Here is a 72,089-nt window from a genome sequence, read left to right as displayed (position 1 = left end):
ACGTCATGCGGCAATATGACGTCATAATTGACGTCATAAATGCTCTCTTACCGGTCCGCGCGTCAACTGTTGTTTATCGCAGAATATACAGGGCTTGATTTGCTTCTTTGTTTAACTGGAAACTAAATCGAGCCATGTTAGAATGTAATTTTGTTCGGGTTTCTTTTACATTACCCATACTTTCGGGAAGTATAACTATTTTGTTATATTGTAATGTTGCTGATATATTTTGTCTACAAAAATCAAATGCGTTTCTAAACTTAATGTGTTTTTGTTTATGTTCATAACCCGAGTCTTGAAACGAACAATAACTCATGTGCCATGATATATATAACTGGGACCTGTTTAACTATAGTTCTGTCCTTAATGTTGACTTTAAAAACACATTTATCTTATAGAAATAAGCTTGTATCATTTCAAACAACGTCTCATTAATTCAGTTTTATGTAATAATTACCTTATTTCTCTTCGGTTCAGATTCTAGGATTAGCAAAGTAGCTAGAATGCATATCTTATTAGTATGATGTTCGTGAAATACCTTACTCTAAAATACTAAATTTATCTGAAGTAGGCTTGATGAAACGGGTCTGTTATGGTTGTGGTTTGAACAATGACGTCGTGTGTTTGTATCATTGATATGAGCAGTAATCCCTCTGGGATTTCGTGTTTATGTACTTGGATAAACTTGTGATGCCATTTTACTACATTAAAAATATTCTCTTGATTAACAACGTAAATAAAGATTAACACCTGTTTCACCTGCTGGATGTTAATTCGTTTACGACATCATATCTGGCATTTCTTATTAATTATTCATTTAAATTTTTCAGCTTAATATGGCAAACACATCCAACACTGATAATTACTTTCGGTTATTCTCTGATACTTGCGCATTTTGACTTCAAATTGATATTCGAGACTGAAAGCTTTAGACGCAGAAAGGAAAATTAGTTCAGTATCACCGAGGTCCACGGCTTGTATAAAATTTTTGCGATGTCATTTCCTCTTAGTGTGTGAAATGATACTTGGTATGTGAATAGAACGAAATGCAATGAAAATAAATTGATAAATGGTTAAATCTGCACTTCCGGACGCGCATACAGAGATCAATGATGAGAAAGGGATAATTCAGAGTGCAATAACGTGATATGGTGCAGAAGGGATAATCTGGACGAGTAAATAACTGATTTGATAGAAATATAAACATGGTTTGGTATACTGCACAGCCATGTTATATTTATTTTCAAAATTGTTTTGACAATCAGTAACTGATGTTTATAGCTCGGTATAACTGATTCTGATGTGTCATGTAAGTAGGAAAACAAAGTGCTGTGATAAAGCTTTTGAATCTTCTACGCATGTTTGATAGCCTTGTCGTCTTTGTTGTGTCGTCGACATAAAAATAGATAATTGAGCCACGCCATGAGAAAACCAACATAGTGTATTTGCGACCAGCATGGGTCCAGACCAGCCTGCGTATCTGTGCAGTCTGGTCGAGATCCATGCTGTTCGCTAACGGTTTCTCTAATAACAATAGGCTTTGAAAGCGAACAGCATGGATACTGACCAGACTGCACGGATTGATCCATACTGGTCGCAAACGCACTATGTTGGATTTTCCACGGCGCGGCTCAAATAGATAATTATGACCATGCTATTTGTCACCAATATTATTGAACATGTCTCGTACAGTTTTGCACCACTAAATCGATAACATACTTAAAGTTTGTAAAGACGAAAATATTACCACAAAGCAAGCCGATAAGAACACAAAAAAACACCTTTCTTTAAAAATTGCTGAACATGTAAGATAATACATATTCGGGTAAAACATCTAATCACAAATTATCTATCTATATTGAATGCAGATTTTATCTCGCATACTTATTTTTTTGACATGTAATTGTTGATCGCAATGAAAGTTAACTGAGATGTTATCTGGTTTGTAATGTATCATTTTTTGCACTAAAATTTATCAAAGTACGTTTTAACAATTTTCAGCGATTGCTGGAGGTTTCATTGTTATGATAAATTTTGTATATTTTATATGTAAATCTATTGTTCTCATATCCCGTTTGCCAAGTTTTATAAGCACAAAAATAGCAAAATATTTCAATAACACTATGCGTTATCTAAAGCTTGAATACGCAGAAAATTGTGTTTTTCTAATCTAACTGATGCTTATAAATTTAAAACATGAAAGGAAGTTATCAGTCCTTTGACTGTAAATAACAATTAACGGAATGAACGGTAAGTCCATTTTCGTTCGTTACGTTGCTTACTCTTCATTGGAGGAGACCACGTGATCGGAAGATGGTTTTTCGTATTCGATATTTATTCATTTTACCACTTTATAGGGAATATGTTATCTGCTTTGTATTTATAATGTGTTCAGAGTATTCCGAATTTGTACCTTTGAACTACAATTATGATGTTTTATAGTAGCCGTTGTCATCTGTCCGATACTTTCTCTCCCATAAATTGTCGTCTGCACGAGTGCTTACGGAAATACCCGATTTCCACTTGGAATATTCCGGTCGGGTTTCCATGGTTACGCAGATAACAAGTCCGATAGAGAGAAACTATTGGATAAGATTATCCAACCGTCGTGCACTGGCCCGTGCACATGGTAATAAAAAGGCAAAATTATGCTTGTTCGTGGTTGAAAATAACAAGAAGTCGTCCGCGAACGTTTGGTCAGCCAAACAACTATGACTTCAAAATAATTTAAATCCAAAAGATAACTTTACATTAGATACATTTATAATGAACAGGTAAAGAAATAAAATCCATTTATTAAATATTAATTTTGTTAGTATTCTTTCAGAAAGTAAAAATTGGAGTCTAGAATTTAGTCCACTATACGATCTCGGGGGCATTGCCTGGACGGGATTCGAACTTTCTACCACTAGAGTTTAGGTAAAGCCCCGAGATCGTATAGTCTCGTATGTGGTGGACGGGGTTTAGGCTTTACCTAAACTTTAGTGGTAGATGGAGATGTTATACAAACTTTAGGCGATGACGAGGACCTTAAAGTGCGAAAATGCATACCGAAAATACCTACTGAACGTTCCGAACCGTTATAAAGCAAAGGAAATGTGTATCTAAGAATACAGAAGGGTACTTTTAGGGGCATTCACCTTGCAAAGAAAATTGTGGATGTTAATGTTCATATTGTTTTTTAGCAGCACAGCCTACTTGCAACACAAAGTTGCTACAGGTACTAAAACGTGAATATGAAGTCTGTGTAAATATAATTCAGAAAAATAACTGAAATACGGTTTGTAACGGCTTTTATAACGTTGATTAGCAAAGTTTATGGGGATGTTATATTACATTGTTACACTTCATTTCCTTTTAGAGAACAATGCAACTTGTCTTATTATAAAGGAGACAGGCTTTCATTCAATTTTCATAGGGCCATGGTATCAATAAGAATGTAAGACAATTGTTATACCGGCCTACGGCGCTACTTACATGCTTTCGAACAACAAACGTATACGCAAACAAACATTAGTTTCACCGAATATTCTTGCAATAAATGCACCTGTTTCGCTTAAATTGTTTGTTGACATTTTTTTACATGAAAACTGCAACTATTTGCCAGACAAATATTTAAACTAAAAATTAAACGTAAATAGACATGAAAAAATCCGTTTAATAGAAAAATACGAATACCGTTTATATAATAGTTTGTTAGGTTAGTCTTTGTGATCATGCTTAACATATTCATCAAGCGCCTTATTGTATTACGACGGTAATATATTGCCAGACTGTTTCAGAAATAAAACTGCTTCAAAATTCAGCAGAGAAAGATGAAATAAAGAGCTGTCACTGAAGTTTGTCTAATAACATTTAGTGTTAATTGTCAGCAACTAAGGGATAGGAACCCGATATTCTGTCTTGGAGTCACTTTGCATAATGTAGTTATGGAAATGTGTTTTGGAATTTAATTTAAAGTAAACTACCATCGATAACTTTGTAAATAAGGGACAGGATGAGCTTAATCACATTTTCTCAAAATTAACCTCATTCTTTATATTTTTATTTGTTCAATGTACTGATTTGTATCGTTATTATTGAGAGAGTAAATTAGTGACTGCGTGTTTTATTGTAGCTTTACATGATGAATACTCATCTTTGTTGATTTGTTTTCACCTACCCTTACCCAGTTTTATTTGCTTATAATTAAAACTGTATCTGTTATTGGGGTTTTGGAGCAACCCGTCTGCTATAACTTCCACTACAGTTTTTGTTTTGTTGCGGGCCTACTTTGCAACACATGGCTCTCTTGAAATGCTTGGGACGCTCTTTGCTTCCGTTAAATGTACATCAAGCATTTTTATTAGTTGACATTTGTTTTCTATTTGGTCAGCTTTTCTGTGCTGGATCTTTCTTTTATGATATAAGTAAGTTATACGGCAATCCCTCTTAAGTAATTTGTTTAATTACCAACGTTTGAAAACTTAGCCCTCATTCTGTCTTTCGCTGTTCAGAAGATATTAGTCTGTCGTATATGTGTTTTACTAGGGAACTACTAAATTAATGTAGCTGTAAATGATAGTATCTAAGAAATAATATATCCCAAAGTGATGTTATTTTGATTCTAAAATTATTATCTATATTCTTGTGTGACATTGACGGCATCCAACAAAAATGTGCTTGTTTTGTATGGGTTTCTTTAAAATTTGCAGTGTGCCGCTGTGACGTTTGGTGCTATGACGTCAAAATTGTGTCGTACAAACAGTGGTTGTTGCATCATAACACAGAATTTTTAGTTTCCTTTGTTTAGTAGGAAATTAAATTGCTTCATTCTAGAATATACAACGAAGTTTATTAACTGGGGTCCCTTTGGACCCAGTGTCAAAACACATTAGTACACAATTCATATATGTTATCTACATTTTGGATTCTCCATTGAATATACAATAATGCATTTTAAGTTTGGAATATAATCATTATTTACATCTGCAAAAAGTATGTTGAGTTGTATTGTGTAATTTTTATAGCTGTATCTATGGGTGGATAATACAACGTTTGTAATATTATAGTATTACTGCCATTTCAAGAGACTTACAGTTAACTTGGTTTACATGTGAGCTATTTTGAAAAATGTAGGCATCGAACTCTTGGCCAATTAAATATGATTTACACATGGAATCCTAAAATCCATTTGACCAGATAATTTGACTTACATATATATTTTGATACGCTTAAGTTTCATGCTGAACAGTTATTGTATGATACAGAGGTGAATATCCAAGGTTATGGACCTGACCATGGGGATATCATCATACAATAAGTGTTTTATTTTATAACTACGTCTCAAAAAGAGGAATGGAGTTAATATTTCATAGCGACTGTTCATAAGAACAAATGTTTACATACAGTAAATATAGCCCGCCCGCTTAGCTCAAGAGGAACAGTGCAGATCTACGGATCTCGGGGTCGTGAGTTCGAGCCCTGGGCGAGGCGTATGTTCTCCGTGACGATTTGATTAAAGACATGTGGGGAAGTTGGCGGTTACTTGCGGAGAACTGGTTTGTACTGGTACAGAATCCAGGAACACTGGTTACGTTAACCACCCGCCGTTACATAACTGAAATACTGTTGAAAAACAAACAAACAAACAAACATACAGTGAATGCAGAATTTTATCAAAATGTAACGAGGCTTCTGATTAGATTTCGCCTTTATAGAAACCAGATATGATTGGTGGGTGTTTGACAGAGCTATACTAAGTAAAGGGCTTGAGTTGTTGCTTATTCAAGTTTGTTTAAGAATTATCTCTTTTGTTTGCAAAAATCACCAGTTATCGACCAGTGAAATAAGCGAAATTTGCGAGAAATAAAGTGTGTAAGTCATATAAATCATTTCTAGAATGTTTTTTATGGCTGTGTTTGGGTTGCTCCGTGCTTCTGGGAAATGTACCCCTACCTTTTATCTTTTAACATGTTTAAATAGAAACTAAAAATGATGAACATTTAACATATATACTAAATACTTACATTCTTATCGTAATGACCATTTTACACTCAGATTCGATATGTTCCCATGGTATCCAAACCCATAATCGAAACATACTTATGCCTGAGTACCCGCTATATATTAACACTAAAGTTAATATTCATACTTTAAACCTATTATGAAAAACAATTGTGAGGTCCATAGAAGAAGGTATAAATGAGGGTCGAAAATATGTATCGCAATGTAAAATTAGGGAATGATGAATCTGCTAAATTCAGCTCAACCTTCGTATACAAAAACGATAAATGATTAATAATAATTACACAAGAAGAACACATTACACTATCTGTTTATAGCTTTTATAGTGCTAATTAATATTGTTACTTTTGGCTTTCTAACAAACAAATATGACTTTGATGTCAGTTAAAAGCATACGTTAGGATTAATAATGTGTTATCAAATACAACCCAGAATGCTTTCGTTAATGCTGCCTAAGGCCTTATGCTTTCATATTGTTATAAAGAAAAAAGGAAGTTATATACCAGTGGAATGTAAACGACTTCCACTACCAAAACGCCCAAGGCTTGAAATTGTGGGTGTATAATGCTCAAAATCGTGCATTAAACGACAAAACAGAAATCAAATAAGATTCGAATATTCACGTACGAAATTAAGAACATCATAAATGTCTAAAATGTGCCACATGCAGAAGAATCGTCATGTGCTCATCAACAAAAACGCGCGCGTGATTTATTGTTTTTTCTTCCGCATTTTACATCGTCTTCAATATTATACTTTTATATATCAGTGTTGTCTGGATAACATGCACTACGTTGATCACGAGCTTTCCATATACTTACGCAGCAAGGGGGGTTATAATTATTCCGGTGACAAACAAAGCCCTAAAAAAAACTATAACCCTTTCGTAAAGAAAAAAAAACATCGAGTTTACTATGTGTTTTGAAGTAGCACTTTCGTTGATTAATCACTTACAGCTATTATTCTTGCAAAATGATATACCCAGACTTCGCACCTAAAATGTGATTGCATGTACTAGATAAGTTACAATTATCTCTGAAAAGTGCCCTTCAACTATTCATTCATACAGTCATCACTTATTAATAGAATACGATATACTGTTAGCCAACAGCAATCAGAATATATTAAAAATCATAGATAACACTTCTGTTGACTAGATAGTTGTTCATATAAGTATCACGCTGTAAGTAAAACGGCATAAACATAGTCTTGTAAGTATTCTTGATAATATTCAGTACTTAAGATCACTGAATTCGTTCTCAAAATACATTAGTAGATGTAAAAATTAGTAGATGTAAAAAGCGATTGTTTTTTATCATTATGCTAAGAACTAAGAACATTAAACTCATAATATTTTGTGTGTTTATACTTACAATCAAAGTTTGAATGGGCAAATATACACAAACAGGTTTTTATACTTCAGTAACACTAGATATACATCCATTTATTGTCAAATAACCAAAGCCTTCGTGTAATATAGTTAATATCATTATAGTACAGGTTTTAGTTACTGTAGTAATCAAGAGTCAAGGTAGATATCTTATTTTACAAAGGCTACTCTATCTTTTTGATAAATATCAGAATATCTTACTACTACTTTGTATTTTAACCTAGTAACATGCATGCATTGAATGCATTTTCCATAGTGCGCGTAAATTCTTGTTGTAGTAATAAATATAGACGAACATTTGTGCGTTTGTGCAACATCTGTCATGAAAAAGAAAACAAAAAGACATTTATCTGCATGACAGTATCATTTCCTGCTGAAAATCATTAAATTTGCTAATGCACCACTTATTGTTTTTATTTGACAAGATTATTGACAGGCTATTTGTTATTTAGAAGCTACGCGGCACGTAATTTTTTAATTTTACTATAATTTTACTATCGAGTTTTTGAAAAAACAGAGCTGATGCATCGTAACAGTGGACAAACACGTTGTCGCATGGTAATAAGCAATTAATTTATACTTATAAAAGTAACGTGTATTGAAGCCGTTTGCACATCAAATATCATAATATCAATTGCAACGAAATCGCATATAACTAAAATAGTAATTTAACGATAGGATAAACGGCGTGTTAACCGTGATATTTTAGTGATGTTTCTGTTTGTAAAGGAAGGCGATAATACCTGCAAACAACACTAATATATGGTAGCTGAAATCTTTGGATATGGGTCTTGGCGTTGGTGTCAAAACAAAATACGTTTCCCGTTCTGGAGCGAGGACGTGTTGGGCAGTGGCAGCAAACACACACCATTTCGTGCCAAATCGTTGATATGTTTTCCGTTTTAATCTAAAGCTTGCTATTTCTGAAGGAATAACATAACACAACGCATACTTTCGGGAAATATACCTACTTTGTTATATTGTAATGTTGTTGATATATTATGTCGACAGGAATCAAAAGCGTATCCAAATTAAAAAAAAATCTATTAATGTTCAAAGCTCGAGTCTTAAAATGTACAACAATTCATGTGTCATGATCTATATAACTGGGGCCTGTTTCATTATAGTGGACTTTTAATACACATTTATTTTTATAGAAATAAGTTAGTATCATTTCAGTTAGTGTCTCTTTAATTATTACCTTATTTATCTTTGGCTCAGATTCTAGGAATAACAAATTAGCTAAAATGAATCTAATTATATCTAGAATGATGTTTGTTGTTCCTTCTCTCTTGAGAAGGAACCTTAACGTTGGTAAGTGACACTTGACTGAGCAACTAACCTCGAAAGTTGTTGTCTTTACAAGTTAGCCAATCAAACTCCGTGACCTTAGAAATAACCTCTGACGTTAAAATTATTCTTTCTTATTTGAGGCGACTCTCTGACTGAAGATTTGCGGATTACATATTACTAAACCCGAGGATGAAAAAGTGGATTTGTTGAAACATGCCACCAATCTCATTTCTCACAAAGGTTAACATACCTCGTTACCTTCGAATGCATGGTCAGTATGTGACAACAAACCCATTGCGACCCTCTAACTATGCGCAACAAATTCACGCATCGAACGGTACACTATATGTGGAAATGGACAGACCGGATCAGTGTGTATAGCCAGTGTATTCTTAATTGCCGTATTTACTGAACTTAAAGTTTAACAACTTATTTTAGCGTAAATACTTATTTGACATTTCTAGGCAGTAGAAAACAACATAATTCTTTTTCAAAATTTTAGGATTTTTTCTATTTTGATACAGAAATAAACGCACCCTTGGTGCAGAATGTAACGCCCCCAGGGGCGCTTAAAAGATAAAGGTAAAGTTTCTTGTTTAACTTGGGTAGTCGACGAAAGTCTCAGGGGATGGAAGGAACAACTTATTTCCAGCCGAGCCCACGGCAGGTGTCATAGTTATCTCCCTAGTATCCAGTCTAGACCGATACTGCTGGAAACAGTACCAATTTAAGTAAATCACCCTGCACTGAACACTACTCGGGATATCAGCGGCAACCGGGAACCAAACGCGGATTCCTGGCGTTGTAGACCAACATGCTAACCACTGCGCTACTGGCTCCCTGAGTAAACGGGGGAATACGGAATATCAATAAGGCAGAATGGTCTTGGCCTTGTGTCCGGTCCTGGGGTTCCATACACTGATGACCAATGTTTAAAACAAACATTGTAACCAAAATTTTACAAGATGATCATTATTTATTTATATAGATGTGCCATAGAAGGAACTTTTGCTATGCTTTAACTTGTAAAACTCCTTAGTCTAAAATCCTATATGCCCTAAGTAGACTTGATGAAACAGGCCTTAAATCTATAACGTTTTTAATATGTGTGTATTAACCTTCCGCTAATGATGTTTATGCTTATAGTTTGAACAATGATGTCTTGTGTTTGTATCATTGAAATGAGCGGTAATCGCTCTGTGTACATGTTCATGTACTTAAACATGTTAAAGAAACCTGTGATACCATTGTAATGCATGTAACACAATATTCACTTGATTAACAAAAACGTAAATAACAATAGACGTCTCTTTAACATGCTGGATGTTTATTCCTTTACGAGATCATATCTTGCATTTTAATACGGCAAACACATCCCACACTGATAATTACTTTCGATTATTCTCTGACACTAGCACAATTTGAATTCAAATTGATATTCGAGACTGAAAGCTTTACTAACCCGAGACGCAAAACGGAAAATTAGTTCAGTGTCTCCAAGTTCTACGGCTTGTATAATTTTTATATAACGTGATGTGGTACAGAACGGATGACATGGACGAGCGAATAACTGATTTGACAGAAATATAAACATGGTTTGGTATACTGCACAGCCATGCTCTATTCATTTTCATAATTATTTTGACAATCAGTTACCCATGTTTATAGCCATGTTTGTCATGTAAGTAGTAAAACAAAGTGCAGTGATTAAGCTTTGGCATCTTCTACAAATGTTTGATAGCCTTGTCTACTTTGTTGTGTTGCCACACTGACATAATAATAATAATTATGACCATGTTATTTGTCATCCATATTATTGATCATGTTTCGTACAGTTTTGCACCACTGAATCGTTAATATACTTTGTAAAGATAAAAATATTACCACAAAGCAAGCCGATACGAACGCAAAATTACACCGTTCTTTAAAAATGATGGAATATGTAAGATAACACATATTCGGGCAAAATATCTAATCACAAATTATCTGTCTATATTGAATGCAGATTTGATCTCGCAGACTTTTTTTTTGACATGTAATTGTTGATCGTAATGAAAGATAACTGAGATGTTATCTGGTTTGTAATGTATCATTTGTTGCATTAACCACCCACTCCCCCCTACCCCCCCCCCACCCCCTCCCCGTAGTAAAATTTATCAAAGTACGTTTTATCAATTGTCCGCATATTGTTTACGTCGGTTGCTGGAGGTTTCATTTTGACATTTTCTTAGGTTAGAATTGAAAATCTGATCAATGCGTATAAAAACATGAAATGAAGTTATCAGTTTCGTCTCTTGACTCTAAAAATAACAATTAACAGAATGAACGGTAATTTCGTTCGTTAGGTTGCTTATATATTTACTTTGACATTGCATGTAAGCAGGAGACCACGGTGTCGTAACATTGCTTTTCCTCTGGTATATTCATTCGTTTTTCAACTTAATAGGTAGTTTAAGTTTTCTACATTCAATTTGAATGAATAATGTGTTCGTTTTACAAGCAAAATATTCTAAATAAGTACCTTTGAATAATACGATGTTGTTTTTTTCTGGTCGATACAACATAAATTATATGCTTTATTTCTTTTAGTTTATATTGGGAAGAATAACAAACACATTTTACGTGTGAGCAATAAATATTTCACCTTGAAAAATACAGCTAAGATATAGCGAAGTGATTCTCCTTCGTTGAAACTAGATTTTTATCGCCATATTTATAGAAAAGATGAGACAGATTTTAAAGTTGTGCCGTATAAATTGAAAGAATATGTAAACACAACGACACTTTACTGAATAATCTTTATGATGAAGATTTTCGGAATAGTTTCGGGAGTACAGTTTGTGTTGAATTTATAGTAGCAGAAACGACATTTCTTATCCCCAGAGCGATTAAACTGCAATTAGATTCTAAAATATTTATGTAAATGAATAGTGTCCTTAACGTATTCCTAGTAAATCGGATTATGTAATTTAATTTGTTGATCAGTTGAATACCGAATATTCGAATATTCTTTCGAAAGGTTGTTCGAATGTTCGTTGTCATCCCTAATTTTAAGACGACGGTATGAAAATTTTTAGTAGTCGGGGCTGAACAGTACCTTTAAAGTAATACTCGTACAAATTTGATTGTGCAATGATTTTTGTTGGTATATTTTGGACGTTTTTTTTTATCTTTAAATAAATTGACCTGATGATTGTGGTTAGCTATGTCTCCCACCACAGAGGTGTGGGATTGATTTACTCCTGTCTCTGTCTGTGTGTTTGTGTGTCTGGCTGTCTGTCACAAATCTTTTCCGCACTCTAAGTCGAACATTTCTCATCCGATCTTCACCACTTGAAAAAAATGTGTTTGACAATAAGTCCTCGGCAAAGTTTGATAATGAGCCAAATCGCCACAGGCAGTTCGGAATTATGGTCCTTGAATTACCGACAATTTGCCATTTTACTCTTTTTCCGCACTCTAAGTCGGACAGTTCTCATCCGATTTTCACCAAACTTGAATTAAAGGTGTTTGACCGTAAGTCCTCGACCAAGTTCGATAATGAGTCAAATCGCCCCAGGCACTTCGGAATTATGGTCCTTGAATTGGCCTTTTAACTCTTGTCCACTGACTAAAAATCCAAAATCGGTCTTTTTAGTCTTACCGAACAGGTTTTATTCGGATTTTTTCATCAAACGCCATGACATGGTGTGCAGACCTCAAGACTGGCCCGTTTCGTTGTTGTGTTGTGTGAGTTGCATTAATATATGTGTGCTTCCTAAATTAATGTTTATTTATAATCAGTTTTGTATCTCATTCTCAGCATGTGTAACTATGCTTTGTACATGTAACCTCAGTCCACATGTAATAAAAGGAATGGAATAAACTAATTTTTATTTCTTCTTATTATGAATTTATTTGATAATGACTATTTAAGATTTTTTCCATTGCCTTCAAATGTAAAATATTTTAAAATTGTGAAAAAACAATTGAAACTGTCAGACAGTATTTATTCCAAACTTTGAGTAGATTATGCATGGGTTGAATAATGAGTGGCAAGGTCCTCCTTCCTGGTGCTAGACATCGTGTGTCCAACATATAACCACTCAGTACCCTTTAGCACTATTACCATAACTCAATATTGTACTTCAGAGAAATAGTATAACTGTAGTCTAATGCATGAATATTGTACCGGTGGTCTTTTGTTGTGTTAATTGCATTATTATCTAAAACTGAACCCGAGATGACTAATGTCATTTTCTCAATGTTTATTTTATGTCCATATATTACAGACTATTCCCTCAGAGTCAATTGTGCCACACATGTGCTTATTGCTTATTATGTTATGTCTGCTATCTTTATAGTAATTGGTGCTTATCTCTTGTGTAGATCGGACGCATGGTGATTGGAATTAAGTGTGCATTTTATATTTATCTATGTATTTGTTGTTGTTTTTTTTCCACCCAAAGGCAAGGGGATGTTGTTTTGATGTATGTCCACCCAGGGTCAGTTGTAGGCTTCCGACATCTTTCGCATGGGATTTTACTTCTTTATTTTTTCATTCCAACATAGAACCAGGCATTCTTTATTAGTTACTGTTAAGTTACTTCAGTTATTCCCTGCATTGAATCACCACTACGTAGATCTATTTCCAGTTGAATAGATAATCCAAGATTGAACATAAAATCAAAACATGTCACAAAAATCTCCTGAACAATCTTCCCAGCTAGATGCCACAAAACCTTCACCAAAGAAAGCAGACCTTCTTCAGGAAATCATCCATTCAGTTGATGTCAATGTTGAACTTAACATCTGCTCTGTACTTGGAAGCAACAAGATCCAATCTAAAAGTAAACATGGGGACTGCTAAAGAACTAATAAAGGATATACGGCTCCAACAATGTGCAGCTCAACAACAGATCCATGTCCTTGAAACCAGGCAATTAATGCAGCCAAATTCTGAAAAATGAGAAGATCAACAACAACCAAAAGATGGAAATTGCTACACTGTCAGAAATCAAACAATTTGATGAATATGATGGACATTTCCTTGCAAATGTTCCAGACCCAGACATATAATTCAGTATTAATTAAACTGCATATGTCCAAGTCATACAAAATGACCCATCAGAACATTACGTGTATCATAAGAAAAATGACACATGTGTGAATGAACATTTATTTGTTATAATTATTGTTTATTACTGATACTAGTAAGTATCTGAAGTTTCTGCGTGCCGATTAAAGAAATAATATACCATTCACTATTTCCTAAAATCTAAAAAGTCCAAATAATCAGGATGCTCAAAATGTTTTGTATGGATAAGCCGTTTCATTTAGTAGCCTTCATATAATTTTTTTTACAGAAATCCCCAAACGTTACAACCCTAGATACAGGTGATATTTTTTTCAGACATACACTCGTGGTCACTTTTTTCAATGATTGTTTGATTGTTATAAACAAATCATTGCATTCAATTATTGTTTAATTGTTGTAATAAAAATGGAAATAGATAATTTCCAGGTAGATAACAATGCCAAAACTTAGAAGGAAATCTACAGATCAGAGACAATTGGAAGATGTGCAAAGGAAACAGCTATCTAGAAATGTAAGATATTCTAAAACACACCATTTCACATTTTCGAAATGATAATTTCTCTATTGTGACATGGTCCAAAAAATGAAAATAATGCACTTTCTAGCATATGATTTTGTCTGATGTTTTTTACGGAAGGTCAGTGGTTCTACCGAGCTGCCCGCTCATAATAAAATAATGCAGGGAGTGGCACCTTTGGTCTTCCTCTACCATTAAAGCTGAAAAGTCCCCACATGACCTATAATTGTGTCGGTGCAACGTTGTCATTGTGTCGAATACAACCCAGAATGCTTTCGTTAATGCTGCCTAAGACCTTATGCTTTCATATTGTTATAAGTAAAACATGCAGTTATCTGCAAGTGGAATGTAAACGACTACCATTACCCAAACGCCCAAAGCTTGAAACTTTGAGGGTATAATGCTAAAAATCGTGCCTTAAACGAAAAAACAAATTAAATAAGATTCGAATATTACATACAAAATTAAGAACGATCATAAATGTCTAAAATGTGTCACATGCAGAAGAATCATCATATGCTCATTAAAAATTATGTAAAACGCGCGCGTGATTTATTGTTTATTCTTCCGCATTTTATATCGTCTTCAATATTCTACTTTTATATATCAGTGTTAAATCTGGATAACATGCACTACGTTGACCACGCGCTTTCCATACACTTACGCAGCAAGGGGATTATATGCGGTTTACAATTATTCCGGTCACCAACAAAGCCCCCAACTATAACCATTTCGTATAGAAAAAAAAAGCATAAAAAAGAGTTTATTATGTGTTTTGAAGTAGCGCTTTTTCGTTTATTATACACTTACACCTATTATCGTTGCAAAATGATATACCCACATTTCGCATCTTATAAATGTGTGTAGTGCTCGTGTATGGTCTGGTACGGCCTACGGGGCGATAGCCTGAACCCGGAACACAGCAAGAGTGATTTCACTTAGCGCGGGCAACACGAAAAGACGTTGTTGGTGTTGCTAGTCAATATTATTTGGCTATTGTCCCAAACAGCATAAAGTACAGACTGATTCCACCTGGTAAGTTTCTCACAGTTGCAATATTGGTGGCAGCGGTTCATTTAGAACCCATATTTCGCCGACCAATAAATCGCCACCAAACTTTCGATATTTAGGCTTGGCCAACTTGCCAGTCTAAAAAAAGGGTTGCGACCTGTGTTGGAAAAGGGACCAGGTGAGGCGTTATTGAATTTAGTCGATTACGTTCTAGGTCTAAAACACTTATTTAAGTGTAAGAGGTTGAATAATTGAAAAATTATTCGACATTTCCATATAACTTGTTGGGACTTACACCATTGGAAATCCCTATAGTTGGCATTGAAGTTTACCTTGGTTGAAATTTTAGGATCCTTAAAAATTTTTTTTTTGGATCATTCTGGAATTGAAATAAAGTTATTTCTGATTTTGTTGTTGTTATTTTGATTTTGAACAAATATGTCACAACAAAATAGTTCAGAAGGTAAGTCAGTTACATCTGGTATTAGTGCACAAGTGGTTTCAATTAATTTTGCAACCCTTGAGCAATTGAGAATGATACCTGGCATTAATACAAAAATTGCCAGTGCAACTTTGTCGGTGCGTGAGGCAACGGGAACATAACCCCGGAAGTCTTGTCCGTGTTGTGTCGTAAGAAATTTACAGAGTCTGAGCTGGGTCGAATTGATTTTACCCAGAATAAACTATGGCCACTTCAGGACAGTGATAAGAAGCCTGAGGCTAGAAAAGAGCCCAGTGCTTGGTCACATGTTAAGACCGAAAATACTCGAGCTAGGCCAGGGGACATGATCACCCCTAGACCGAGAATGCATGTTGTATCTTCTGGTTTGCACAGGCTATTATTGAACACTCCAGCTGAATTCCTTGGGACACCAGCATCGGGCAGGAATAAGGTATCGTTACTAGAAACGAAACTGAAATTCAACCTTGGTGAAGGTAGCACTCCTTTTGGTGATGATGGTAATGCCAATGCAAGTAGGCCATCATCAGATGGGGGAGTGGGAGCCGACTATAGTCAGCTGGCAAAGAAGATAAGTTCTTTGCAAAAGCATTTGACATTTGATGGTAAGGGCAGCTGGGAAGCTTTTGATTTAAAGTTTTCCAGATATGCTGAGTCATGTGGGTGGTCAGATGCTGAGAAATTTGAAGGCTTGTGCTGGTGTCGTACTGGCAAAGCTATGGACTATTATGTACTGATACATGATAGTGGTGAGAGTTTACATAGTAAGCTTGAGGCGCGGTTTGGTGAGCACGAGTTGCCAGCTGCGGCTCAATTACAATTTCAACAGGCTTGCCAGGAAGAGGGGGAGTCGTTAAGATGATTTTGCAGACCGGCTTTTGACACTTGCGGCAAGAGCGTTCAGAGCCCTGCCTGATTCGTTTGTGACAAATCAAGTCATAAGTCGTTTCTGTCAGGGCCTGTTAGATAAGGATGCAGGCAATCATGTGTTTATGCTTGATCCTACGAGTATCCAACAGGCCAAGAAGGTAGTCCGTAAATACCAACAGGCACACGTGGCTATATTTGGTATGTCAAAGCACCAACCTAAGTCGTCGGAAGAGGAGGAACGGTGCAACGAAGAGGAACATGTGTGCAGCAGGAGAAATGGCCGGTAGCACACAAGGGGCACCGGATAATAGGACTGTCGTGGAGGCACTTAAGCAATTAGAGCTTAAAACTGAAGAAGTCATGACATTCAGATCAAGTAGAGGTGGATCTGATGAACTACCATAGAGACAGTATAAAAGCAGAATCTTTTTTATACTTTGACAGGCAAACTTCGGTTTGTGTGGCGGGGAGAGTGGGTCAGATCTTTTGAAGTTTTGATAAGAGGCTCTGATGCAACCGCCAGGGTTAGCCTTGCCGACGGGTATGCATTGAATAATTAGATCAGTGCATGTGTCCTAGACGGCAAGGAGGTCATTGTATATGGTAATTATGGTAGTTATGCTTTTATTTGGTAGACTTTTTTGTACGGAATGACCACTCAAATTTGAGGTGATTCATGGGGTTCCAAGAGCCTCAAGGTCAACTGGTGAGACGGTGGTCGGGGAGCTATCTCGGTTTAATATTGTACTGCAGCACGGGGTAGGTCATGAGTATGATAAAGCTAAGGCATTGTCTTGAATGCCGGTTGGAGGTATTGCAAAGAGTATCATGCTGGAACACGACTGGATCAGTTACCTTGTGGCAGGTGTAATTACTGTGAAGAAGACAACGGCAGTTGGGATCCTTTTACCTTGTTTGTAGACAACGCAGTGCCGTTGGTCATAGGGGACACCGAAGCTTACATCATAGAGCATTTGAGGGACCTATGACCAACAAGGTCATGCGTACGACTGTCTACAGGTATCTTGATGTAGACGACGCAGTGCCGTTGGTAAAGAGGTTGCCTGGAGTTTACATCACAGAGCATCCGGGGAACCTGAGACCAAAAAGGGCATGGGTACGACTGTCTACGGGTATCTCGATGGAACCACAGATGACACCGAGGGTAAGAGTGGCAAGCCGGTCCTTGCAATAGTAGTCTCAGTTGCGGGATGACCCTTCTGAGAAAAGTAGCCTACCAGATTCTGGTATGGATTTAGACTACTCTGAGGGAGTAAGCTCCTTTGTGGTAGATATGTTTAAAGATGCTGTTGTAAGCATGAACATGGTGACCATAAGGAAGGTTGAGACTGAGGCTGCTTAGGGCCTCGGTAATACAGTCACGTCTGGACAGTCAGGTTCAGTGCCTACTGTAGGACGGCCAAGTTCACGGTCTAAGGTCCTATCCCCCGGAAAGGTCAAACTAAAAAGACTTGCCGTGCCTAAGGGTGCGACAGGTACCTCTGACTCTACAAAAGGTCTGGGGTCTATCCTTCAGAGTTCCATCTCGGTACCGGATCAAGGAGCTCTGAGGGATGAAACTGGACTGTGTAGTTGGTGGTTCTCGGTAATGGAGCTGAGTGATGAGCGGAAACAGGATTAGAGATTGCTGTTTGTTTTGGATTGGTAATGAAGTAGGACAGATCCGGCATGGTCCAGTCTGTTTCGCGCCAGCCAAGCGGCTGAGGCAAATCAGTGAAACAAGGAACAGTTTCTTCTGTTAGATTGTGTTTTATGTTAGTGTGACTTAGGTCAAGATGGCATTCATCTTGGTATGTTGAAAGGTCTGAAGGAGGAAGCTATTGAAGTCAGTCATAGCCTTCCATCTTTGGGACATCGGACTCTGAAGCAGATTATTCCGGTGAAGCCTCGTCCAAGAGACCCCAGACGAGGAAAGTATGACCACACACAGTTTTACTAGGATAAGGCAAGCACCACAAGGCTCTGTCACAGAGGAGACTTGAGCTCTGCTTGGACTAGCAGTAAGGTTACCTAGGCCCCCCTCTGTTAGGCAAAGCTCAGGTAGAAGCAACTGTGTGAGGTAAGGGTCAGCTGCCTGTTTGACTAAAGATTGTTTTATGGTAAGTGTTCGGCTGCTGACCATTCTTGGAGTAGGAACAGTTCTTATGATAGCATTGAATATCTATAGAAGAACTGAGTCTGTTTAAGCCATAGGGGCTTATCCCGGTGCACTATGGATGCGGAGATCCATGGTCGCCGGTAGCGGTAGTATTGTGGCTGAAGTGACACAATACTAGTACTGGTTAAACCCAGGAAATCTCATATTTATGAGCAGAGACCTTGGTATAGTTCCTTGGACTAAGACACCATGGTCTACTTCCATGATGTAGGGACTACCTCCTTTCAATAGGACGGGGAGGAGTGTAGTGCTCGTGTACGGCCTACGGGGCGATAGCCTGAACCCGGAACACAGCAAGAGTGATTTCCCTCGGCGCGGGCAGCACGAAAAGACGTTGTTGGTGTTGCTATTCAATATTATTTGGCTATTGTCCCAAACAGCATAAAGTACAGACTGATTCCACCTGGTATGTTTCCCACAGTTACAATATGTGATTTCATGTTATCTCTGAAAAGTGCCCTTCAACAATTTCTTCATACAGTCATCACTTGTTATTATAAAATGATATATGATTTTATATATAGTCTGATTGCTTTTGGCTCATATCATATTGATATGAGCCAAAAGCAATCAGAATATATATAAAGTCAAAGATAAATACGTCTGTTGAACGGATAATTTGTCATATAAATATCACACTGTAAGCAAAAAGCATAAACATGCGCAATAATTTTCATTATAGTCTTGTAAGTATTCTTGATAATAATCAGCACCTAAGATCACTGTGAATTCGTTCTTAAAATACATAAGTAGATGTGCTTGTTTTATCATTATGCTAAGATAAAGGAACATTAGACTTAAAGGTTTTGTGTGTTTGTACTTTCAATCAAAGTTTGAATGGGAAAATTACACTAGCAGTTTTTATGCCCCCGAAGGGAGGCATATAGTTTTTGAACCGCCTGTCCGTCTGTCGGTCTGTCCGCAATTTTCGTGTCGAGTCCATATCTTTGTCATCCATGAATGGATTTTCAACTAACTTGGCATGAATGTGTACCACAGTAAGACGACGTGTCGCGCGCAAGACCCAGGTCCGTAGCTCAAAGGTCAAGGTCACACTTAGACGTTAAAGGTCATTTTTCATGATAGTGCATTGATGGGCGTGTCCGGTCCATATCTTTGTCATCCATGGATGGATTTTCAAGTAACTACGCATAAATGTGTGGCACAGTAAGTCGACGTGTCGCGCGCAAGACCCAGGTCTGTAGCTCAAAGATCAAGGTCACACTTAGACGTTAAAGGTCATATTTCATGATAGTGCATTGATGGGCGTGTCCGGTCCATATCTTTGTCATTCATGCATGGATTTTAAAATTATTGGGCATGAATGTGTACCACAGTAAGACGATGTGTCGCGCGCAAGACCCAGGTCCGTAGCTCAAAGGTCAAGGTCACAATTAGACGTTAAAGGTCATATTTCATGATAGTGCAATGATGGGCATGTCCGGTCCATATCTTTGTCATCCATGCATGGATTTTCCAATAACTACGCTTGAATGTGTGGCACAGTAAGACGACGTGTCGCGCGCAGGACCCAGGTCCGTAGGTCAAAGGTCCTAAACTCTAACATCGGCCATAACTATTCATTCAAAGTGCCATCGGGAGCATGTGTCATCCTATGGAGACAGCTCTTATTTATACTTCAATATGCAAAAGATATTGCTCCATTTATTGTCAAATAACCAAAGCCTTTCTGATTTACAATGGTTTAAAGCATAGATTTGTAGGAGTGAAGCATGAGGGTCTTAGCGCAAATGATTCAACATCCAAGCATCTGAATGATGAACTAAGAGAACTGTGATGATAAACCATGTTTATTTTTATTCTAACATGCTCGTTAAAGTATCTATTAGACATCATGCTGGGCTTCATCTATCTATATAAATGAAGCGAACGTCATGCGGCAATTGACGTCATAATTAACATCATACTGTTTCCCACTCCTTTTGTTTCCCACTCCTTTGTTTAACTTACAAATAAATCTAGCCATGTTATATACAACGTGAAAAAGGTCAAATATCTACAATAGCATATTATATAGTACGTTATATAATATGCTATTGTTGATATTTGACTTTTTTTTACATTGTATGTAATGCCTGGAAGAGGACCTGTAACAGTTCAGTTCCTAAGGCCTAAAAATAAATTCTTTGTTTCCGGTAACATGCTCAAAAATATAAGGGAATGTAGGTCAGAATTGTTTTTTTTTTATATTTTCTATTAAGTGAGACTTTTCGGAAATTATTTGTTGTGTCAAAAATGAATACAAATAAGGGGCATATGCCTTTAGAGCATCAGTAAGTTGATTTCTTAGATCACTGGACATGTTTAAAGAATAAAAAATGCAATTTTGCTAAAAGGTTTGCAAAAAAAATTCTCCAAGGCCATAAAAACATTTAGGGTCGGGCCAAAAATTTAGGGTAGGTCGGGATACCGGAAATAAACATATTTTTACGCCTAATATCTGAAATAAAATTTCTGTTCTGTTCTGTTTTTATATTCGATAGGACATTGATTCTCTGATATTTGCATAGTTTATATTTGTTGCGCTATTCTCAAATGCTTCATTAGTATCTGTTGTTATGTTTTGATTTTGTTGTTTATAAATGTGACAAGGAAGCCTACTCCAGAGGGAAACAGACAAGCGAACTCATTGCATGACGAATACCTAGTACAGTTATTCTCGTGTCCTTTTTGGATTACGTAATTCAATCAATATTGCATATTGATAAGAGGTCCGCGTATGCTACTGTTAGTGAGCATGAGAGATGTTGAACAATGCATAACCTCCTGTGGGTAGATCCATTAAAAAGTTTGTTCACTACGAACTGCTTTATTGTATGATGTTTTAACTATGTAACCAGAACAATGTTAAGGTGCATCATGAGGGACGTTACACTACAGTATGTGCAAGAACATTTCTCTTCTTTATACGCAATTCTGTACAAGTGCGAAACATGACGTTTACTTATCATAAGAAATACAGTACATTTAACTGCATAGAATCTATGAGTAACCTCCTAATAGTTTGGTCTTACCTGTGAAATAAAATGTTTGATTGTTTCATAAGGTTTTGCCAGTTTAACCTAATTTGACCAAACTTCTCTTGTATGCAAGTCAGACTATAAAAAGGTCTTACAGTTGTGCTAAGGAATTGTGGATGGAGCTTGTATCTTTTTAGCTCACTTGAGCACTGCTCAGGTGAGTTATTGTGATCGCTCGATGTCCGGCGTCCGTCGTCTGTCGTCCGTTAACATTTGGCTTGTGTATGCGATAGAGAATGTATTTTTCAACTGATCTTCATGAAATTTTGTCAGAATAATAACCTTGATGAAATCTAGGCCAAGTTTGAAAACAGGTCATCTTGGTTCAAACACTAGATCACTAAGTCAAATCAAAGAAAAACATTGTGTATGCGATAGAGGCTGCATTTTTCAATTGATCTTCACGAATTTTGGTCGGAATGATTAACTTGATAAAATCTAGGACAAAATTGAAAATGGGTCATTTGGAGTCAAAAACTAGGTCACTAGGACGAATCAAAGAAAAACCTTGTGTATGCGATAGAGGCTGTATTTTTCAATTGATCTTCATGAATTTTGGTCAGAATGATTGCCTTGTAGAAATCTATATCAGATTCTAAAATGGGTTATCTGGGGTCTAAAACTAGGTCACTAGATTACATCAAAGAAAAATGTTATGTATGCAATATGGGCTGCATTTTACACCGGATCTTCTTGAAATTTGATCAGAATATTTGTCTCGATAAAATCTAGTGTGAGTTTGAATATGGGTCATCTAGGATCAAAAACTAGGTCAACCAGGTAAAATTAAAGAAAAACCTTGTGTACGCGATAGGGGCTGCTTTTTACACTGGATATTCGTTGAATTTAGTCAGATTAAATTGTAATCTAAAACCAGGTCTCTAGGTCAAATCAAAGGAAAACCATGTGTATGCGATAGACCGTATTTTTCAACTGAGGTTTTGAAATTTTGTCAGAATGATTACCTTGATGAAATCTAGATCAGTTTTGAATATTGGTCATCTGGGGTCAAAAACCAGTCCACTAGGTCAAATCAAAAAAAAACCTTGTGTATGCAATAGGGACAGCATTTTGCACCGGATCTTCATGAAATTAAGTCAGAATGGTTGACTCGATGAAATCGAGGTCATGTTTGAATGCCGGTAATATTGGGTGAATAATTAGGTCATTAGCTCAAATCAATTAAAACTTTTCGTATGCAACAGGGACTGCATTTTATACCTGATCATCATGAGATTTGATCAGAATGTTTGTCTCGATGAAATCTAGGTCATGCTCGAATATGAGTCATCTGGGGTCAAAAACTAGGTCACCTGGTCAAAGAAAAACCTTGTGTATGCAACAGGGGCTGCATTTTACACTGGATATTCATAAAATTTAGTCAGAATGGCTGCCTTGATGAAATCTAGATCACGTGTGGCCAAAATAATTGGTCATTAGGTCAAATCAAAGAAAATAGTTGTTTGAGAGCACATTTTTGGTCCAATCTTAATGAAAATTTTTCAGAATATTTGGTTTCATGAAATCACTAGGTCAAACATGTTTACACTGTTATGATTCGTTTCTTAGGTGAGCGACCTAGTGCGATCTTGGCCCTCTTGTTTAAACATGTTCTTGTTTCAAGTAATTAATATCCCTAATTTTACAGACGGGTTGCATAAAAGTCTAACATGTACATATAAATTTATGCCAAATATAGATACAGGTGTGTGTATGGGGGGAGGGGGAGTGGTAAGGGGTAAACAGGGGATGGGGGAGGAGGTTGCATGGGAAGGTAGAAGAAGGATGAATATATAAAGGAATGCTACGTTCCTTAATCACTATTACACTACAACGTCAAACACAATAGCGCAGACATTCATGTACCAAAGATAAACACACATCCACACCCAACTAACTAACATAGAAAAACAGACAAGTAAGATAAAAGAGCACTATAGGACACCGCTTTAGACACACACGCACACACCTATAAGCAGGAAAAACAATCGTATACCGCCTTAGGATTCCGGCAGCCAAAATAAAAGGGGGGGGGTGGGGGAGGGGGGGGGGAGGGGAACGACAACTAACTCATAGTAAAAGGGGGAGGGGAATGCCAAAAAAACCCCACAAAACGGGGGAGCGCAAATGCAAGGGGAAAGGAGGGGGCGATAGGGGGAGTGTGGAGAAGGAGGAAAAAATCGCTTACAACAAACAAGACAATATACGCAACAGAAAATACAAGACGGACAGGAAACCAGTTGAAAATAGGGGCACCGCCTTGGAACGGTCAGTAACCTATATAAACTGGGGGTTTAAACGCGTTTAGGGCACGCCAACCTCGCACTTACCCTATTTTCAACAAGTTAGACAACACAATGTAAATAAAATCCCCGCTGAGAAAGGCTCTAACATTAGCGAAAAACTACCAGATTAATTAAGTAAAACATAAAATTAAGGTACATCTAAGGTATAATTACACCAATGTACTCAACAACTAGTCTGAAGTCAGAGCATCAAGAGCCTAACTTTAGTCAGATAATTAACGTTTTCTCTTGCAAATATTTTCTCAATTAAAGCTACCAGTTTTTTCTTTAACAATATTAGGTGGTAAATTAGTAAAATGTAGAAAAGTCATAAGTACTTATACTCGAACATGTGAAGTGTTTTTTAGCTTTTTGCTAACATCTCCAAAGTTCTTGATGCACCAAAACAGATTAGCACCCGAGTTCCCATATACCTTGGAGACATAAGACATAATATATCTCAGTACCATGTTTCAATACATCGAAACAGTTAGAAGATACTGCTTTTGTTTCTAGTGTGGTTGGAATGAAAATAAAATATGTTTATTTGATAAAATTTATATAGTTCATATGTAATATATAACCAGTTTTTCTCTAATAATTCAATTATACAAATCGATTTTTAGATTTTTTTATCTGTTTTCAACATTAAATTTAATAAAAACTTATGGAACTTTACAAAATAGTCCTCCTACGTGCTATATAGAATTTGGTTTGTTTTATTTGTAAACAAGAAGATGAAGTGGGGTGGCATTCTGTCATCGGTCATGTATGGCGTAAAAAATAGTAGATCGACATGAGTTGAAAGCATAACCGTAACGAGTAAAGCATACATGTGCCTTGTATTAATGAAAACGCACTACGATTTGTTCATTACTTCAAGGCACCTGCATGCTTTACTCGTAAAATATCTGGTTAAAATCATTGTAGTCCAGATATGCGATCAAATACTCTGTGACAGACAGTGCAAATCAATTCCTTCAGAACCACAATAGCCAGGAAAACGATGCGCAACTAATGCCATAAGCTTAGCGTGTTCTGATACCGAGAATGTCGTGGTGATCAGGAGTCAAGGGAAATAGTTTAGGTTTATCAATTTTACAAAGGCTACTCTAACCTTATATTTTCGAAAAATATTTAAAAAAAACAAAACACTCTTACTACTATTTTATATATTAACCGTGTAACATGCATGTATTGAACGCGTTTTCTGTAGTGCGCGTAATTTCTCGTTGTAGTAATAGATAAAGACGGCTTGAACATGTGTGCGTTTGTGTAACATGTTTCATGAAGAAGAAAACAAAAATACATTTATCTTCATGACAGTATCATTTCCTGCTGAAAAAATTATATTTGCTAATGCACCACTTATTGTTTTTATTTGACAAGATTATTGACAGGCTATTTATTATTTAGAAGCTACGCGGCACGTAATTTTAATGAACAAAGCTGATGCTTCGTAACAGAGGACAAACACGGTGTAGACCAAAACAAATAAAACAAGCATGTACAAGTAAATTATGTGGAAACCGTAAGCACATCATATACATCCGTTGCAAAAATATCGAAAATAATTTAAAAAGTATAGATGGCGTATTAACCATGACAACGAAATATTTCAAGGATGTTTCTGTTTGTAAAGGAAGGCGATAAAATCTGCAAACAACACTAATTTATGGTAGATAGGCGTCTTGACGTTGGTGTCAAAACAAAATAGGTCTCCCGTTCTTGGAGAGGACACCATTTCGTGCTGGCGTTGGTGCCAAATCGTTTCCCGTTTTGTGGCGTGTTGGCAAGTGTGTTTAACGAACAGTTTTCATTCTAGCTAAGACCTAAACTTGCCTCTCATCGATGTTGGTTCTAGCCTTACTCGGGGCGTTGAGTTTTTCATGTGAGGAAGCCATCCAGCTGGCTTACGGAAGGTCGGTGGTTCTATCAAGGTAGCCGGTCGTGATGAAATAGTGCACGGAGGGGCACCCGAGATCTTCCTCCACCATCAAAGCTTGAAAGTCGCCATTTGACCTTAAATGTGTCGGTGCGACGTTTAACCCAACAAAGTAAATAAATAAATAAATATTAGGCGGAAAGCACTGCGAAATAAACGTGCATGTATTTATCTCAAGTATCGTTATTAACTTCACGGAATTATCATCAATAATAGGTCAATAAATATAACAGGAAACATAACATTTGTCTACAGCTGACAGAAAGGATACCTTCCTTATATGTATAAGTCCCTTGGTATATTACTAGTAATTTATGTCTTTCTCTGTGTATCATGTATTGTTTTGTAGCGTTTTACCCAGAAAGGTTGACATATTATCATGCATTGAACGAATGGTTGATGCTATAGATAACTTGTATCAGACAAGCACCGTGCGCAGTTCCTAGACAGTTATTATTTATTTAAGTTCATCGCTGTTCGGCCCTTAGGTATTTTGTTCCGCTAGGAAACAACATGATAAAGTAGAAAACAGTACCAATTATTTATTAAATGCGCTAGTTGTCCCGTTAACATGACCAATCTTATATTTTACCAATACATCTGAATGATATCATGTTAATTGTTAGCTGAGTTCAATAAAAAGGTATAGAAAGGAGACACACATTTATCTAATGTTAGAAGCAAAGGCGAGATATTTAGCTATAGTATTGGAGATGTTTTCAGCGTACACTATTCTTCAACGATAGTAAATCGTTTTCCACGCTATTGGTTAGATATCTGCTGCATGGATAGTACATAAGTGAATAGTTTATAGGTCTGTTCAAACTTTACAATGAGAGCTTAACTATAAATTGTGTTTTAAACATTTGTCACGATAGATAGGATGTAGAGAAAGAGGACAATTTTATCTAAACGTTTTGTTGGCATTAATTAGATACACCAGGTAAAGTGTCCAGTAATTATTGTTTGTTAAAACAGATGTTGCAAATATATTATGTAGTAACAGTAAATGAAAAATATCAGTCGGCAGTTCAGAACAGAACAGAACAGAACAGAATGGAATTTATGTAGTGATGTGATGTAAATATCAGAGAATGAGTGTATCCAAAATATCAGTACACATTAAAACAGCTATAATATTATATCCTTCACAATACACATGCTTACTATACTTATTGATTCAATGTTCAACTTTTATAAACTCATCTGTTGGTGATAAGTAGAAATCAAGCAAATTAAAGATGTTGAAAAACAAGAGACACCCAGAAATTCAGGCTGTTATAGTATAAAAACGCCTATAAAATATTTTTATCTTTTTGTTCACTTTTGCAACTTGACGAAAATAATTAAACAGAAAAAAACGAAATCTTCTTTAAGCGCAGTACAAATAGAGAGATAGGTATAACATTAATTTCGCAAACTGAGTTAACAGTATGAAAAAGTAATTGAAAATAAATAACTTAAAAAAAAGAAAACGTTCAAATGTTGACTTGTATCATTTATATGCCTTTGTAATTGAATTCGGCGATGATTTCAAAATAAGTCACCATTATTATAAAACAAAACAACAGACAAACAAACAAAAACGAAATTATCGGCGAGCGCTGGAATATAATAGCCTTACAGGAATATTCAGCAGTAATATTGGGAAGAGTTAATAGACAAGACTGAAGAGTCGCGGTACAGCTATTAACAGATTTACTGTTGTGCCTACGTATATGTTAGATGGATCTTATAACGGCTTGAGGGGATAAATAACAAGGTAAATTGACACATGGTTTATTCTGAAGTATGTTTTATGATTATTTATTATATTTATCAGGTGTATTCGCATTGCTACATGACTTTTATAGCGATATTTGTATGTTTAAATAATTGAAAATAGAATAAAATATGTCTTTTTTGCTATGATATAAGTATAAGGAAGGGCGCAGATGATTTTTTTAAATTGTACCTTTAGATACAAATAAATCGGGGATGTTTTTCAAAGTAGCGACAGTATTGAAAAGTTCTTCGTATCATCAAGGAAGTATAATAGCAAAATGAAAATCATTCGTACAAAAACAAATTATTATAATAAGAATGGTATACAGCTATACCGTAAACAAAGGACACAGTACGTTAGATAAGAGATACGATTTGACTATGTTTAATATATTAATAAAAATATTTTATTTAATGCTGCCTCAAAAGATTGCAGGTGGCATATCTATAAAAAAAATAATTTTAAAAGGTAAAGAAAACTGAAAATGTTCAGTTGATTTTAGCATTTCATGTGAATGAACTGTTTGAAAATACTTATAATAATAATAACATGTTCTGAGTTTACAATACCCCGCCGGAAGTAGAGAAAAATAGAGTAGGTCAAAATGATTGTTAATAATGTGCAAAAAACCTACAAAAGATTCATTTCTTTACGTTTGTTAGCACTGCTCCATTATTACGTCGGCGTAATGCCTGTTGCTTCTCAGCTAGTTACGAAATCCGGAAAGCTTATCAGAATGAATACCATACAGTCAGGTATTTGAATACATAAATACTTTCATTGTTTAAGTAAATAAGATAATTGCCAAACTCATAATCGATAATTTGTTGCAAACAGCATCTATTAAAATGTCGATATCAATTAGTGTCAGACAAATTTAAGCTGATCACCTGCGTTCTATGCTTCCAAAAAAAATGAATAATTTGTTTATATAGAATTGAAATGCAATGAAATTGTAAGGATATAATGTGATGAATTATGTACCTTTTTACAGTCTAATTGAATTATGTTCATGACAATGGGCCAGTTGTCTGCAGAATGTTACCTATTTGTTAGAAATGTTAACGAAACCTGTTGCATGTAAGTATATTAACTGACGGAAACTTAACGCAAATTGCAAAACCATGTACGCAGAAGTCAACACATAAATGAATATAATGAATCATTATTCTATAAATATAGCAAATAGCATAACGAAATTAGGGAAATTTGGGCGCCGTTTTGCGAAATTTGCGACAAAAAGGTCCCAAGTAAGTACACGTCCATACTGTTTGTTTATCAATTTCACCCCGTGTATGCTGCTTGTATGCGAACAGTCTCTAGAGGATGCGCATGCTCATCTCAATTCATACTGGTTGCAAAGCTGTAACGTTGGGTTTCGCACATCGGCGCTCAAAAGTTTTACTACACCGATATATAAATGTTGTTTATTGGCTGAACTAGGTACTTAACGATACCACGGCGAAAACCTTGTTATATTTTATAGTAACTTGATTATACCAGTCATCTTTTAAATCTAAATAAATACATAAGATAAATGTTAAATGTATGTTTTTCGGCATAAACATTGAAACTAAAGAGTAATATATCTTGACTATGAAAATTATTACCTAAAATATGTAATACTATGTAAGACTTAGAAGAAAACGCTGTATTTACTTTATGGGATATTCAAACATTGTTGTATTGAACGTCATGTTGTATTGTAAGAACGTCATTATGCAGTGAATTACTTGAAATTTTTCGTTTTTGATAAAGCCATGAGACCAAAACGTTAATAACATAAAAAGAGTGAAAATTATATTGTACAATAATAACCGTCGTACATTTCACATGGTCCTGTATGATTTCATAACTGTACATCTTTTTAAAAGTCTGTTATGATTACAGTGCGTACAAACTATTCAATTTTTACTATGTGTTAGATACAGGTTCATTTTCGTAATGCACGGATTCATTGTTTATTTGTTCTCAACAAAAAAAAAACGTTTTTTTGCAATCCTCAAGATATTTCATGTTTAACATATATAAGTAAAACTCATACATAAACCATTTCTGAATGAAATTTTTATCATAATTATTTGTTATATAGCAAATCGATTTTACATACGAATGACATTGCATAAGGTCTGCTTTGATTGCAGTATTAAAGAATTTTCAGTTAGAAATATAAATGTTATTTTCTCACGCAAATGACAACATTTACTAGATTGTGTGTCCAATAGCAAAATGTGGAGCGTGAATTAAAGCAGTATAAATGCTTAGGAATATGGTATTGGAAATGTGTTCGCTCTGACGACCAGAAGCGTTAGAAACTGTCTTCGTTGTATTGGCTAGAGAATCGAATATTGAATCAGAATGGACGTTTTATAATTAACAAATGCACAGAGTCAAGTAGGCAGTTGATAAGTTAGGGTGCGTATTTAATAGTGGAACTGTGATCTTATGAAAATGCCAAAACTGATATGATAGTATTTGGATATATGTTATAGTACTTTTACGATTTTTTTTAAACGTTAAGGTAATGTATTCTATTGTTTTTTATTATCTTGATCAAAAATGAAATGAAAGGAAAGAGAATAATTGTCCGTTGCTGAGGAACGTAATTACAAAAAGAACTAGATTGGGACTAGATATATGTTTATTTTTGCAAAAATGGTAGTTATCTCAAACGATATAAAATGAACAGATGATATGTAATACAATAATATTTATATTATTAAAAATAACAAAAGAATAAATTTATATTTTATCAGTTGAAATCTTCAAAAATAGCATATACGACTACGGAAAATATAGAGACATCATTTAGAAAATCCAATAACAAGGAACGTTCTGTTACAAACTAACATATAAATAAGCCATTTTATAGTATTTAGAAGGACAGTTCAAGATGATACAAAGTATAGTAAATAATTATATTAATTCCGAAGAAAGTGAAATATAAATATCTTGTATTTATCATGATAAAAAAATAACTGAATGTTCTCTTAGCATATAAAGAAAGTAGTTTTTTCGTCCTGTTTATCCCTCTTAAATAAAAAAAAAACACGAGCAAAATTAATTAATTGAATATATTGTATCTGTAAATATTGACTTCTTTATTCGAATGAATAGGGACACGTTTATAAAACTTTCTAAATTTCAAATGAAGTTTTCCTTAGACGAATTGCGCCCATCCCATGCATTAATCTTGTGTAAGTGTAATGCAACGCAATCACGCTTTTCGCCATTTAGTTAAAAGCTACCATTTATCACTGTCAGGATAGTATGTGCTAAGTAATGGCCGGGTGTAAAGTATATTGCTTCTTAACAGGAAATATTATCTTCAGAGAACGTTCAAATATTCAGACATTTTTCTTTTGAAAAAGACATCAAACTGAACTTCGTTTCAGGAGTTTTGTTGTGTCATTGCATGCAAAATAAACAGAGTGGGACTGCCTTACTCGTTATGTAGTTAAAGCTAAAACACATACAACAGTATAAATATTAAACAACACGACCATGTGATGTTATTGCGGAAGACGAATTACAATTCAAATTCGGTGTTTGCGGGTTTGATCCGATAGAAGGTGTTCATAATGATTTTCATTCAGAAACAAGGTATTTCATACCAGTCCTGAGAATCAAGTAAAAATAGCATTCAGTCCTAAGTGTACATAATATTTGCTTATTATCTGCATAAATTATATTATACAAAACACCGTAATAAGCTGTTACATAATAGTGACTGGAACCTTCTGACGAAAAACATATCATTCTAAATTGTTAAACCAAATAATTATTCTAAAGCAAAAAATTAAATGCTGTATGAACTTTGTATTGTCGAGTCATATAATAGTTAATGATAACAACTAAAGAGTTATAATATTGTACATCAAACTTTTAGTTTAATAAGTTACATTTCAAATCATGACTTTAATTCGGTAAGCGTGCTTTACAACTCTTGTTCTCTTGATCTGTACAGCCATATTTAAGTTCAAGCAAAGTATGTCAGTTGTATATTTTATATCGTAGATTTGGAGCAGATATCTTAGGCAGTTTCAAAGCATAAAACAGTTTATTGTAAATGAGGATTAATTTAAATAAACTTATAGTTTAATATCAAGCTCTCAGATATATTCATAATGTGATGATAACTATCTCGCCCAGTTAAAATTACCTTAGATAAAGAACGATATGCTCCAACCCGTAATCAGATGTAATGCTCACTTACATGTGTTTTTGAAGTATTCTATAATTTGATAGATACTGACAAATTGGGAGAATAAACCAGGTGAATATGCCATTATCGTTATTGTATCACTTCAATCAGTATGTATGTATCAAATCCGCAATACTAATCACCAGACTTCAAATATGTGTGTGTATGATTTTACGGCGAATCGACACAAAAAGGTCTTACATCGCCGAGGCGTCTGACTGCATATCATGATAGATTGTAGTTGTAGAATATTAATTGTTTGATGTCATTTAGCATATTCCTTGAAGATTTTTATCTCAAAAATATTTATCTAATATGGGATATTTAAACGTGATATATGAGTTTGATGCTATATAATTAATCATAGATGCAGCCACAATGACTTCTATAAGTCGAGCTGTAATATGTGAAACAGTATCGTGCGACATCTATAGTCTTTATAAGGTACAAGTCTTAAAGACTTTTAGATTTAGCACAATCCTGTTTTGGTATAAAAGCCTAATAATAGAAAAAATAGCACTAGGAATGTATTTGCGCCATATCCGATACAAAGTTCAAATGGAAACTATTGAAATTATCAGTCCTGCTTGGTTCCAGTTATATTCCAATGTTAAGACTACATATTCATACTCTACAATTTTTTGAAAACTTTTCGAACAGTTTTGACATGTACTTTGGTCATTGGACAACACAGTCCTATATTAAATTCATATACAAAAGATGAGTAAAGAAATTAAAATATGTATGCGTTTGATGAAATTGTAATTAAAAATTACGGTAATTTTCAGTCTCTATAGTAACAAGTATATTTGCTTATTAGCTTTCTACTCGATCCCTAGCTTTTGTAAATATGTATTGTAATTAAATGCTATTTGATTAATAAATATTGTTTAAACCAAGTATATTTGATACATTAGTTAATGCATTAGTCAATACATATATTGATGTTCTGAATATTATTAGGATTCCGAATGTTGTCATTATGCTTCTAATTGATGAAAATAGCGCTTCAGCGGTTTATTAAAATATTCCTTTCAAGTGTTAAATGATTCCACGGTTATGCGCATCCCTGTCGAAACGCCCGCGCCAGCATATAGTTTTTCCCTTACTTTTTATAAATATCGGACATTGTATTTTATATGGCAAGAAAGAATATAATTAGTTTGATAAGAACCAAATAATTAAACGAGAAGTTATGTAATGATCGCATCAATGTCACTCAAACGTTTTATTTTAAAAAGGCAACATCGTTATAGTATCGGAATTAACGAATATGAAAAACGTATAACCGTAGAAAGGAAATTTAACAAACATATAGATGGGAGCTATTATTGGTTCTATAAATTTCAATATATTTTCATGAGATAAATTTGAGTTGTTTCAAACTGTTTTGCAGGTGGATTTGATAAAGGTAAATAGATTAATGCGTCTTATATTCTAAATTTGTTGTTCATCAAAACGCATTATTGACACGTGTGAAGCGAATAATCTTTAGTAATCTACACTCCAACTTAGGTGTTGAAAAATTGAATTATGCATGAAAGTCTAAATAAATGCGTGCATACAATCATTCGAGAACACCACTACCGTGAATATAGAAAAGAGTCTGAATGTGTGCATACAACCGGTCTAAGTCACTTATACCATGAATATAGGAAAGAAAACTATTTTTAAATACTGTTCAGGACGAAAAAAATGCTTTTCACATGTTTTGCATTTTAATGCACTTTATGTAAGTTTATTTTTTCTTATTGTTTTGAGAAAAAAGAAGATATATTTATAGTGCAATATCAGAAACAAATAGACATATTTTTTAAGTCAAGTATTTTGGTATGAAGACAAGCAAAACTAAGAAACCTTTAACCCAGCATCACTGGCAGTCTCAGTTCTAAGCAATAACTTCCTGATAATAAACACATCTGACATAAGACAGCAATGGAATGATGGATATGTGGCACTGCATACGTTTAACAAATTAACACATATCTCCATCTTGCTGGCATGGCTTTTCTTTTCGTGTTTTCTTTTTGAATATTCGGTCAAATGTCATCAATAATTAACGTTAAACTGAACATTCGCTCTTTCAATTCCTTAAGGAAATACTTCTCGCTAGAACTGTGTAAATGTATCTATTTCTTAACTTCAGTCAATATTAAGTTTTATATTTGATTGTACAAAAATGTCATACGACATTTTTTATCTTTATAATACGTATTAACGGTATAAAATTGAAAATTATTAATCAACTCTTTACGCTTTTTACAATTTAATCAACTCATAATACGTTTACAAATGACAGCTTGGCAATAATGAACATATCATATTAAAACAGACTAAACAAGAATAGAAGATATAATTAATACAGCAGCATTAGACACAGCTACCTCGGTTTCAATTATGTGTCATGTTCATTTGTTTGTGTAATAAATCTTGAAATTCAGTCTTTAACTATATGTCTGCGTGAAATAGAAGGACAAATTCATGACTTATTGTTTCTATGAAATAAATGCATTGCTTGGCGTTATATCCATTTTAAAACTACTGCAGTTTTATAGCAGAAAATGAAAACCGAAACCGAAAATGACTGTTACTTGGTGGTCAGAGATCAAAGAACTTGGTGAGGCCGAGTGATACGGTCAGTCCAGGAGTTCTTTGATCCTGTGTGAAGGAAAGGCTCTCAGTAGAGTCTCACATAGTGCCATCAGAGGAAAGACGCATTTACCGCATCTTTATCCGTTATATTTTATATTTCTAATAATTATACCATACTTAATCAATAAAGAAGACTATGCAAATTATTTGACTTCATTATCTCTCACTTAGCAAACTATATAACTACAAATATAAGAGTGTTACTAATAATAAAGATTGAAGGAAAATACTAGTTTCCCCCAGGGAAGAATTAATGCGGCACTGCTATAAGGAAACATCGGATCAAAATAAAACTTTCTTTCCAATAACCTGACTGAAGAGGATAGACACTTACACACAGCTTAATATCACTTCAGTTCATCTAAGTGCACACAAGTATTCGAACGTTTTCTGTTGTTTTTATCCGTCAGTTAATAGCTTAATAAATTGATGTATGAATAGCAATTGGTCGGGGGCTTTTAAAAGTAAGATGTTCTGATATTCAAGTATAATTGTGAATCTTTTACAGTAAAACTTTCTGTACTCCATGATCAAAAGGACAAAACAATATTACAATACATAGTATAAGAACGGACAGATATTTTACAGCGGCCGCCGGATGACACTTGATGACTGCTGTTGTGATAGATGATAAAGTTTGTGAAAAAAATCCTTTGGAAGCATTGAACCCACCAATCAACACAAAACCGGACTCTGCTTGGTTCGGTCTGTTCAAGAGAGTTGTGTTAATATGCAGCATCCTTCATACACCGTAGCAACACTAACCTAAACCATGTTAAACGGACAGTTTAATAACCGAATAAGAGTGTTTATAAACAGTTCTGCCCTACCATGTTATATACAAAAGTGAATGTAAGTAGTAAACTTATCAGAAGTGTTTTTTTTATTCAACGATTTACATACATGCATATCTATTGTTAACTTACGGTTAAAGAAATATTTTTCATTAAATAGTCATAATTAAAATATGACTCCTCTCTATTTTTTTAAAGCATTTTGTAACACATTTGGACCACACTACTTTATATCAAATGTACACGCTTTGATAAAGGGAAAGTTTAAATAAACTTAACTAATCTATTAGAATATATTTCACGCCTGTTACAAATATATTGGAGATAAAATGTCTTCCATTTAAAGTCATGAAAAAAGTGAAGTGCTCTCACTGTTGCAAATTAAATCTAGATCATTTTATTTGAGGAAAGAACGGCGTCCACGTCGTTAGATACCTGAAATAAAATTGTTTTATGTATGAAGAATACTTTAAGTGTGTTTTCATTTTACATTCACACATCACTTTATTTACCATTACAATTCAGGTTTGTTATGTTAAAGCCGGTTCTTAATTTGTTTGTTTTTTTATTGTTCTTTTTATTGACCTATATTTGATGCACATAAGCTTGATTACAGGTTTATAGCTAATTACATAAAAAAGGATATTAATCACAAACGGAGCCTATTAATTGAAGTGCACTTTTGGTTAAATCCCATCAAATGTGTTTCAAATATCTGGAAATACCTACCTTTTCTCTGTTTACATGTTCAACATACTTACATTTGATTACTGAGCTGTACTCAGATGCCGTAATGTTATTGAAAGAAGCTCCGGTTAATAGTTTGTTTTTAGGTAATCTCTAATTTGTAGATATTCATTAAAGTAGCATATTTGCCTGCAATTTTTATTTTAGAAATAATTTGTGGTTATGTAGTTACTGTCTGGACATATAATTAAACTGGATTTTCAAAAGTGTGTGGAAGTCTGGCGCTTTCAAACAAAAAAGTGGATTGCATGGCCACATGGTACCAATATATCAACAATTACTTTTTATGTATACAGTTTTGTTTTGTCTTATTTCATCAATATTTGTGTCGAGGTTTAATCTGCAAAACGACAAAATCATTACCTATCGGCGGCTTAATCCAATTGTTACAGTTCCACTTGTCCTCATAACGAGATTCAGTCTCTCCGAGTCTGTCATGCGTTTGACTGGCTGTTGGAAAACGGCCAATGTTATGTATATATGTATGTTCGTTTCTTAATTTACTTAGACACCGCTTTAATCTTAAATTATGAACATCTTATAACAATCGAAAGGACGTTGTTAGAAAGGTAAATTTTGTTATTTTCAAATACCTATTGTTCGTTAAAGCCCTGACATATATGTTTGCCTGGTAATTGCTGGAATGCAAAAGTTAAATCAACATCTATATTTAATATAATAGTTATATTTGACTTCTTATACATTGTACAATTATCTGTTTTTATAAATCATTGGAACGTTTAAATTGCTTATTCATCGACGTTTACCGGAGAACTGGATCAAATTTCCAAAACAAGTTATACAGGGAAATCAAATGATTTGCTAGCATTCCACACAAAAATCGCTTCAAGTATGTATTGCGAGGCAACTAGCTTTTAATAAGAAGTCGAGAAAGAAATTTACATGACATATGGTTGCTGAAAGCATTTCTTGTTTTGTACTGTTATGAATTTCACTGCTTGCTACCAGAAGTGGGCAACGATAGGTCGGTTAAGTTGGTTGCAATTAATTGGAACCGGATACTATTTTGGAAGTATGCTTAAGTAGATCATCAGATTTGAATGAGTTCTGCAGTGATGTATATGCGCGACAGTCGCAGAACAGTCATATAAAAGGCTACGCTTCAGGAGCTTGACATAAAAAGGAGATACCGAATACAGTGTCAGTTTTATGCTTTTGAAGAAATGTAATGTTTGTCATCTCTGATTGTCCGAAGCCACTCGGTGCTTATTTTGTAAACAGCAGCAAAATAGATATGACAGAATATACTTTATATCCGAAAAATAGTCTCAAATCATCTCAAACTACCCATACTTGTTCAAGGGTTGAATTCAAAGACACATGCCAATAGCTTTTGTATCGTTATCATACATCTGGTGGCTGTTTTATTCTAGAAATATACCGTTTATATTTTCTCATGAAAGAGAAGAATCTTATAATAATCAAATTATGAATTATAAATAAAGTACTGTATATTACAAGACGGGATACATATTGTATCTTTAACTGAACGTTGATAAAATGAGGCAGTCGGTAAAGTGTAAGATATCCGTACCAATAAAATCCTATTTTCACGACAATTTTTGTCATTTTAAATTGGGTTTATATATCTAACCTTTATTTAACACACAGGTTTTGTTACAAAAAAATTAAAACACATCTTAAGACTTTATAATAGATATGTCTAATCTTCTATTAATTTCATCATCTTAATGTAGCAAAAATGTTCTCATCTATTACTACACATAAATCGTAATTACATTTATACCACGGTTTCCAAGTTAAGATTTGATGAGTTTTATTGTACATTATACATTATTTACTCGATAATTGTACTTCAAATAGCGACATTTTCTTAAAATATATTCCTCTTGTTGTAAAATAGGAATTTATTAATGTGACGATAAAATTTTCAATTCATTGAACATGTTAATTTAAATTGTCTTTATTATTGCGTTATGTTTTCTGTAGGTCAGTAAAATGCTTTATGCAGATTTATGAATAAAGGAAAACGTGCCATAGTACCTACTAGTAAATACGTATTAAAGGTAATAAAATAAGTATTTGTTTATTATAATGTCACCCCTACCGGGAGAAAAAGCTATATTGGCGTATGAGACATTACATACATTGAGCAACATCACTTCCCGATTCCTATTTTCTAATGTCAGGCACTAGGGTGGTATAAATCGGTTATCATTATCTAGCAGGTTGGTGGCTCTCAGACCGGCCTCGCTTCAGTAACAAGACCCGCCTCAAACAGAGCTCGAATTATTGTCCTCCCGACTGCGTATTGTGTATTCAAAGACCTGACTTTTAATTCTTTTTTTTTCCAGCGTGAAATTATACCATGAAGTAGCTTTCTGTAGTAAGGTTTAAAAGGCTAACTTTAAATAACAACTTTAAACTATTGACTCTTAAGCAATATACATGAACTTGTGAATTTTTTACTAACCTTGAACTGTCGTCTGTCTAAACAGGACTGCTATGTCTGAGTTACAGAGCATATATTGGAAAACATCGTTTACAGTTATGTACTTCTAAGCCAATTAGTTACAGTATTTATATATATATATATATATATCTGAAAAACATACAATACGAAATAATGCAGAAACAACATATTTGTTTCCTTTACAAGAACATAAAGAATACATTGCGCCTGCTAAAGATACAATAATGATTCCATATTTAACATCTTTACCAAGAATATTGTGTGTATTGTTAATCAAACCTATACGAAATTCAACATAGCTATTAGAATAATAGCGGTTTCACTGAGTTTGCTAATAATAATAAAAGCAATTAAGGAGAAAAGTGGTCTAGTGGTTAAAGTATTGGGGTTTTGCCATGCCTTTTCATATGACATAAGAACTGATGTGTTTTTGTTGTTGTTTTTTTCAAATAAACTTCATTCAAAACTAATACAAACCAGATTAATAAGTGCAACTAGTTCATACATTTAGATGACGGCTTTTTGATACTGATTTTTTTTTCACCAATAAAAACAAGATTATGGAATAAATTGTTTTTTATCTTAGGTATATTTCCGATGCAGAATTATATTTTTGACGTTCCTGGTGCCAAATTGTCCAGAGCTAATGGTTGTTAATAATGCGTTCTATAATAAAAAAAATGAGTAAATGAAGTTGTAGACCGTAAAAGATATAAATAAAATGATATCTGTAAAATAACTGTCCATTTATTTACTCCTAGTGAAATATAGGCCTATTTTGTTTTTCAGAACTGATGCCATTTCAGCATTTCTGTAATATGAGAGTAAACAGCGGTTGAACTTTGCAACAGTTAATATTTGTCATTAAACCTTTATTGTTCAGTATTTTCACAGCTGGTGCAACTGTTTCTTGAACTTGTGGAGACCTCTAGCATTCCGTATCAGGAACAAGTAAGCTGGATATCACAACATGGCACTATATCTCATCATATTTAACAACAAAAACATGTTTCATACAGACATATCATTAACTTTAGACTTAAGTGTTAAATGACGTCTTTATACATGTACTATGGATACGTGTGGTGAGAGATATTTGCACTGACTTAAACAGTAAGTAAATAAATAATTTGACTGCACATTCTGTCAGGTCTTCTGTAACATGTATCACAGAGTTTTCATTTTATCATATATATGACAGATTTCCGCTTAGGCTAGGGATATGTATACTGGTGGCGGTTTGGGTCATGGATGAGTTGTCAGAGAGTTGAGGTGTTCCATACTTTATTTCCCGTCATCAACATAATCAAATTGGATCTGTATTTGTTGTGCTTAATCATTACAAAAGGATCTTTTAAAATAAGTTTTTATGGTTCAAACAATAATGTTGTGGTCGGGTTTACGTTCATCAGCTTATGTCAATAAATTATTTGAAATGTATTCTAATAATTGTTTGATAATAGTGTGTGTGTGTGTGTGTGTGTGTGTGTGTGTGTGTGTGTGTGTGTGTGTGTGTGTTCGGGTTTAACATCGTTTCAACAATTTTTCAGTCGTATAAACGACCGTGTCTGCTTGTAGCAGAGAGCACAATGCCCACCTTTATAGTGCTGCCTCACTGGAATATCACGCCGTAGACACGTGGCATGATACCCCACCCAGTCACATTATACTGACAACGGGCTGACCAGTCCTAGCACTATCCTTTTAATGCTGAGCGCCAAGCGAGGAAGCTACTAGTACCATTGTTTTACGTCTTTGGTATGAGGCGGCCGGGGATCGAACCCTCGACCTCTCACACTCGAAGCGGACGCACTACCATTAGGCTACAGGAGGTTGTAATAAAAGAACGAGTTGTTGCGGTTGATCAGCAATAAAATCATGTTCGCAAAAAAGCCTTATTGTCGTTTTCAAGCTAGCAGCCTCTAATAGATACCTTTAACGACGATCTGGTAGCATTTTAAGATGTGATAATAGGAGTGTCCTACTTCCTATTTAATTGCAACATTTTAAAGTAGCAATGACTTTGGTATTTTCTACCCTTGAAACGTTATTTCCTATCTTACTTCAAGATTCCAATTAACAGTTTTGAAGAGTACTGACTTAATTTAACTTCTATGGGGCCCCACAAAGTATGATATATTGTTAGTGGTAAGACTTTCAAGTACTTTGTAGTATTGAAACATATTTCAGATAGCAAGTTGTAAAATACAAGTGCATGTAGTGTTAAGCGATAACATCAAATTCAATAGATGGTTTTCTTTAATCTATCCATAATTATAAAGATAATCACTTCAAATTTGCAAACCATTCTTCATGCATTGTAATTGAAGATAAGTAAAGTACTTATATAAAACAGTAGGTTTGCTTAGAGCTTTGCTCTAGCACATTTTATGGTAAAAGATGCTAACATCGTAGTCAGATATTTTCTCTGTTTGTCATATTATATGTATTGTATACCCTAAGTATGTATATATGATAGTATGTAGCTTTAGGGCAGAATGTTTTCAAGGGTGATAGTCATACAATGTATATGCACAATAACAAGCTAGTCGTAAGCCAAACCAAAAGGGATGCTATATATGTATAAAAAATAAAAAAAAGTCCATTTAAATTGCTTCTTACCATATTAGTATGAAATCGATATGACAAAATATAAATTGCCATGTTTAGACGCCCAGCTTCCTGGTTCTGGAATGCTAGAGGTCGCTGAAGGTTCAAGAAACAATTGCAACAACTGTCGCTGTCAAGGCATGACAAATATTTAATGCATTTCGTATAAATTATTGGGACATTTGTTTTCAAATAGTACGATATCTTGATTTTTGTTAACATTTTCTGAGCACATTATTAATGCATGGCAGTACTTTTATCGACATATCATTAGCCTCCTATTCAAACATAAAAACATTACCTACCTATTCTTATTTCCTGATCAACGCATGTAATAAAGATTCAAAAGGAAAAACACCAAGAACAGATCTCGTAAAACAGGAAATATCTCTTTAATATTTTCTATCAAGCGGACGCTTTAAGTACTGCTAAAACGAATAAAGATAACAAACACCACCAATACATTTATTTCTAAAGTTATTTATCTAGTTTTTCATCTTCTGAAAAAAATGGTCAAACCTGATATACAAAGTTTACGAAGACCAGAGACTGTTAAACCATTATTTATGAATCTTTACTAAAATGTTTCCATTTCATTTCAGGATTGATCAATGATGGAGGATCCCGACACCATTGTCGTTATGGTTTTGTTGTCTATCTTTTCCATATGCGGAACAATTGGAAACAGTCTTGTTTTATACATCTACTCACATAAAAAAGAAAAATCAACAGCCGGTATATTCATCATGAGCCTTGCAGGCACAGACCTTTTCACGTGTCTGTTCCTCATGCCGTTCTCCGAGGCTGTGGTGTACCTCGAGTACAGGCTGCAATATGATGTTGCTTGCAAGATTTATATGTTCTTTATCACCTGCAACATACCATTTGCTGCTTTTATAATGGTTGCCATAGCAACAGATAGATATTTTTGTATCTGTCATCCATTCCTTCATGTACTTAATATAAAACGAGCGAAGATTATCGTTTTGTGTCTTTTAGCAGCTGCCTCCTCCTTTGGAATTGTGACGTCACTGATGCATGGTGTGTACAGATATCAAGATCCAAACGTACCACCAACGAACAATCTTTCTAACATTGAAAAAACAAATTTTCAAATAACTAACACATTTGGAGGCCTTGGAGGAAATATTTCAAGCGTGCTGCAAAATGGAGAATTCAAAAACGATACAAGTGAAAATAGAACGAACAGTATTGTTCAACTTTGTGCTCAAAACTTGACCTGTGTAAACGCAAGTACATCATCAGCTGACAACATGATGGAAGCCAACATGGATTTGGACGGTGTCTGTATGCCGAATTCTATTATTATTGGTACAAAGTATGTAGATTTGTATCAGAAGATGTATGCAGGGACATACCTATTGTCCTTCTTCGCCGTGGTTGTGTTGTATGGGCTTATTTACAAGTCAATACACGAACATAGGGCGAAACGGAGCAAACGGAAGCGTTCGAGTCTCTACCCAGCTGGTGTAAGTAATACAAGAACTAAATGTTTTGATCAGACTTACTTTATGGACTGTTATAAACTGTCCAAAGGACAAATCAGAACATAGTTCTTCATAAAACACAAAGACAACTTTATAATTGTCAAACAACATATAGCCAAGATAAAGGTGTTGCAGTGTCAATAACAAAGATGGTTTAGATTAACTACAAAAATATTGATTGACCATTTAACATTTATTTGATATTTTCATATATATTTTTCTTTGTAATATGAAATTGTCATACCGCTGGAAATATCTTAAAGGCTTCAGTCACTTTATGTAAGGAGTAAGAATAATTTTCAACAATTTGATAATATTCTAAAATATGTTTTGGAATTAATCAGAACAATTTAGAGGTCACCAGACACCATAAAATGCAACATCATTAATACATTCAATCTCACAGTAATATTTGAATGGCTGTGCCATTTTCATTTGACCTAATTTACCGCATACAATACTTATTATATATATAATAAGTTAATGTTTAACTAAATATTAAACAGAATAATTATTTGGCACAGCTTATAATTCTCTTTTTACTGGATATATAATCGAAATTGTACCTCCATTGACAAATTCAAAGTCAAAAATTCACAGTCTGTATTTATTTACTTGTAAGTTGTGCTTTCTTCACAAACCCTTGCAATAGGCCTGTGCAGTAATCCTGATCACGTTGCAACTGAATAAATGTACACATTTTGTTTTATATAGGTTGAGTTTTCAACGGTAGAAACGCAGTTTACGGCAGTTACACACGTAAATCCACACAAAAGAGGATCGTCCGAGAATGGCACTTCAGATCAAGCCCCGGAGGTTCAGCCTATGCGCCCAAAGGCCAGGCAAAACAGTAAGGCTCTGTCGATTAAAGAAAAGACTCTGATCGCAAATATTCGGACGGCTGTAATGCTTTTTGTAGTAACAATAGTGTTTCTTGTTGCGTTTCTGCCAGCTTGGCTGATGTCACTCCAGCTTATGGATTACAACCAGATTGTATTCTACATGTACTTTATGTACCACACAGCGAATCCGTTCATTTATGCTTTCATGAACAAATCCTTCAGGGATGACTTAGGAAAAGTTCTGAAATGTCAAAGTATGCCAATGGTTAGATAAACAATTGAACGAAATGCTATTTCTTTGAAAGGAAGTTTACATATCCGTGAGATACTTGAATATATACAATTCAGCAACTCAAGAAAATGATTATGTTGATGGTAAGGTAAACAAAACTGCTAAGAGCTGAAATCAGTGATAAATCATTTGGTTATTCAAAATGTTGAATATTATAATTTGAAACTTTGCGTATAATGTCCGCTAGTGAGGACATCAACTAAACAGTATATATTTATACGAATAAAGAGAGAAATAACAAACAAACCCGGCTGCAAGACAAGACTAGTTCTATTTCAGGGGAAAGGATTGTACTGGGCATTGTAATAGGGAATTCTAAAAGTTCATATGTTGATATGTACATAAAAGACGGGTTTTAATGCTAAATTGGAAATGGACACAAACCTACGAAGGAAAATAATAATCATTCTAGTTTGAAATGAGTACATTTAAATATACGATTTCGTATGCGGTATATACATAAAAGACGGTTTTTAATGCTAAATTGGAAAGGGACACAAACCTTCTACGAAGGAAAATAGTAATCATTCTAGATTGAAATGAGTACATTTAAATATACGATTTCGTATGCGGTATGTACATAAAAGATGGGTTTTAATACTAACTTGGAAAGGGACACTAACCTTCTACGAAGGGAAATAATGCGCTACAAACTTATCTGTATTGAGGGATTATGTCTGCAGTTATGAATTATTACTAAATATGTCTAACTTTTATATATTGCATTCTTCTTTGTGTATATGTCAACAAAAATCAGTTACATGGACATATATGGATTAGTCAGAAAAAAAAGATTGGTTCAAATCCACAAGGATTGGTTTACGCGCGTGTCACCAACGTTTCCCGAAGAATATTGCATGTGATGTGACTGGAAGCAAACTTTATATACTGGCAAAAAGGTGTGAAATTCTTTAACAAATTCAAGTTATACCAATGTAGGAAGTTTGAATGCAGCATGTTTCAATTATTTAAATTATGTTGCAGATTTACTGCGATATGAAATGCAAACCTGCTGCACAGTATATTTCTTACTAAAATTACGCGCTGCATATATGCTGCAAACGCTGTATGTTATTTTCTTGTTTCTGTTAGGTTTAGTGTTACCCCATAATATTGTGTATCACGGACATCTTTAGAACATAATATTATTTGTATGTAACTGTCAAAGTTTTGTAATGATGAACGCTTTTAAATACCACAGGCCATACATCATATCAAAAAGGTCTATGATACATTCAGTAAATCAATGATTGTGTAGTGCTTATTAAACATTTAAAACATGTAATTGTACCAATATGTTTGGCCTTATTGTTATGAAAAAGATAATAATGTAGGTATAACGCATGTCTTTTCGTGTTATAACATCTGCATCTTGCCACAGAGCGCGCATATATAAAAAAAGTATTATAACAGCACGTGAGCGCGAGAATCTCTTCTGTTAAAAACACCCCCGAAAATGACAACAGCAGCCAATTATGTTAGAATGATGTATCTCACAAGGTAGATTTGACACATCACCTTATATACATGCATCTGAAAGAATGAAAAATGACGGAGTGCTATATCAATTTCAAAGGTGTTGTAGTAGTGCCTGTATTTGCCTATTTTGTTTATACTGTTTTGTTGATTTCTTGTGCGTATCCTTCTGGCTGGTTCTTTGGAGTTCTTGATTATTTTCATTTATTGTTCATAGGGATTCGTTGTTGTTTCTGTTTGGTTTGTCAGTTAGTCTATATAAGGATTATTAAAAAATATTTTTAAAAACATCATTCTTTTAAACATGTTTAACAGTACAATTTATTCCGCACCTCTAAAGTCTTAAAATAGACTGATCCATCATTCAATTTGGGCAATACCATTTATTATTTGAAGGGGTGTTCACTGAAAATTTACTTACTGAATAGCGAACAGTGCAGACCATGATCAGACTACACGGATGTGCAGGCTGATCTTGGTCTGCATTGGTCGGAAAGGCAGAATCACTTGCCGCCAGTAGGCTAAGGGTTAATAAGTTGAAATAGATATTACTCTTGAATAAATTCTTCATTCAGATAACTTAGATTCAACCTCTCCGTATCAAACTGAGTCTGATAAATTATGTTACATTGAGTAGGCGAATGTGGTAATATGTGCCTACATATATATCTAGGTAGTAGTCGCAAAACTTTCTTTTACGGGAAAAACAAGCCCATATACCCTTTGATATTTAAAACAAATAATAGTATATTCACTGTTTCACGCTTTGAAGTGTAGCATAGTTTTCCATATATGCTCCTAAGTTAAACGTTTACATTATAACTCATCTTTTTAAGTATATGTTATTTAGGAAACAGTAGTTCGCAAAATACTACATATAAAAATACAGATTTTTAAACGACATTGATTGTGCTAACTTATATTGACATTTGATATTTAAGATTTTCTTACTAGATTCGGCTTAAACTACCCAACTGGGATGAAAGCATGAAACTTATTTACATCACTCTCGAGGTCGCATTCTGGTGAAACAATTTGTTTGCTTTTTTATGGGTTTAACGTCGTTTTTCAACACTATTTCAGTTTATGTATCGGCGGGGTTCCTGGGTTTTGTACCAGTACAAATCTGTAATCCGCAAGTAACTGCCAACTTCCTCACTTGAATCAGATGTGGGGGGACAAATAATATCAGAAACAGTTCCTTTTATCAAATTGTCACGGCTTTCTGGTGAAACAAGGACATATGTGATATGAGAAGGCAAAGTCGTCACCTGTTGTGACTCGAACTTAGGACCACCTACTTGAACGGGCGATACCTTAACCACTAGACCATATTAATACCATTACATTACTGCAAAATAAGGAGAATTTAATTTAAAATGTTATGACTAAGTTCATGTAAGAAATATATGAGCAGATAATGTGTCTTTACTGGCGCTCTTACTTAATGGAATTAATGTTGTAAATATGAGACATAAGTATTTTTGTATAAAAGATTATTTGAAATTAATTTGTTGTTATGTTTTCAACCCATTGTGTTAATTGTATGCTTTATGACAAAAGTAAAATATATGAAGTGATATAATACGCAGTTACAATACTGACTTGGCCTTATGCGATGTCTGATTTATCTGTCAGTCAAACCACAAACAAGCAGTGACATCCAAAGGCATTCAACGCATTAATATGCATTTCATAATAATATACTTGAATACTATGGCTATGAAACCAGGGAACGTGAGTCCGAGACAACGCTCCTCCAATTAAAAACTACTTCTATCGCATGTGGATCCCGAATGGGGTGACTTGCAATATGCTTGCTGATAAGCCTTTTGAATGATCTTTTGTCCCTTTAAAGTTGAATGTTCCTAGTGAGACAGACGCTTATTTACTGGCTAGGATCATACATCCCCTTGCAGAATTTCAGCGCACTTCAGGCATGCTGTCAGAATTCTGCAGTATAAATACTTCATTGGCTCACTTAAATACTTATTGTGTGCAGCGGGAAAACAGCAGAATGCAGTATTAGTATTTGTAGTAGTATGCTTGAAGTATGCAGCATCATTGCAGTGGCTAATCTGAGTACATTTGGTATATACCCTGTTAATGTGGCGTGACGCTACATACTTTATGTCAAAGCAACATGAAAATTTGCTGCATTTGCAGAATATAAGCAGTATGTTTGCAGCATAACAGCATTTTACGTTGCTCTGAAGTTTATACCGCAATTTGCGGCTGTTTTAACCGACATTTTATCTAATTTAAAGACAATTTCAAATAAAAGCGGTTTTAAGGTTTTGTGTCAAACTGCTAACATTTCTTTCCGATTATTAGTATATTACTCTACTTCTTAAACTTCTGTCATCAATGAAAACAATAAACACATTTATATTATTTTAACTTACCATAAAAATATGCTGAAACATGATTTAACGGGAAAAAATACTGTCCTTACAGACGCGACAGCTGTCAAATACATATTCTCACCTATTGAAATGTTGATAGGAATAAGCACATCAAACGTTGACAGCTTTATTTTTCTTAGCATTATGAATGATCTTTAGACATATTTTATTGGCACAATATTGTTTATGTTAAACTATTTCCTTTCAACAGTTGAAAGTCAATAGAAGTTCAAACACATATGTCTTAATTTCCCGTATATATATATGACAGATTAAATATCTTCTGTAACAACATATGTTGCGGACGGAGTCTCTTTTTATTCTATTGTCCAGTAGCCTCGAACATGTAAAAATAAAAGAGATAGCTACATCGCAAAGATAAATTAATTACATATGTTTGTTTCTGCCTAAGATAGAGATATAATTACATTAATCATTTGAACGAGAGGTGTGATGGATATGTAAATTATTTTCATTTAAAAAATGGAAGGAAACTTTATTTTACATTTCTTGTAAAACAAGCGCATTGGTTATTAATATAATATTATATCTTCTTTTAGTATGATATGATACGTGAAAAGGTTACTTTAAGTTAGTATAATAAAGGCAAAGAAGTTCTAGGACTTTGTGATTTAGTTAAAATATATATGATATAACCCTAATCCTAGGCTCATTCGTCATATTAATATTACATTCAGCATGTTAGCGGCGTATGCAACTTGTTCATACATTTAAGCTACTTTCCACAGAACAATTAAATTTCGTTACAGAAAAAATGCTCTACTTGTACGTGGTCAAATAATTTTATTTTCAGTATTGAAGCAGTGAAAAATCAATACTTCGCTACTTTCTCCTGAACAGAATAGGTAGTATTACCATAAAAAACTATTTTAGTTACTACTTGCACAAAATGGAACTTCGTTAATATCTAAAATTGACAAACTATGCAAATTAATTTTTAAAAATTTGTCCTATTTTTTTCCAGTTCATGTCGATTTACACTTGTGTATACCTATTTCGTGTAAACAAACGGTATGTAAATTAAAATTCTTAATCGTTTTCATCCCGATCTATTACGTGAAAAATACACAGTAAGTTGTTGTTCTCAATGCATATATCGAGACTTTAATATTCTAGCACGACCCGATTAATTTTCCTGTTAAACAAAGATGACTGAAACTGTGTGTTAAATGCAACAGAAACATTTTTGTACGTCACAATTATTACGTCATAGCGTTAACGGTCATTACAGCGCGCTGAAAAAGAAATCCATACAAAACAAGCAAATGGTAAATGTTGTATAGGAAGTAAATTTTGTTCTTGTTTTTGTCGGGTTTAACGTCGCATCGACACAGTTATAGGTCATATGGCGACTTTCCAGCTTTGACGGTAGAGGAAGATTCTAGGTACCCCTCCGTGCATTATTTCATCACGAGCGGGCACCTGGGTAGAACTACAGACCCTCCGTAAGCCAGCTGGTTGACTTCCTCACATGAAGAATGCAACCTCCCGAGTGAGACTCGAACATACAACGGTGAGGGGGCAAGTGACTTCAAGTCAGCGACCTTGACCACTTGACCACTTGCCAAGGACGCCCCCTGTGTAGGATGTAAATGTAAAAATTGAAATAACATGCTAAACAATGATGTTCTCTTGGAATCATTGTTTATCGTTCAGATGCGTAGTATTATGTCACTCTGACTTTGTCCTCGCGGTATAATTCCTTCTCAACTGAACTAAAAACAGTGATTTAAATAAACGTAAAATTTCTTCGTTATTCTAAGTAAATATTGTATTCTACAAACGGACATCGCATAAGGAAACTTGAAATATCATACAATATAAAACATGAGGCCAAAATGTTCAGTTTAATTTACATTCTCACCTTAGGTAATAAAGTTTCCTATTTTACTGCAGTCTGAACTGATAAGCATTTGTTTGATTACAACTTTCCAATTACAAGTAAACCTTTGATGTTGTTATTGAGACATTCTGCTTGCTGATAGGGCGTTTGGAATAATAAATCGTTTATGTTTGAAGCGTTAATTAGAAGTTACATATCATTACTTACAGATTTCATTCTGTTAAACTTCATAGAACTTTTAGATCTTTTATATCTACTAGCAAATACTCAAAAGAAGTATTTTCATCAGCGATATAAGATTTAATGCAAAACATAAACATTAAACAAAAATCCTCGCCTCGTAATGTAGCAAAAACCAAGCTGCAGAATAATTCTGTATAAACAGATTAATCATTTACTTTGAATTCAATGCAAATGCATATAACTTCAAGATTAATTTAAGAAAATTGCTACAAATGGAGGAAGATGCCGTTCAGGCTTTTAGATTACACAGCAATGCAAAAATTAAAAAAAAAATGAATCGTTTGGGAGATTTTATACTAAGGAATAACAGAGAGGAAACTAATTTAAAAGTAGAATCAAATAAATGGTTTTCAAAAATTAAAAAGTAGAAAACCACAGGTTGCCCAACACGACATAAACGAAAATGTTGCAGGCTCGGTTTGACTGAGCCTATTCATGGAAGCATAAAATGGTTTGAATTCCACAATGTTTTTTTTTAATTGGTAACAGCATAAATTGGTTAAATTCCACAAACTTCTGGTGTACTTACCATTGGTGATTCCAGTGCGATGCTCTAGTTTGTTCAATAATTGTTTTGTTTTGACATGATGTCTAGTTGATTAACTTATATAATGTATTTTGTGTGAATGACAGTAGTTTGCCCACTCATATATACATACACTGCTGTAGTGTTTCGTTTCAGGGAGGATACATTCTTGGCTATACCTATAAGATATTCATCATACTTTTTTGGCGTTGATGACGTCAGTGGTGTTCTGTATGCATCATTTACAATACAAGAAATTGGTCGGGGCTATATGGGTCTTGTTTGCAAATTTTAGCTGTGTTTTACAAGATGAAACAAAAAGAGTTCCTGATTATTCTGAGAAGCAACATGGCAAGTGCATCTGAGCACACTGTGTTGACAAACACAGGGACTCTGGTTTTACTAAATTTATTAAAAAAGGACAGTCTCAACGTTTCCGAAATCAAGCATATTTAAATATAATTATCAAGGACAGCAAAGCCCGACTATTTAAAAGCCTGGTTTTATATTTAAACTTAGGAAATTAGTGAGGACAACATGGAAGTGTACCTTAAAATGACTTTCGAATAGTAACAAGTGTTCAAAGAACAAATTTGATATATATCATAAGGTCAGTCTTTTTATGGTCATTTCTTAAAACGGTTCTCCTGCTTTAAATGTAAGTCTTGGCATATTCTTGTTAAAAGGGACATTATAATGCTTAACAGCCTCTCTGTTTATAATACAGCAGATAATGAAAAGTGTTTCTTTATAAGCGAAATCTTAGGAGGAGACCAACTTGCTATTGTGCTCTGATAGAATGTCTAGGTCGGTGTAACTGTAAATTGGTTAACTTGGATCGCTTAAACATCACAAAAACAAAACAGTAGTAAACATTTATAAAAGCATTATTAAAATTTTGTATTTGTTATAAAGACGTCATTAGTGCCTCATTCAATTATACTGGTAAACTAACTGATTTCATTATTCAAAACTGTATTTTGAGACATGTGGTACAAAAGTGATACAAAAACTTTGCAAAATATCCCGAAAATAAAGAGAAAATATCTATTTATGTTATTTCACAGACCTTATATCTGATTTTATACCAGATTCTCAAGTCAGGGCGTAATTTTAAATCAAATACAAAAAGTAGACGGTCACTTAAATGCAGATTTATCTGGCTTCATTTTAAAGAGAGCGTTAGTTTTTGAATTAAATACGAAGCAAAGCTTAACGAATATATCTTTAGTCAATGTGTATAATACGAAGGAGCATGGCCGCCACCACAAACATTTCGCTTAAACCTTACGTCCAATTACTCCAACACATTCATTGCGCTTTCAATACAGCACTGTTAAACATCACTGCCTATACTTTAATTAATCTTAGCATTTCTATTTTGTTTATATCTTACTTCAGATCTATTTCTAAACTATACTGCTGCGTGCTACAGAGGTTTATTCTATTTTGCACAGCATTTGTATTTATTTTCTCACCACAAGAATTAAAGATTGATATTTGGACAATGTTTATTATCTTTTCTGTTATTTGTTTATTCTAATTATCATAATAAGAACCTCATTTCGACTTTTTACAGATAAGATAAGTTTTATATCAATTTAAATGCATTTTTTTTAATTATACTTGTTTTCATTCATGATTTTTGTTAATGTGGAATGCATTATCTTTGTATACGTATTTGTTTGTATTTTTGCAATTTATTCTGTAAAGCACTTTTGAACGTGTACAAGTGCATGAAAAGAGTGCTATATAAATGTGGTATAATAAATAAATAAATATATTTAGTGTTGAGACTACAACGCCGTTTTATAAACAAATCTTTGTTTATAAACTAGAGTTAGAATAAGCGCTACCTGCAAATGTTGTTGGAGGCAAAATAGTTTTAACAAAGAGTGCCACAACAGTCACATTTTCAAATAAAATCTAGGAAACTATATTATTGCAAATAGTACCAAAATTGGGTACTAGGAAATAATCCTATAGCACAGGTCAATAGTGAACAGCTAGCGATATTTGACATAAGTCAATAGTGAACAGCTAGCGATATTTGACATCAGTTTTGTGTCATTTTCGTCGTTTGTGTCGTCGCGTTAAAATGTTCATTAACCTCGATATCATTATGATTAAATGATAGTTCAAAACAATCAAAAGCTAATTATACAGTGTTTAGCGAAATAATAAACAAACAATAACACTGTTATAATACGTCTAACCTGAATGAAAACACTCATAGCTCGTGTAAGTATAGTTTCGTGCTAATCACCAGTTCAGGACATACTTTTTGATATGACGCACAGGTTTGATTTGTTTGTAGATACCAGTATACTATTAAATAACAAAAAAAAAACTTTATAAAGTTAAAATTGAAGAGGTTTTTTTTCCAAAAGAGGATTTTTGTACCCATGATCTCGTTAAACATGTCGATTATTACAGGTTCGAACTAAATAATACAAATGCGTTATGTGGGTAATTAAAACTGAACAATCAAGAATGTTCTGCTAATCTCAATTTTGTTTCTCGGATACTAATTAAGGGTTTAGTGTTTCTATATTTAGATAGAACTATTTAAAATGCCTTTAGACGAAAAAAAAACATCGATCCTTAATATATATATGCATAACAGTTTTATTGAAGCTGTATAGAACATAGTTATTAAGTCATTCGTATGCCAGCTTTCATAGTCAATTTAAAAAAAAAAATGCCAGAAAATGTGTCACTGTGATAATAGATTTTTGTGATAAATAAAAGCCAGGAAAAGTATATGAGTGTTGATGCTATTCGCCAATGCAAATTATCAAAACTAAATAAATAGAATAAATTGTCACAACAGTTTATATGAAATAATTATATTAAATTTCGAAATAACTTCTGTCAGTCTGATCTGCAAACCAAATATTATGCAAGGAAATACATAATGGATACAGTATGAATAGTCTGAAACATAACTGGCTTTCACAAATACAAGTTGTATTTCCTTAACCCTTAGCCTGCTGGCGGCAAAGGATTCTGCCTTTGCGACCAGTGCAGACCAATATCAGCCTGCACATCCGTGCAGTCTGATCATGGTCTGCACTGTTCGCTGTTCAGTCAGTAAATTTTCAGTAAACACCCCTTCAAATGATAAATGGTACTGCCCAAATTAGAAGATGGACCAGTCCATTATAGAAATTTAGCATGGTAAGGGTTAAAGCGGTCATTGTCGTACACAAACCTAGTGAATATATCAAGGATTTGCTACAATTAAACAAACCGTATAAATTATAACGTCAATTGATATAGCCCACTGGCCACGCTACACATGTCGCAACTGATGTTGTGTTTGATAAACAGCTGTAACATTAAACTAATCTCATAACAATTGTATTTTGAGAACAAACATGAATATATTCTCAGCTTATTGTAAAAGAGTTCAATAGTACAATGGCAATTATGAGTCAGGCTATTATCATATAGTTGTTCGTTCTGATATGCTTCATCATTGGTTTATTCTCATTTTAACCCTTACCCTGCTAAATTCCTATAATGAACTTGTCCAGCTTTCAATTTGGACAGTACCATTAATTGTTAAAATGGGTGCTTACCAAAACGATCCTGACTGAATGGCGAACAGTGCAGACCATAATCACACTGCACAAATGTGCAGGCTTATCTTGGTCTGCACTGGTCGCAAAGGCAGAATCATTTGCCGCCAGCAGGCTAAGGGTTAAATCTACAACAGTAAAGTTACACTAGGACACAGAAGCCCAATTCAAAGAAACACAGCCCCCTAAAAAGAAAACGCCGAGCAGCGTACTGAAGGCGTTTATTATAACAGATATGATATGAAAATATTTTCAAACAAAGTGAAGCATGATATAAACAACGACAAAACTAACAATTTGTAACAGTCTCGAATCGGCCAGTGGCAAGAATACCACTGAGGAGGATAATCTGTGCAAAAGTTTAAATAAATGCATCTGAAAAAGTATACTTCATCCCATTCTGTAAGACACGTAATAGTAAAGCATATGTAAAGCACAGAAATGCTTATGCAAACATATATAGAAAGAAATCCTGGCTAATATTATACACATGCTCTCAATAGTTGACACAAGACAAACGCTATTTAAAAGTCCGGCTAAACATGACAGAAAACAGATATAAGAGCTGCACAGCCACTGTTGTCTCTAAGACCTTCCTCATTTACACATCCTACATATGACATAAATCTATGATTGAAGGATACCACATCAAATAACAATCAATGTAAAAGTTGAAACAATCAGGTCACCTTGAGACGCTCAGTAATCGAGAAACATGACTCTTCTGTAATGTTGATAAACGTTTACGTACATTGCTTTGTATCTTGTTCTAACAAAAATAAAAGAAATTCCGGACATTGTTATGAAAATGAAATAGTTTTTAGATATCAATGTAAAACCTGAAAAAATCAGGTCACCTTGAGACGCTCAGTAATCGAGAAACATGACTCTTCTGTAATGTTGATAACGTTTACGTACATTGCTTTGTATCTTGTTCTAACAAAAATAAAAGAAATTCCGGACATTGTTATGAAAATGAAATAGTTTTTAGATATCAATGGCAATTCTTCACAAAAAGATGACACTAAGGCATTGGCTTAGAATGGTAAGTCACTTAAGAAAGAAGAAAACTTTGGTTTCAAGTGCGTATGTTGCTAGCCACAATCGCTCTCGTCCCAAGACAAAATAAGGTTTAGAGTACGTTCTTTACTGAACACCCATAGCTTCGATCTCTGTAGAACACAGACTTATCACAAGTAACTGTTTTAAACACTATTTGCAGCTTCGTGGAATGCGATATCTGATTTATGCAGCGTTCCACATATTGCCTCTGTCTGTAACTTTTCTCCAAGTTTTAGAATTATAATAGCTCTGCATGTTTCATGAACAGGAAGTCACAGCATAACGTGATTTATCCGGAAAACCTAGAAAAATTCCGTGCATCTATTATACAGGTAACATAGATGTTGACGGAAATCTATCATTTTACGAATATTTAGTTTTAAAGAGTAAGCTCTCTGGTGAACTTTGATAATAGGTAGATTTTGTTACAAGACAGTTCAAAATAATAAAATAAAATAAGCAGCTATGTAAGGTCTTTAGATAATGTTAGGCGAATTGAGAAAAAATAGCATATGTTTCATTTTGAAATTTGACTGAAAATGAGTAAATCTTCAACTATGAACAGTTTCATTAAAATCTGAACTGTGAAACTGTTTCAATCTGAGCAAACGTCATCGATAGTGCGATTTTTCACATAGAAGTCCGTTTTGAAAATGGACAATAGAACCAGTAATTTCGAATCAATCTACAAAATTAACCCTGACACTTAACCTAACTCTAATCTTTCGAATGCAATGACGCATTGAAATCATTAAAAATTCTACATTAAATATAGCCTTATGTTTCAGACATGCAGAACAACCTTCACACGGATAACAGTTCAAAGAAGCAATCCAAAAGTGGCTGAAAACGTCTTAATGTCAATGTATGCTCACATTTAAGATTCTGCGTTCAACTGAAATACAGCACAATTTGTAATAAACATTTCCCTGTTAAATATCTATAATGAACTTGTCCATTCTTAAATTAAGACAGTACCATTTACTGTTAGAAGGGGTGCTTACCGAAAAGATACTGGCTGAATAGCGAATAATGCAGATGTACATGGATGTGCAGACTGATCATGACACTGGTCGCAAAGACAGAATCAGCCGTGTCCAGCATGGTAAGGTTAAGAAACTACCTAAATGAAAGGCAAAAAGTGGTCTCTTAAGACAAATGGTCTCTTAAGACAAATGGTCTCTTAAAATAACATACTTCATTTTTTAACTATATAAAAAGGAAACGAAAATGTGGTATCGTAATGCAAGTGGTCTCTTAATAGAGGTAATCTCCCAAGCAAATGTGACTGTAATAACCGATTTAGTTGTTGCTGTACGTCGCTTCCGGATTATCTACGCTAAGGAAATTCTACAATTATATGACGACTAATTTGTACTAAGCCGAAATCAGTGTTATCTCTTCTATCTTAAAAATCATTTACCACTTTCTGGTACCCATAAATGCAATTTTATTTTCCAATACTTCATTTATTGTGCCATTTAATTTGTTACATATTTGCGCGCGTGTATATTTTCAATTTTTTTAAACGAAGTATTGACGTTATTGCAATGAGGAAAACATGCAAAATTCCTATAAGCTTCTAAAAGATTTGAATTTTCTGAGGTTCATTTTCATTTTTAAAACCTCTCATATTATTTAAAACTACAACTTAATGAAATTATATCATTGCAGAATTATTCATTGTTCATATTTTAAAAAATGTTATTCATTGTAAAAGGTATTGTCAAAATAGAAAATGGTGGTTTAACTGTTTTGGTCATATCATAATGACGAACAGTCGTCATTCTACTGCAGCCAACAAACGCTTCACCAGTCCCCAACCTGGCTCACCATGTCATTTATCACATTCGTTTTTCCTGGCTAATTACAAAAGTTCATCTTTTTGTTCATGTAAAGATCCTGGTAAAACAATCAAATATAATTATAAAATGACTTTTTGTCCCGCAGTTGTCTTCTAATGATTCTGGATTTAGTTTCAAACTGAACTAAAACTCATCATTTGCTAGATAGCTCAGTGTTTGAAATCGCTTTGAGACCATTATCGTTTCACCAAATGAGCTTTTAAACATTATGACGCAGTTTTCCAGCTCGTATAATCAGTAAAAGATGTGTTTCTATCACAATGCATTAAAATAAAGGCTGAATCATAAATTAATACTAACCGATATTGATGCACTAAAACGAATGTATTTTTTTTTTTTTTTTTTTTTTTTTTTTGTAAATCAAATATTTTTTCGAGTAAATGATATTCCTTCTGACACGGTGAATCATTCAATTTTATCATTACCCGATTGAAAATTCAAAATGAGTCAGGGTGATATTTTTATTGCCAACAGAAGCTTCTGACAATGAGTTGATTGGTAGTTATGACAAGGAATTACATATTGATTAATTTTCTGATGGTAAAAGACGATCCTAAGAGCTCCTACGAGCATTGTCTTATTGGCAGGTATCTGGACAGAACCACAGACCATCCGTGAGCAAACGTGATGCTTTCCTTATAATTTATGACGAATTCAATACCCTGTTTTGGGTCAACATTGTCAAAGGGAATGTAATAGAAGTAAGCGACCTTAACCACTCAGTCATTGAGACCGTGAATAGTAAGTTTTGAGATAAAGTACTAAGCATTTAAATTAAGCAAACATTTTACCTAGTTATTTACTTAAATTTTAAGTCATACATTGAATTTTGCCAGTACAGTATTTATATATTTATAAACTCTTGTAGTAATAGTGCGTTCAGCTAAACGGGTATTCCAATAGCGACATTATTGCAAAGATTTCAGGCTGAACATCACTTCTCTCCTCCAATTTAAAATACTCTCACCAAGGTTATAGATACACTAATAAAAGTATGTTGTTCTGTTTTTTGCAACTTGACTCACATTTTGAGAGTTCCCCGGTGGAACTGCAATAGCATAACGTGCTTCCATTTATGTAAGAAGTCAAATTAAAAGTTCAGTGATTATATACAATATACGTCAAAATGTCATGAAAACGGAAAAGATGGGCGAGTCCGCATGGACCCTCTAAAGTCCAGTAATGTACGTTAACTTTGAAGATTATCAAGATAAGGGTTGCATCGCACCAGAAAAATCATTCATTAGCTAAAATCTTTACATTTTTTTATTTGTTTGTGTATACATGGCTGTTTAAATGACTTGCATAAATTTCAACGAATGCGAAATAATATCCTAAGAAATAAAATACCCCTGCTGTTTTCTGTAGAGCATTGATTCTTTCTTAGCCTATTTCTGCTACAAAATATAGACATGATATAGTTAGTAAACTTATTTCGAAAACATGACAAACAGTGATGAATTCGTTTTGATATCCTTTATTACCTTTTATCATAAAATATTACCTGTATTTTATCATAAGACGAAAATTGTTTCTTTTGGCATATCAGAAATGTAATCGCATATTGCAATGATATATTTGATGTATTGTTGAAGTAATCTACTGATATATACACTCAGTTCCAAAAGAAAGTGTGCACTCAGTTTTCTGTTATTTTTGCTCGATTATTTTCATGAAAACTTATAATGTTTGGTACCAAAATTTAAATCAATTCGTAAACAAATTGGTATGCATTTTAGATTTTGAGTTAAACCTGAGAGTTAGTGTATGAAAAAATGAAACAAAAACATCGGGGAATTTTTTGAAATATTTAATCTTAAAAAGTGCACACTTTCTTTTGGAACTGAGTATATTATATATTTGTCATCGCAGAATAATATTATATGCTATATGCCAATATGCCAATATCATTATCATGAGGATATAATATTATATTGTTTGTAAAATTGATTGTATAACGCGATTAAAATTAATGTGTACATGCTGATCACAGAACATACTAAAACAGCCATTAAGCATCAGGCGTTTTAAAGACACCATAGATCTATCTGTTAATGAGGCTTGCGATCCTTCCATAACATGCGACATAGATATGAGCGTTTAGCATAAGTATAATGAATATCGCGTTGAGTACTTCAATATTCTGTCAAACTCATTGACCCATTGCTTACGAACTTTAGTCAACATTATGATTTTCTGTTCTGTAAATGTTGTACAAACTGTGTCATTTCATGGGTATTTATACGGATGTAATAATATTTATAAGGCGTTTCATGTATCTCATTATATGTAGTCAAACCTTTACTGAAGACCGCTACCAAATAAAGTTCACTAATACAAAACTTGTATAAAAGGTCAATATCTTTCCTTTAATCATAAAGAGTGGCATTTAATTCTGTTAGGTCAAATAGGGCTTTCATTTCATTTCCCAAGTGTAATTGTTTGGTTATTTAAAAGTTGTGTCCGCAAAAATATTTTTTTATCTTTGGCTGCTTGATACAGAAACTTTCATGCTAAATTTTAATGAAATACATTCCCTACATTTTTATTGGACCCTGTTGCTATAGTCCCTCTAAGACTCTAAAGTTCTTGCTTTTTTATTTCTTACTTCTAAAATAGTACTTCTTACTTTTACCGTTTGAATTCGTAGTTGAAACTTCTGAATTCGACATTTATTTAGATAACTAATAAGAAGGCAACCTAAATGTACTAAACCGTATTGTATCTTCTTGTATACGAGAACAAAGGGATTACCAGAAAACGAAACAAAAATATTCAATTTTCCCAATTATACGACCAAACACTCGACCTAAAAAGCAACACGAAAAAATTGCGACCGGACAAAAATTACCTGGTGGACACAGAACCCACAGAGTTTTACATCACACGCCATAAAAACGACACAAACTATCCCGGAGGTGCTGTCGTGGAACTACAGACGGTTGTAATAAAGAACATATGTGGTATCCGGACTGAAAATCCGGAAGGAATAAAACTCTAATCAAACAGAATTTCCTGACACTTTAAATGCAAGCAATCTATACAACTTCAAAATTTTATCCCTTCTTTAATTCATGTACGGATGTTGTTAACGAGAAATAAATTTTGTAAGAGGATATTCCTACTCTCCAGTTTAATAACAAGCTCTTATAATATTTTCCTACCCTTGAAACATTCTGTTTGTATCTAGTACCCAGATGTTATTCCAAATAGTTAGGGCGTCCGGGTAAATTCGGACGATTTTTAACAGTTCGAGTTTGACAGGTTGCTGTGAAGGTAATTTTGATTCGCTGCTTAACTAATCCCAAGCAGTAAGGAGATAGAATATCTAAAGATGCGATATCCAATCATATTTATGTTTGTAACTTTAAAATGTTGTCACACAATCGATTTCATTGGCCCTGCCCTCATTGGCATAACTCGGACGAGGTAGGAAAATTCGGACACAATGTAGGAATAATTCGGACATAATAAAATACGTAGGAATAATTCGGACACTAAAACTGTATTTAAGAAGTAAAATTCAAACATAGATCTGAAACATATAGATATTCATCATTATTTATATTCAGTCAAACCTGTCTATAAAGACCACCCTCAGTAGAGTCTTTATTGGGAGGTGGCCTTTATTCACAGGTTAAAATACATACAGTATTTATATTTATTTAAATAATATATAAAGGCCGATGCAGACTTAAAAAATCCGTCCTTAACTGTTGACGTTCTCATATCCCGAACAGATTTTAAAGACCGTTTTTCCATTATTGAGTATCACATGTACAGACGGTGTAATTGTTTATGAACTTTTGACGACCTCTATCTTTCTATGTTCAGTAATTAGCCAGATAGCTGGACCAAAATTGCAATATACAATTGGAGAAAATAGAATTTATACAGATACATTAAAATCTGCTTTTCAAGTCTACCTTTACCTTTTCACTTATTCTACGTAGATGGTCTAATCTGCACGGGGGCTTGCAAAAGATGACATGTATAATAATTATGTAATCTACGCTAGTGTCATTTCTGCTTAACAGTTTCATGGTCAACGTTATTGACGAAATCGTATAAACTGTCAACTATTTTCTGATGTCTGAACTTAGAAGTTTGCTATATTAAAATCACATTATATGCATCTGTTGTATTGAAAATAGCCGTTTTTAGAATGGGTCAATACTGTATTTAAAGTAAAAGATGACTAAATCGACAAACGTATAATTTTACTTCCATTATATATAGCATTTCCACAAGAGGCATACAATCTGTTCTCAAGAAGTGAACGCAATTTTATATTTAGTTTGAATCCTAATTTCAAAATGGCACATTTAACGTCAATGCATTCTTTGTGTAAATATTGTTAAAAACAAAAACTCCTCGATGAAATTGTCTTAGTTTTTATATTAAATTTCAAAAGGAGTCACATATTTTTATTTCTCCTCTTTTAGATTCTAACTGAGAACTGCTCCTTGGCATCTTATATCAAATATTATAAGGTCCACTTGAGTAATAATATTGACTGTTTTCGTTATCTGGATGAACCGGTTAGCCTCAGCATTATAACAATCACAACACTATTGTTCGTCATCACGAGAAATCTAAATTAGAATCTGAACAACAGCTGTTTTTGATCACGTGACTCATGATATTTTAACTAAATACTAGGCTATGTTACAACCACATTTGTAATAAAAACCAGATTTGTAATAATTATAACATTTCTCGTTTTTATTACAAAAGTGGTTGCAAAGGTTCAACCACATTTGTAATAACCAGATTTGTAATAAAAATCGCAAACTTATTTTTTCGGGAGATGTGTTTTCCTACGTTATATTCAAGCTTATGCATGCGTTATTAAGCACGTGCAGGTCGAATTAAACTGTCCTGGGTCATTTAAGACTCCAAATGTTTTACCTGAAATCCTTGTTCGTGGACCTATTTTACTTTAAAAAATTATTACATTTCTCGTTTTTATTACAAAAATGGTTGCAAAGGTTCAACCACATTTGTAATAACCAGATTTGTAATAAAAATCGCAAACTTTTTTTTTTCGGGAGATGTGTTTTCCCACGTGATATTCAAGCTTATGCCTGCGTTATTAAGCACGTGCAGGTCGAATTAAACTGTCCTGGGTCATTAAGAACTCCGAATGTTTTACCTGAAGTCCTTGTTCATAGACCTATTTTACTTATTATATTACATTACTCGTTTTTATTACAAAAGTGGTTGCAAATGGTCAACCACATTTGTTATAACCAGATTTGTAATAAAAATCGCAAACTTTTTTTGGGGATATATCTTTTTCCATGTGATATTCAACCCTATGTATGCGTTATTAAGCACATGCGGGTCGAATTGAACTCTCCTGGGTCCTTTAAGACTCCAAATGTTTTACTTGAATTCCTTGTTCGTGGACATATTTTACTTAAAAAAAATTATTACATTTCTCGTTTTTATTACAAAAGTGGTTGCAAAGGTTCAACCACATTTGTAATAACCAGATTTGTAATAACAATCGTAAACATATTTTGGGGGAGATGTGTTTTCCCACGTGATATTAAAGCTTATGCCTGCGTTATTAAGCACGTGCAAGTCGAATTAAACTGTCCTGGGTCATTTAAGAACTCCGAATGTTTTACCTTAAATCCTTGTTCATGGACATAGGTTAATTTAAAAAATTATTACATTTCTCGTTTTTATTACAAAAGTGGTTGCAAAGGTTCAACCACATTTGTAATAACCAGATTTGTAATAAAAATCGCAAACTTTTTTTTTCGGGAGATGTGTTTTCCCACGTGATATTCAAGCTTATTCATGCGTTATTAAGCACGTGCAGGTCGAATTAAAGTGTCCTGGGTCATTTAAGACTCCAAATATTTTACCTGAAATCCTTGTTCATGGACATATTTTACTTCAAAAAATTATTACATTTCTCGTTTTTATTATAAAAGTGGTTGCAAAGGTTCAACCACATTTGTAGTAACCAGATTTGTAATAAAATCGCAAACTTTTTTTTCGGGAGATGTGTTTTCCCACGTGATATTCAAGCTTATGCATGCGTTATTAAGCACGTGCAGGTCGAATACAACTGTCCTGGGTCATTTAAGACTCCAAATGTTTTACCTTAAATCCTTGTTCGTGGACCTATTTTACTTTAAAAAGTTATTACATTTCTCGTTTTTATTACAAAAGTGGTTGCAAAGGTTCAACCACATTTGTAATAACCAGATTTGTAATAAAAATCGCAAACTTTTTTTTTTCGGGAGATGTGTTTTCCCACGTGATATTCAAGCTTATGCCTGCGTTATTAAGCACGTGCAGGTCGAATTAAACTGTCCTGGGTCATTAAGAACTCCGAATGTTTTACCTGAAGTCTTGTTCATAGACCTATTTTACTTATTATATTACATTTCTCGTTTTTATTATAAAAGTGGTTGTAAATGTTCAACCACATTTGTTATAACCAGATTTGTAATAAAAATCGCAAACCTTTTTTGGTGATATATCTTTTTCCATGTGATATTCAACCCTATGTATGCGTTATTAAGCACATGCAGGTCGAATTGAACTCTCCTGGGTCCTTTAAGACTCCAAATGTTTTACTTGAATTCCTTGTTCATGGACATATTTTACTTTAAAAAAATCATTACATTTCTCGTTTTTATTACAAAAGTGGTTGCAAAGGTTCAACCACATTTGTAATAACCAGATTTGTAATAACAATCGTAAACATATTTTGGGGGAGATGTGTTTTCCCACGTGATATTCAAGCTTATGCCTGCGTTATTAAGCACGTGCAAGTCGAATTAAACTGTCCTGGGTCATTTAAGAACTCCGAATGTTTTACCTTAAATCCTTGTTCATGGACATAGGTTAATTTAAAAAATTATTACATTTCTCGTTTTTATTACAAAAGTGGTTGCAAAGGTTCAACCACATTTGTAATAACCAGATTTGTAATAAAAATCGCAAACTTTTTTTTTCGGGAGATGTGTTTTCCCACGTGATATTCAAGCTTATTCATGCGTTATTAAGCACGTGCAGATCGAATTAAACCGTCCTTGGTCATTTAAGACTCCAAATGTTTTACCTGCAATCTTTGTTCATGGACATATTTTACTTTAAAAAATTATTACATTTCTCGTTTTTATTACAAAAGTGGTTGCAAAGGTTCAACCACATTTGTAATAACCAGATTTGTAATAAAAATCGCAAGCTATTCTTTCGGCAGATGTGTTTTCTCACGTGATATTCAAGCTTATGTCTGCGTTATTAAGCACGTGCAGGTGGAATTAAACTGTCCTGAGTCATTTAAGAACTCCGAATGTTTTACCTGATGTCCTTGTTCATAGACCTATTTTACTTTAGAAAAATTATTACATGTCTCGTTTTTATTACAAAAGTGGTTGCAAAGGGTCAACAACATTTGTAATAAACAGATTCGTAATAAATATCGCAAACTTTTTTTTCGGGAGATGTGTTTTCCCACGTGATTTTCAAGCTTATTCATGCGTTATTAAGCAGGTTTAGGTCGAATTAAACTGTCCAGGGTCATTTAAGAACTCCAAATGTTTTACCTGAAGTCCTTGTTCATGGATATATTTTACTTTAAAAAAAATATTACATTTCTCGTTTTTATTACAAAAGTGGTTGGAAAGGTTCAACCAGATTTGTAAAACCAGATTTGTAATAAAAATCGCAAACCTTTTTTTTTCGAGAGATGTGTTTTCCCACATGATATTCAAGCTTATGCATGCGTTATTAAGCTGGTTTAGGTCGAGTTGAACTTTCCTGGGTCATTTAAGAACTTCGAATGTTTTACCTGAAATCCTTGTTCATGGACATATGTTACTTTAAAAAATTATTACATTTCTCGTTTTTATTACAAAAGTGGTTGCAAAGGTTCAACCACATTTGTAATAACCAGATTTGTAATAAAAATCGCAAACTTTTCTTTTCCAGAGATGTGTTTTCCAACGTGATATTCAAGGTTATGCATGCGTTATTAGGCACGTGCCACACATACACACGAACATTTACACACACGCACTCATAACAGAGTTGTGGGGGAAATCATTAGTAGTGTAAAGTGTTATAGTAGAGATTCATTTTCATGTATATTCCTGCCTGCCAGTTTGTGCGTGTGCGTGTGCGCGTTCGTGTGCGTCTGTGTAAATGTTCGTGTGTATGTGTGTCTGTAACTATTTGCATCTGTCGCTTGCTTTGACTCAGCATGTGAATCGTGGAAGACGTTAGGTGTTGGGGTCATTAGAGTCAAAGACACTGACATGAATGATACTAAAAGCTATGTTGTAACCCTGATTTTGTAGCATTGTGCCTTATTTCATGCATGCTTTCGATACTACGATACTTGTTGTGTAATTTTGCGTTATTTGTAATCATGTGTCTTTAAAGGGTCTAAAGGATATAGACCTAATAAATTTAGCTAAATCTTAATAAGCTTGTTATTTGATTATTTCCTATATCAAATGATTCTGCTGAAGTCCAATATTTGCCATTGGTGTTCGTGTCTATGTCCATGTGTCAGGTAAGCTGTAAGAGTATAGGCTTAATGCAAAAACGACCTTTCACTAAAGATGATCTTGAATACCCCAAGACGACAACTGTTTACAACGGGATTAGGGTCATTTAGAATTAAAAGTACATGTAGATTGTATTTATGAAATTTTGAGGAATTAATCCCTACAGAAATTATTTTGCGCATGTGTGATATATAGCTACGAATTAGATTACATAAAGAATCTACTAAAATCTGCAGATATGAAATGGCTTTTGTCTACAGGCCTTATGGCAAGTAAAATTTGTTTGAAAAGATAAATATACGTAAGAATTTCTGGAAAAGATTCATAACTATTTTCCGACATCTTCTATCAAGCTAGAACCTTTAAAAATGCTAGTTCAGTGTCTTAGGACAAATATTTATACAGAGATTTCAAGTAATACATTTGGAGTTCTTAAATGACCCAAGAGAGTTCAATTCAACCTGCACGTGCCTAATAACGCATGCATAAGCTTGAATATCACGTTGGAAAACACATCTCTGGAAAAGAAAAATTTGCGATTTTTATTACGAATCTGGTTATTACAAATGTGGTTGAACCTTTGCAACCACTTTTGTAATAAAAACGGAAATGTAATAATTTTTCAAAGTAAAATATGTCCATGAACAAGGATTTCAGGTAAAACATTTGGAGTCATAAATGACCCAGGACAGTTAAATTCGACCTGCACGTGCTTCATAACGCATGCATAAGCTTGAATATCACGTGGGAAAACACATCTCCCGAAAAAAAAAGTTTGCGATTTTTATTACAAATCTGGTTATTACAAATGTTGTTGAACCTTTGCAACCACTTTTGTAATAAAAACGAGAAATGTAATAATTTTTTAAAGTAAAATATATCCATGAACAAGGATTTCAGGTAAAACATTTGGAGTCTTAAATGACCCAGGACAGTTTAATTCGACCTGCACGAGCTTAATAACGCATGAATAAGCTTGAATCTCACGTGGGAAAACACATCTTCCGAAAAAAAAGTTTGCGATTTTTATTACAAATCTGGTTATTACAAATGTGGTTGAACCTTTGCAACCACTTTTATAATAAAAACGAGAAATGTAATAATTTTTTAAAGTAAAATATGTCCATGAACAAAGATTTCAGGTAAAACATTTGGAGTCATAAATGACCCAGGACAGTTAAATTCGACCTGCACGTGCTTCATAACGCATGCATAAGCTTGAATATCACGTGGGAAAACACATCTCCCGAAAAAAAAAGTTTGCGATTTTTATTACAAATCTGGTTATTACAAATGTTGTTGAACCTTTGCAACCACTTTTGTAATAAAAACGAGAAATGTAATAATTTTTTAAAGTAAAATATATCCATGAACAAGGATTTCAGGTAAAACATTTGGAGTCTTAAATGACCCAGGACAGTTTAATTCGACCTGCACGAGCTTAATAACGCATGAATAAGCTTGAATCTCACGTGGGAAAACACATCTTCCGAAAAAAAAGTTTGCGATTTTTATTACAAATCTGGTTATTACAAATGTGGTTGAACCTTTGCAACCACTTTTATAATAAAAACGAGAAATGTAATAATTTTTTAAAGTAAAATATGTCCATGAACAAAGATTTCAGGTAAAACATTTGGAGTCTTAAATGACCCAGGACAGTTGTATTCGACCTGCACGTGCTTAATAACGCATGCATAAGCTCGAATATCACGTGGGAAAACATACATCCCGAAATAAAAGTATGCGATTTTTATTACAAATCTGGTTATTACAAATGTGGTTGAACCTTTGCAACCACTTTTGTAATAAAAACGAGAAACGTAATATTTTTTTAATGTAAAATATGTCCATGAACAAGGATTTCAGATAAAACATTTGGAGTTTTAAATAACCCAGGTCAGTTTAATTCGACCTGCACGTGCTTAATAACGCAGGCATAAGCTTGAATATCACGTGGGGAAACACATCTCCCGAAAAAAAAGTTTGCGATTTTTATTACAAATCTGGTTATTACAAATGTGGTTGAACCTTTGCAACTACTTTTGTAATAAAAACGAGAAATGTAATAATTTTTTAAAGTGAAATACGTCCATGAACAAGGATTTCAGGTAAAACATTTGGAGTTTTAAATAACCCAGGACAGTTTAATTCGACCTGCACGTGCTTAATAGCTCATGCATAAGCTTGAATATCACGTGGGAAAACACATCTCCCGGAAAAAAAAGTTTGCAATTTTTATTACAAATCTGGTTATTACAAATGTGGTTGAACCTTTGCAACCACTTTTATAATAAAAACGAGAAATGTAATATTTTTTTAAAGTAAAATATGTCCATGAACAAAGATTTCAGGTAAAACATTTGGAGTCTTAAATGACCTAGGACAGTTGTATTCGACCTGCACGTGCTTAATAACGCATGCATAAGCTCGAATATCACGTGGGAAAACATACATCCCGAAATGAAAGTATGCGATTTTTATTACAAATCTGGTTATTACAAATGTGGTTGAACCTTTGCAACCACTTTTGTAATAAAAACGAGAAACATAATATTTTTTTTAATGTAAAATATGTCCATGAACAAGGATTTCAGATAAAACATTTGGAGTTTATATAACCCAGGTCAGTTTAATTCGACCTGCACGTGCTTAATAACGCAGGCATAAGATTGAATATCACGTGGGGAAACACATCTCCCGAAAAAAAAGTTTGCGATTTTTATTACAAATCTGGTTATTACAAATGTGGTTGAACCTTTGCAACCACTTTTGTAATAAAAACGAGAAATGTAATAATTTTTTAAAGTAAAATATATCTATGAACAAGGATTTCAGGTAAAACATTTGGAGTCTTAAATGACCCAGGACAGTTTAATTCGACCTGCACGTGCTTAATAACGCATGAATAAGCTTGAATCTCACGTGGGAAAACACATCTCCCGAAAAAAAAATTTGCGATTTTTATTACAAATCTGGTTATTACAAATGTGGTTGAACCTTTGCAACCACTTTTATAATAAAAACGAGAAATGTTATAATTTTTTAAAGTAAAATATGTCCATGAACAAAGATTTCAGGTAAAACATTTGGAGTCTTAAATGACCCAGGACAGTTGTATTCGACCTGCACGTGCTTAATAACGCATGCATAAGCTCGAATATCACGTGGGAAAACATACATCCCGAAATAAAAGTATGCGATTTTTATTACAAATCTGGTTATTACAAATGTGGTTGAACCTTTGCAACCACTTTTGTAATAAAAACGAGAAACGTAATATTTTTTTAATGTAAAATATGTCCATGAACAAGGATTTCAGATAAAACATTTGGAGTTTTAAATAACCCAGGTCAGTTTAATTCGACCTGCACGTGCTTAATAACGCAGGCATAAGCTTGAATATCACGTGGGGAAACACATCTCCCGAAAAAAAAGTTTGCGATTTTTATTACAAATCTGGTTATTACAAATGTGGTTGAACCTTTGCAACCACTTTTGTAATAAAAACGAGAAATGTAATAATTTTTTAAAGTGAAATACGTCCATGAACAAGGATTTCAGGTAAAACATTTGGAGTTTTAAATGACCCAGGACAGTTTAATTCGACCTGCACGTGCTTAATAGCTCATGCATAAGCTTGAATATCACGTGGGAAAACACATCTCCCGGAAAAAAAAAGTTTGCAATTTTTATTACAAATCTGGTTATTACAAATATGGTTGAACCTTTGCAACCACTTTTATAATAAAAACGAGAAATGTAATAATTTTTTAAAGTAAAATATGTCCATGAACAAAGATTTCAGGTAAAACATTTGGAGTCTTAAATGACCCAGGACAGTTGTATTCGACCTGCACGTGCTTAATAACGCATGCATAAGCTCGAATATCACGTGGGAAAACATACATCCCGAAATGAAAGTATGCGATTTTTATTACAAATCTGGTTATTACAAATGTGGTTGAACCTTTGCAACCACTTTTGTAATAAAAACGAGAAACATAATATTTTTTTAATGTAAAATATGTCCATGAACAAGGATTTCAGATAAAACATTTGGAGTTTTATATAACCCAGGTCAGTTTAATTCGACCTGCACGTGCTTAATAACGCAGGCATAAGCTTGAATATCACGTGGGGAAACACATCTCCCGAAAAAAAGTTTGCGATTTTTATTACAAATCTGGTTATTACAAATGTGGTTGAACCTTTGCAACCACTTTTGTAATAAAAACGAGAAATGTAATAATTTTTTAAAGTAAAATATATCCATGAACAAGGATTTCAGGTAAAACATTTGGAGTCTTAAATGACCCAGGACAGTTTAATTCGACCTGCACGTGCTTAATAACGCATGAATAAGCTTGAATCTCACGTGGGAAAACACATCTCCCGAAAAAAAAATTTGCGATTTTTATTACAAATCTGGTTATTACAAATGTGGTTGAACCTTTGCAACCACTTTTATAATAAAAACGAGAAATGTAATAATTTTTTAAAGTAAAATATGTCCATGAACAAAGATTTCAGGTAAAACATTTGGAGTCTTAAATGACCTAGGACAGTTGTATTCGACCTGCACGTGCTTAATAACGCATGCATAAGCTCGAATATCACGTGGGAAAACATACATCCCGAAATAAAAGTATGCGATTTTTATTACAAATCTGGTTATTACAAATGTGGTTGAACCTTTGCAACCACTTTTGTAATAAAAACGAGAAACGTAATATTTTTTTAATGTAAAATATGTCCATGAACAAGGATTTCAGATAAAACATTTGGAGTTTTAAATAACCCAGGTCAGTTTAATTCGACCTGCACGTGCTTAATAACGCAGGCATAAGCTTGAATATCACGTGGGGAAACACATCTCCCGAAAAAAAAAATGCGATTTTTATTACAAATCTGGTTATTACAAATGTGGTTGAACCTTTGCAACTACTTTTGTAATAAAAACGAGAAATGTAATAATTTTTTAAAGTGAAATACGTCCATGAACAAGGATTTCAGGTAAAACATTTGGAGTTTTAAATGACCCAGGACAGTTTAATTCGACCTGCACGTGCTTAATAGCTCATGCATAAGGTTGAATATCACGTGGGAAAACACATCTCCCGAAAAAAAAAGTTTGCGATTTTTATTACAAATCTGGTTATTACAAATATGGTTGAACCTTTGCAACCACTTTTGTAATAAAAATGAGAAATGTTATAATTATTACAAATCTGGTTTTTATTACAAATGTGGTTGTAACACTATATAAGTTAAGATAAAAATGTAGAGATATTTTCCGATGCATTTAAAATTAAAGTTTGGTTACTCCAACATTTTGTTAATGGTAAATTTTTCCAAGTCATACTTAACATGTACAATAATATTAAGTCTTGGGTGGTGCACCTAGGTGATAGCTCACCATTTTTCATTTCAGAAATCGGGGTACGTCAAGGGGAGAACTTGAGTCCGATTTTGTTCTCCATATATCTAAATGATCTCCAAACATACCTAGATTCAAACGGTATCAATGGTGTAGAACTGAAAGACGTTACGAATAATGAAACGTGGCTAAAATTACTAGTACTTCTCTACACTGATGACACTATAATATTGTCTAACTCTGCAGAAGATTTTCAAATTTGTTTAACATCATTCAACTCATATTGCTCTGAATGGAAACTCAAAGTAAATGTTGATAAAACCAAAATAGTTATCTTTGGTAGTAGGAACGCAAGAGATAGATTTAATTTTACTTTCGGTGACGAACCGATCGCTATCGTTGATTTTTATCATTATCTTGGTATGACGTTTACCAGCAATGGGTCTTTTCTAACTTGTCGTACACATGTTACACAATAAGCCAATAAGGCACTCCACTTGTTATATTCTAGATGTAGTAATGCAGTCTTGCCTATTGATCTCACATTGAAACTGTTTGATCACACAGTACTGCCTATTCTAACCTATGGGTTAGAAATTTTTGGATTTGAAAATTTAGACCTTTTGGAAAAGGTTCATAATACAGTTTTAAGGAGAATTACTTATGCCAGAAAGAGCACTCCAAATTATATGTTGCTGGGTGAACTTGGAAGATATCCAGTTTCTATCACAGTCAAAACCAGAATGATTTCTTTCTGGGTCAGGTTATTGTTAGGAAAACAGTAAAATCTCCTATATCCTATATCAATATATGCTTAATAATTATGACCAAAATTTTAAATGGATAAACAGAATTAAAGACATACTAAATTCGGTAGGCAGACCTGACTTATGGGTAAATCAAAATAGCTCTTTAAATAAAAGTACTCACCTACGTATTAAAATTAATTTAATTGATCAATATAAACAACAATGTCATGATCAGATGCATCTTTCGAATAAAGGAAAAGTTTATAATATTTTTAAAAAATCTCTTTTCTATGAAAAATATTTTAATATTCTACTATTCTACAACGAAACGACTATCTGACACTTTTTAAGTTAAGAACTTGTAATACATGAATTCCGTCAGAAACAGGTCTTTATGATGGCACCGCTTTTCTTGACAGAATCTGCCCACTTTGTCAAACGGACTCTCCCGG

General features: G+C 33.9%; 1 protein-coding gene across 4 annotated transcripts; it reads left to right on the top strand.

Moving 5' to 3' along the window:
* The first annotated feature begins 26,805 nt into the window (after positions 1-26,805).
* LOC123527632 (octopamine receptor Oamb-like) lies at positions 26,806-45,540 on the top strand. Of its 4 annotated transcripts, none has more exons than XM_053523875.1 (3): positions 26,806-27,017; positions 41,904-42,791; positions 43,524-45,540. In XM_053523875.1, exons 2-3 carry the CDS (start codon positions 41,913-41,915, stop codon positions 43,923-43,925), a joined length of 1,281 nt encoding a protein of 426 aa, XP_053379850.1. In that variant the 5' UTR covers positions 26,806-27,017; positions 41,904-41,912; the 3' UTR covers positions 43,926-45,540. The 4 variants fall into 4 exon arrangements, with proteins under 4 accessions (XP_053379850.1, XP_053379848.1, XP_053379851.1 ...); XM_053523873.1 differs by lacking the exon at positions 26,806-27,017 and adding an exon at positions 27,527-27,836; XM_053523876.1 differs by lacking the exon at positions 26,806-27,017 and adding an exon at positions 30,140-30,254.
* Positions 45,541-72,089: the final 26,549 nt, after the last annotated feature.

Source organism: Mercenaria mercenaria, chromosome 14, assembly GCF_021730395.1.
Source record: "Mercenaria mercenaria strain notata chromosome 14, MADL_Memer_1, whole genome shotgun sequence".
Classification (NCBI taxonomy): domain Eukaryota; kingdom Metazoa; phylum Mollusca; class Bivalvia; order Venerida; family Veneridae; genus Mercenaria; species Mercenaria mercenaria.
The sequence above is the reverse complement of the archived record's forward strand: the minus strand, read 5'-3'. Positions and strand labels throughout refer to the sequence as shown.

Coding starts and splice junctions, on each gene's coding strand:
- LOC123527632 (XM_053523875.1), top strand. CDS start 41,913: ATGATGGAGGATCCCGACACCATTGTCGTTATGGTTTTGTTGTCTATC. Junction 42,792..43,523: donor CGAGTCTCTACCCAGCTGGT/GTAAGTAATACA, acceptor TGTTTTATATAG/GTTGAGTTTTCAACGGTAGA.